General features: G+C 40.2%; 2 protein-coding genes across 6 annotated transcripts; one reads left to right on the top strand and one right to left on the bottom strand.

The window, feature by feature from the left end:
• The first annotated feature begins 29,736 nt into the window (after positions 1-29,736).
• Positions 29,737-58,073, top strand: LOC102798625 (polycomb protein SCMH1). 5 transcript variants are annotated; one of them, XM_087848312.1, is made up of 17 exons: positions 29,761-29,927; positions 30,418-30,550; positions 32,087-32,155; positions 32,396-32,473; positions 32,748-32,818; positions 32,916-33,150; positions 34,849-34,937; positions 35,094-35,337; positions 43,804-44,048; positions 45,181-45,393; positions 46,634-46,760; positions 46,855-47,055; positions 48,286-48,456; positions 49,061-49,183; positions 51,297-51,428; positions 56,934-57,067; positions 57,216-58,073. In XM_087848312.1, the coding sequence occupies exons 3-17, from the start codon at positions 32,131-32,133 to the stop codon at positions 57,333-57,335; spliced, it is 2,208 nt and encodes a 735-aa protein (XP_087704438.1). In that variant the 5' UTR covers positions 29,761-29,927; positions 30,418-30,550; positions 32,087-32,130; the 3' UTR covers positions 57,336-58,073. The 5 variants fall into 5 exon arrangements, with proteins under 5 accessions (XP_087704437.1, XP_087704438.1, XP_087704434.1 ...); XM_087848308.1 differs by having other exon boundaries at positions 35,091-35,337; XM_087848309.1 differs by having other exon boundaries at positions 29,768-29,835; positions 35,091-35,337.
• An 8,604-nt stretch (positions 58,074-66,677) lies between these two features.
• Positions 66,678-69,500, bottom strand: cited4b (Cbp/p300 interacting transactivator with ED-rich tail 4b). The gene is made up of 2 exons (XM_006791664.3): positions 69,281-69,500; positions 66,678-68,337 (listed from the first exon to the last, which is right to left on the bottom strand). The coding sequence occupies exons 1-2, from the start codon at positions 69,284-69,286 to the stop codon at positions 67,570-67,572; spliced, it is 774 nt and encodes a 257-aa protein (XP_006791727.2). The 5' UTR covers positions 69,287-69,500; the 3' UTR covers positions 66,678-67,569.
• Between the last annotated feature and the right edge of the window lie 2,589 nt (positions 69,501-72,089).

Below are 72,089 nucleotides of genomic sequence, written 5' to 3'. Positions count from 1 at the left end.
GATGAGTGGGTGGGTGAGGAGCAGGTCCAAGGCTAGAGCTTTTTTTTTTCCAAGCCACTGTCTTGGAGCTGCTGTAGTGGGTGTAGAAAGAACCGAGCCTGGGGCGGCTTCAGCAGCGCTTCGTACATTGAATAAACCCCTTTACAACAACTTGTATCACGGCGAAATCTTTTATATTCCCACGACTGACACAGGAAGCTTATGAAAGTGCGCAGAGATGCTGAGAAGTGGTTGAGGCAGGTTCAACCAAGCACTACTGACAGTAATATATGGGTCTTAATAGGTGCATGCTGGTGAAATCTGCAGGAGGTGTAATTTCAGTAATACTTGTAACAGAAAAAAGCAAAAAAGTTTAGAAAACGGTGAAGTGCCTGTCTTAGAAGAAAGGTCTTTGCACCATGCATATTTACGTCTTAGTTAGAGGAATGTGTGGGTGCAAGTCATCGCTCCCTGTCTCTCTCCTCTACCACCTCCTTATGCGCTGCGATTCCAAAGCCGAACATAAAAAAAGGGGGAAAAAAATAATTGCCCGTTTTAGCAGAGTGTAACGTTGAAAATGTGTGTCGCTCATGCAGAGCTTCAAACGGGCTCGGCGAGGAACAGAGAGCAAATCTTAGCACGCTGCGTTTAGGACATCAAACGGGCCGCAATCAACCGCTTCGCAGTGAGGAGGAGGAATGGGGAGGCAGGAGGGGCTCCGAGGTGGTGCCGGCAGTGGGGGCTCATTTCCTTTGACGTTCATGCACTTCTTCTTCACTCATAAGAAGAAGTTTAGGTACTTTAAGCATCTATTGAGAGAAAAAGAAGCACTGAATGCCAGACAAGGTATTGGGTTATAAAGATATACACAAACGAAACAAAAGCCTGGAGGGGCTACATAGGTTGTGATTGCCGGTAAATTAGAAGGACGGAAGTACGGACTATGCGGGGCAGCAGACTGAAATCCTCAACTTTTTAAGATATTTCCCTGAGATGTCATCATCTCTTTGCAGCATTTTCATAATTAGAAGTCAATCTTATTTTCCGTGCAAGTGACAAGCTAGAGTGATTTTGGTTTTGGATTCAAGCAGCTTTTGTTGCAGCGACCCTGCAAGTGGAGCTGTTCTGGTGGGAAAGCTTCTTGTGCTATTTTGGAATAGTTTCAAATTCAGTGACAAGAAGAAAAAATTTATACACTTAGGAAAAACGTGAAAACACGGTCGCATATCTGGATCTCCTAATAAGTTTTATTATTTTACCATTTAAAATGTGTGAAAAGCAAGAAGGAAAAACAGCAGAACTCCAATACCTGTGGCACAGTGGGAAGGCTAGAGCTGTTTGTCCAGGTTTGGCAGTTCCATCTATGTTCTGAACAGTCCTTGGGTAAAACACTGAACCCTAAATATCTTCCAGTTTTGTGCATGTACGTGTGAGTGCACACTGTGCATAAGTTTTTCAGACATAGCAGAGATTAAACAGTCAGGCAGATAGCATAAAATAGAGAAATATAGCAAATCCTGGAACCTGTAAGTACTGCATAGCTCTGGGATTGGCCGTGTTGTTCTGATTCATCCTGAAATGTCTTAAAATGAAGTCTAACAGGCAAAAATAACAAGTTAAGTATTACACCTTTTATAAATCAAAAGGCTACAGTTGTCATTGTGATTATATTCACCTGCTATGGTTAGCAAACTGCTAACCCAAAGATGCTAGTTTAGTGATACAGTTTTAGGGTCAGGCTTACTAAAGGTCGTGTGCCAGGTCTTCTGTTACAAAAACGAAAACAAAACTGCTGTCGGTAAGAGGCACTAGTCAAATGCACAGTACTTTTGTGGTTGGTGTCATTGTATAAATATTTCTAGTTTCCCTAGAAACCTGGAGTTGCCCTTTCACAGAGCAAATTTTGGGGAGGAGAGTATTTGAATAAATTATACATATGTGATTTACTAAGGTTTGCACACAGATACTAGTGCAGAAAGAAAACTAATGAGAGCGCAAAAGCATCTGTGCAACTTTTCCTCATCAACACACATTCACACAGAGCTCTGCGTAAATTGACACATCACAAAAAGACTTATAGATATTTTTTGTCTGCAATATTAAAAATATTACATATTATTACAGCTATCAAATGAACAGACATCTGAAGTGTGGAATATCAATTTCTGAATGTTACAACATTAAAAATTGACTTTATACAACTTGCAGAAAAAAGAACAAGAGGTATGAGCACATTTAAACACATTGCACAGTAAAAGTACATTTTTTTTAACATGCAGTTGGGTTGGTATCTGATGGTAAATGTCTATTGCACATCCCATAGGATAGCTGTTGTACATAGATTTTAGGTCTGTAATAAGGCAACCTTCCTCTGGATAAATCTTGCGATCTGTCTTCAATGTTAGGTTTATCCATAGGGCACCTATTCAAGACCCCAGACAATCCCCAGAAATTTTTAAGAGGGGTTTGCCCTTGTATCAGAAAGTATTAATACTCCATAATTTGCCTCCCATTGAGTTGAAATGCCACGCTGACTTCAGAGAGAAACACATGCATAAAACTTACACTTTATTTTTGTTAGCTTATTAGTCATCTAATCTGGTCTGCTTGCTTTTGAACTGCTAATTTACACTGATCATGGTAGATTGCATTGGTCATGATAAAAAATGAACTGGCTTCTGTGTTTATGAATTAACCTATTGTCAGTGGATCATCCCAAAAACCCTGGATTTTTGGAATTGGAATATTACTCCAATTTTAACCCTTGGTAAATCCGGTCCTTGGCCTTATGAATAAAACAGATTTTTAGTTTCATGTTATGCATTTATCACTTATAATTATAATTGTTTTTTTTTAGCAAAAATGCAAACATTTGCTTCTGAGAGTATTTGTGCTTTTCCTGAGATTAAATGATAATAATCTAAGTATCTTTGGGTTTAAACCATTCATCAACCTGGAGTACATATTGTATCCATAATACTGGAATGTCACTAGAGATACTTAACCTAAAGGGACAAATTTGTACTTTAAAGGGATGGTTTGACATTATTTGACATTGACATTTTAGACAGACGTTTTCAGCAACAGTTGGCCCAACATGAATAAATGTCTCTGCGTTTGTCCTTGAGCATCATCACGAATTGAGTCTGCTAAAAAAAAAAAAAAAAAACTGTTAAAAAGATTGTATGAATGTTAACAGTGTGAACACCATTTGCAGAAACTGCAGTGTGGTTCCTCAATGTGAAAAATATCTGCTGACAAAAATAACCAAACATATTCAAAATGTCAAGGTATGACTTTAATTGCTTTCCAATGTACCTTTTTCAAACGTTACAAATTTGCCCTTTTATGGGCACTGCCAAAGTGACAAACTGTTTGTTGGAAGTTGCTTTTAAAAAGCAGACAAAACATGTACGGAGAAACCTTTCCTCTGGATGCTTACTTCGGGGTAACAGACTGTTTTTTCATAAACCTGCAAAAGATTGACAGGCTGACAAGCTGCAATAAAGTGTTCTTTGATCCTTCTGCTGCTGCACTCATTTTAGTCATCAACTTGTAACTTTTACATTACAAAGATCCTCGCCTCCAATCGCCTCTTCAAACATATCACCTCTCTGCTGGTTTCACTGTATTTTTTTCTCTCCTTGCCTCACCACTCTTTCCTTTCTTTCTTTCCCTCATTCTCAATGCCTTTCTTTCTTAATGTTAATTCACCTGTGATCTTTCACTGCTCTCTCCGCGCTGTCTTTCTCTCTTTCCCCCCTTTTTTCCTGCATCTCCCCTGCACTTCTTTTGTCCTTGATTACCTCGTAGTGAGCTCCTGGCTGTGTCTCCCTGCCACTGGGTAATGGACTATTTGCATGCAAATGGCAGTGCCTGGAAAGATTAGACAGGGTGGAGTGAATGGTGGAGGAAGCAAGGGAGGAGGAGGAGGAGGAGAATGAAGAAAGCAAGGAGAGAGGCAGACTCTACTGAAGGAGAGAAACCACATGAAAGGCAGGGATGAGTGCATTCTTCTTTTTATCGTGGTGGCTGTCTAGAGGTCTAGATGATTGTCTTCGTTAAGACGCTATTATTGACAGTTACTTCCCTGTGTGTGCGCATATATGCATCTCAGCGTGGCTGCATGTTTGTGTGTCTAAATGTACATGATGCTCAAAGACTGAGAGAGAAAAGTTTGAATGTCTGTGCCTCCGTATTTGCATGTTTATGTGCGCCTAACTAGCTTAGCTCTGAACTTGGGGAAGATAGGGCACTGCAGCATCTCCTATTTCTGAAAAATTAAAGCTAGAGACCAAAGGTTTTTTGTCTGGAGAGAGAAGCCCAGGCCTCGCTGCCTCCTCCCCCTCCTCCGACTCCTCCAAATAAATAAGAATTTTTGATTACAGTAATCAGGGCCATTAATAATGCAGACGCTGTGATGATGCAGAGGAGATGAAAGATGGCTCTTCTCAACCTTTCTGTGTTAGGAGCGAGGGGAGATAGCTGCTAGCTAGCCACACATACATTTACACATGCACAAGTGAACACACGCACCCACAAGTATTCAGCATTTGTGTAGACTTGAGACCCAAACCACAACCTAAAAGAGATGTAAAGTTTTAGGGCTATTTTCATCTGACTCCCAATTATATTTGGTACAACAGTCCCTTCTCGTTTTACTGCTTAGAACAAGGGTTACATTAAGGTTGTTTTGAGAGTTGTTGATAGACATTAGATATAATATGCTGCAGCAAGTAGCTCTTTATTTTTTATGTTATTTCGCAGCGAGGACGGGAGACAAAAGAGTTGTGATTTGCAGGGTCGGATTATTCTCTTTAGGACTTTTTGAATGGTCCCTTTTGCACTTATATCTCTCATATTCACACAAAATCAGAACATTAAACATACCTCACCTTCCCCGCTCTGTCTCTGTTGCGTGCACACATACACACACATGTGTGCACGCACTTCTCACAGTGTGTATACCTTTCCTTCCCTGAGGGTGAGTTGGCAGCGGGCCAGCAGTGGGGAGAGAATGCATAAAGAGCTATTGTGGCTGTTGTCGTTAATCAGGGCCGTATGCTTTCTGACAGCAGCATGCAAGGAGGCAAGACTGTCTCTCCTATAGTCTCTCTATACACTCGCTCTTCTCCATTAGCTTATACTAGCCAGACAGTCAGTCTCCAGTTACAAAATGCTGAAGCTTAATGGCACACAATATCGAAAGAGAAAAGGAGACAGAGGGAGAGCGAGTTGTGGGAGAGAGGTGTATAGCACCAGGGTGGCATGTGCTGAATGCCTCGCCAGCTCAACAGCGCCATGAAATTCACGGAGTCAAGTTGTAGGTGAGTGAGCTGTGATAAATGAGGGGTTAAAGATGGAGCAGTTTGTGTGTGACTGAGTCTGTCTGCTGTGTGTCTACATGTTGGCTCATGTCTGCAGATCCATCTGTTGGCATGTCTGTGAGAATGTATTTCTGCTGGTCACATGGACGTATTTACATCTGGATTCAGGTCCATAGCCGTGCATATGCGCTCACATACATGTCTGGGTGCTCATCACGCATCCACAGAGATCATGTCAAAGACTGTCTCCTACAGGTGTAAGCCCCGAACATCTGGCTGGCACATTTCAAGCGCTCAGAGAGGCAGGAGGGGTGGGGCAAAGCCACAGTTGAGGGTAGTACCATAGTCATTAAAACGTGGAGGACTCGGGGGTGGGGACTAGAACGGCACCACTATACCATACACCTGCTCCTTGCATGCTTGTCTGCCCACAAACCAGTATTCCTTCCACTATGTGTGCGTGGTGTTCACTGGCCACCCATGGAAACAACAACAAGGCAGACATCTGGAGCCAATCAAAACCACAACAGTTCATCAGGAGCGAAAGGGGAATTCCAGTTTAGAAATTAGGGTGCATTATTTTGATGGCAAAGGCCAGTCAGTGATGATGGCATAACAAGCCATTTAATAGTAGAAATTAAAAGAGAAATGTCAATTTTCATCAGTATTGATTAGACCCTGACTAATACTTTGGTCGGCCAGTCATACTGGCCAATATTGTGCAGCAAAAGTTGTTCAGCTAAGTTAGAAATCTTGTTATAGCAGAGTTTGTCCAGCAGAGTGACACTGTTGTTTATCACACTGTCAGAACTATCTGCAGCACATGTAGTGGAGTATGAACCACAGCTAAGCAGATGATGCCAAGTTGCCAAGATCTCTCTACAGTAGCATGCTAGTCTTCTATGACTTTATAATGATGTCACCATTTAAAAAAAAAAAAAAAAGATATTATAATTAAATCTCCACTTTATTTCTTTTCTGAGACTAACATGCCTCTGACCTCAAATACTGAAGAAAAAAGTCGTAATTTCAAAGATTTGATAATGGGTTTTCATTTGCCCAGATTTTATGCAACTGTATCAATGACAGTCATGACATGAGGCACTATGCCTTCAAGCTGTTTGTCCCTCTCTCTGTATGTGCATTGATATCGCTGGGACACCCTGAAGGCATTTCTTCAAATTTGGCACAAACCTCCACAGAGACTGAAGCATAACGTGATTAGAAAATAGTGGCCAAGTCAAGGCTGTTATACCCCACACAACAGATTTTGGCCATAATTTTAAAATTAACATGCTAGTTATCTAAAATCTTCAACAAATGTCTTCTTCTTTCAGCTGCTCCCTTTGGGGCTCGTCACAGAGGATCAGCTGCCCCCATCTCCCCCTATCCCTATCATACTCCTCTGTCACAGGAACCCTCTGCATATCCTTCACTATATCCAATCTGAATCTCCTATGTTGCCTTCTTCTTTTCCCCCTGTCTGGCAGTTCCATATTCAACATCCTTTGTCCAATATGTCTAATAGAATAAAATGTAATAAATCCAAACTGCCAAAGGTCAGCTTCACTGGGAGATCATGATGGCCTATCAATGCCATACCACAGGAACAGAGAAAAGCATATTTCACACTGGACCTAGTGCTGACTGTGGAAGGAAAGGCAGCCACTGTACAATCTTTGCTAAATCAAAAATGTGGGTTATCGAGAAAGAGATTTCCATACTGGGTCAGTGCTGTTGTTCAACAGGGTGGAAATTCTGCTAATGTTAGCCAAAGACAAAGGAAGAGGAAAGTTGGAAGGCATGTTAAGAGAGAGAACGAGAGAAGTAAATGCAGGAATTTTGAGGTGAGCAGGAGCTTTAAATTTGGCGACTCTGAAGAAGATGGATACACTGGACAAACAATACTGAATAAGGAGCTGCCAGGCAGGAGGAAAAGAGGAAGACCACAGAAAAGGTTCATGGCGGTAGCAAAGGAGGACATGCAGAGGGGTGATGTGACAGAGGGAGAGAAGAGTCTGATGCTAATTTGGTGCTGCTGCTTTTGAGTTGTCATCTTGAGCCTGTTCTGACTGTATAGATCTTCTATGTTACCAGGCAGGAGATGTGTGTGTGAAACATCCACCTTTTAAAATTTGTGGCAGGAACATCTACATTTCAAGCCTAGTCTGCCATCATAAATTAACTTAATTTGCCAAGCTTACACTTAATACTTTTTAAAAATCCTTCAAAGGCTTAACTGCATTTATTACATGGATATAAACTGCAACTGGGCTGGTTGGCAGAAGGATATAACTGTGAGGTTGTAATTCTAGTTTGACTTTCAAAAACAGAAAAATTGACAGTCACCTTTTGAGAGTAATTGGCCAGGTGTGGAAGGGTGTGAAAACAGACTGAGCTCCAAGCTTATTTTTCAGTTGGCAGCAATGAAGGCGTTGCACTTTCAAAGAAATGAAATGAAAAGTTCTGAGCAACAGCTGTGACTGATATAATCCAACACTTTCCTTGTTTTGCTTTAAAATGCACTCTTCAGTTTGAAATTAAATACATAATAGGAGATAGAGATACCTCTGTGTTACCTGTAAATTCAATATTTTATATTCTACATGTTGTACATTGATCTTTTATTTATTCCCTGACTAATTCTGGCTTGTTTTCTATTCCCTCGATACTACTTTTTGATTCTATTTTCGGTATAATGCGTGTTTTGATTCAGCGGTTTCACTTTCGGAACTAGGACCTTTCAAAAAATGTTATCAATGTTTTGTGAAGGTTGCGAGTTTTATTATGGGAGCCTCTGTATATCTTGCAGTGTAAACATCATGTTGATGCTTCGAAGACATTTCTGGAGACTCTGACTCGGTGATGTACCAACAGCACCGCTACTGCAGTATGCAGAGGATTGTAGTTGGCTCTGGACAATATTTGACCTGTGTTAGTTTCCCGTTACATCATCTCCAGCAGGGATTAATGCAAAGTACAGATACACAGCATACAGCTTACACATGGATGACAGAAGCACAGTGCTGGATTTAACATTCACACTATGGGCACTTACATGTCAGCACACATCAGCTGGAGTCAACTATGCTCATGGTGTACGTGATTCACATGACAGAGCGGAGAGTTAAGCTCAGAGCAAAGATTCTCTATGTGGTCTGAAGCTTCGGTCACGTCAGCTTCAATCGAATCTGGGTGAGTCAGGTTGAGAGGGTGATGCATGGCTGGACTTTCAATGCTTGTTCTGTTCGATCTCTCATTGAGCCAGCACGAGTTTTGAGTCGAGCTGGTCCCAATTTACCACCACGCCTGTCTGGATTTGGCTTATAGTTGCTTCTGCCATGATTCACACTGATTCAGACTGGACGTCCACTCACTTTATCATCTGTTTTCATTTGACAGAGAGTCACTTTATATGACAGCAGCGTCTCTCCACCACGACTCAGCATGAATGTGCCGGTCCAATCTACTTCAGTCACAGGCCGTGAATCGTGTAGCATGTCATCTGATGCCTGCTGTGCCTGCAGATGCCAGGGCTGCCACCTCTGTTGTAGGGTAGGGCACAGGTCACCACCCTCTGGCTCTGTCTCCCCCCACCACCCCCTTTAACAAAAAAAATAAATCTTTTACCTTTCCCTCAGTCTTCCTATCTCCCACTTCCTTTCACCTTCCTCCCTCTTCTCCCTTCTGCTTCCTCTCCCCCTCCCTCGCTCCCTCCTCTTTTTCACTCCTCTGCACCGACACGTTAGTCAAATCTGCCCATTATGCGCTTCGTTGGTCATGCATCGCTTTTTATATCTGGCATAAAGCAGTCAATGACACTGAAAAGAGAGAGCACATGAAAAGGAAAATAAAAGTCCACACAGAGAAAGGAGTCTCATGGTTTGGTAGCCTTTAAATGTGAGCAACTAAGAGTAGGCATCAGTCATCAGTGTCACTGTTTGTTTTTTCTGAATGTCTCCTCGTCATTGGTGTATACAGGGTAAGACAGAAGGCTTGCTACAATAATTATACACTCTGCTGTTCGGCCTATCATCGGGCACAAAAGACAGGAGCATGTGTCTCAACAGGACCAGGCCAGAACTGTTTTACATAGAAAACTGTTTGTGTGGATGATTTTGGTTGGTGGTGCTCCAACTATATATGATTATTATACCAATAATAAATCATGTTTACATAGAGTTTTCTCCACAAAGTTATAAAAAACAACTAATATCACCTACAAATTAAAGATACAATGAATAGCATAACGTAAAAAAAAAAAAAAAGACGTTTTACAAAATAAGAGTTTTTACTGAACCTCCTCACATTAAAAAAACAAAAATTAAATATTACAGTTTTAATATCTATCATATTTTCTACATCTTGATTTTTTTTGAAATTGCAATGATGCAATGATGAATGAAATCTCAAAAACTCACAAAAACTCCTGTATAAAATATAATACACTAGGCATTAATGGGTTAAATCACATAAATATTTATTATAATACTTTTTTGAAAATTTAAAAACAATCAAAAATACCACCCAGTTGTACATATTTTATTTACAGTAGGAAGCTTCCCAAATTTAAAGACTCTAATCAATCAAAGTTAAAAATAGACTAGTCCTAGTCCTGTTAAGCATCTTTTGTAGCGTACACTAAACTGCAGTATCCAGCCTTAGGTGATGGATCTATAAGGCTTTCACAATCATCTCCTCAAAAATTAGACTACACTTCAACATTTAAATTTGCTTTAGAACAGGGTAATCCTCAATCTTGAAATCACAATATGCTATGCACAGTAGTATCAATATATTAGTTCATACAGGTCCCATTGGGGCTGAATGCTCTATTTTTAGGCCAAGCTGTAGGTTTCAAAGCAATTCTGGATCCTGCACAGTGTTGCAACTTTTTGAAATATAGGGCTTTGGCCGTGGCTATAGTTGCCTGTGATGAGAGTGAGCTGTGAAAACTATAATCAGTGTCAGCTCACACAGCCAGACCTGACACCGCACACTGCGAGATGCAATAGTGCTCTCTCGCTCTCACAGACACACACATATGTAGCCTTCATGCACACATGCTCTCTTTTTCAATCTGTCTCTCCTTCTCCCCGTCTCTGTCTGTCTCAGTCTCACACCCACGCTTTCTCTCCCTCTTTCTCCTCACTGTCTTGCTCTTGCACTCACACACAAACACAGATGGATGCTGGGTACCATTACAGGGACTGACCAAGCACACAGACATGGGGGAAGACTGGACAAAGAGATTGTCACTCCACATTCAAGTGTGTGGAGTGTGTATTGCTCTTACCGGCACCGGAATGGCAGGACTTGTGTCTGTCTATGTGACAGTGGATATAATTCCCAATGAAATGTCTGTGTGTGTGTGTGTGTGTGTGTATCTGCCTGCGTATGCTTGTGCATCTCCTTTTATCTGGGTATAGCCTCAGAGCAATTCACAGCCTGTCACTCACTCTCTGGGCTTGGAACTAAGCGTAAGAGGGGAGGAAAGATGGATTGGAGAGAGAAAAAGAAAGCAAGGAAAAGGAAGAAAAGAGAGAGACTAACAATTGAGAGAAAGAGAAGGGCAGTGAGGAGCTCAGGGGGTGGGGGGAGCAAGAGAAGGAACGGAAGGGAGGGTGATATAGAGAGTAGCAGAGCCTGTTTGGTCCCTTGGGTGCATGGGTTAGGGCAGCCCGCAGGCGCAGTTGGCATGCAGCTGGGCACACTGTCGCTCAGTCCCTACGGCAGGCTGTGTGCTCGCAGTGCCCTCCCTTAGAGAGCAGAGGTCGAAGGGAAATAGGAGTGTATGTGAACATGTGTGTGTGAGTGTGGTTGTGTGTTTGTGTGTGTTCATGGCTGCTGCCTCATCAAAAATGCCAACGCTGCTACGCATATCTGTTTATAGGCTCATTGCTCAGTCCTGTTGTTGCTCAGGGGGACCATTTGCAGTCACACTTGCATAATGATAATAATAGGGTGACTTGGAGTGGTTGCAAGTATGTGAGCGTGCGTGCATGCGTGCGTGCATGTGTGTGTGACTGGGCGTACATGTTTATGTGCATATTCTATCCTTCTTTCTTTTGCCCTGACAAATACATTTGTCCATCGTTGTCTGCTCTGCAGTCCTGTTCTCACCTGATCTTATACTTATCTTATTAAATCCTTCCGTCTTCATCCTTCTTCTCTACTCTATCAGCCCTCTAAGTTTTCTCCACCCTGTTTCTTCCCAGTGCTGTTTCAAGCACCAAGCACTCTGCACACATGTCCTGGAGTGACCCCGTTTGCATGCCGCTAACGACCCGGGCACATCCCTCTTTAACAGTACGCCGGACGAAAGGTGAACATCGCATCACATGCATCGCTGGTCTCCTTGCTCTTCCACTGAAACCAGCACCTCACCAACCCATCATTAGTTCACATGCCACATTGGGCGCGCTCATTTTTCTTCTTCCCCTTTTTCTAATTTTACAGGGCTGGGATCATTTTACACCCAGTGCGTTTTTTCTTTTTTTGTTAACCGCAGGGTGGTTTGGGCCTGCAAAGTATTTTACTGAGGGAGAGAAGCGAGTGAAAAACAGAGTGACAGTAAGCAGGAGGGCCTTGTGTATATACTGTAAAATTAAAAATCTTTTTGACTGTCAGCTTTTATACTCTTTTTGTGGGATTATATGTGTTCGCACGGATGGCAATTAATTTTTAAACATACATGAATCACTCAAAAATTACATCCATATTTTTGTTTGTTTCACGTTGCTACAGAGAGTGCGTGTAAATGGTAAATTGACTGGGAGTTTAAAATATCCTCTCATTTTAAGGGTGTAATTTAGGTTTTATCATTTATTTCATACAAACTGAGACAGCGTGTGTTAAGCTTACTTCACATTATTCATTTCAGACATCAAACCCGAATATGTTTTAGTGGCTTTATTTAAACAGGAAGATTTTTATATTTCCTCCAAAGTAAACTTAAGAGTCTCATAAATATAGTGTGTGATTTGTACGCTGAACACTCCACAGTGGCTGTACAGGTGTCATTGATGCTTACAAGGACTGATTTCCTCTCTCAAGATGCCTCTACTCATTCTCAAGGCTGTTTCCAAAACCCTGCCAGCATAACAAGAACAGGGTTGCTCATCCTGCTAATTCAAAATCCTTCTCTTGAATAGACGAAGGACAAATTTTTTTAAAGATGGTGCGTTTAATCACATCAAACCTCGTCACACAAGTCTCGCTACGGCACAGTTTGCATGCCTCCTCTTTTACCTAACTTGACCTCGTACCACATGCATTTTCTTTTAGCATGTGTACGCGCCGTCCATATTGTTGGAACATCTGTGCCCACATATGAATCAGAGAGTCCAAAAAATATATGTGTGTCATGGCACATTCCTGCCATCTGACTAACCACATTCCTGCCATAGCCTGGCAATTAAAAGCTGTTACCTCCAAATCCCCACCACATAGTCGAAGCCAGCAGTGAAATAAGAGCACAGAAAGCCCATTAAAATGGGAAGTGCATGCCAGCTTCTTAATCGAAACACATGTAAGCCATTAAGAGTACACTTTGAATTCTTCTCTCTGAGCTAAGGGGGGAAACAAGACACAGGCAGAGAGAGAGCCAAAGACAGACGTCAACCCACTGAGGAAATTTGGGATTCTCATCTCACTTTAAACAACTTCAAAGTCAGTAACAGACGGAAAGAAAGGGAGATAATAGAAATAGAGACAGTGACGAAAGCACAGACCATGTAAAGAGAAACTAGGAGCTTTGATTAGTGGGCTGGATGCTAGCAGTATATGCACTCTTTAAGCACTGATTCCACACTGCTGGGTCTTAGCATCTTCAAACCCCCCACCCCCTTCCACATCTTTCAAATGGTTTGGCTGGGGGTTCTTTGAATTGGGTCCCTATGGCGACAGCCCGGCTGGCGGCCAGAGCAACACTCTTTCCTGATGCTGTTTGGAAGTGGCAGGGATCACAGAAGGCCACTTCTGAGCACTGACTCTGCAAGGGTTTTTCTGTCTGTCTCACTGGCTTTCTCTGCATGTGGAGTGATACCTCTGGTAATTCAGTTATGTATAAGATGTTTTTCTTTTTTACTTAAAATAAACATGCATATGATTTTTTTTCGTTTAAAAACTTGAGCAGTTTTAAAGCCCTGTCTTACTTATGCTGTATAAAATGCTCTGTCTGTGGTTCCTTTCTGTCTCATTTTCTCTGCTTTATTCTTGCTCTCTTCCTCAATTTGTAATTCGAATTCAACCTCCCACTGACTATGTCTTGTGGTTGTTACATAAGTGAACCCTGCATCACACGCATATGCACACTCACACAGTAGAGTTTTCATTACTTCAGAGGACATTATTGGCTCGTGTTCATGTTCTTGAGGCAGCTAATACTTACATAAACCTAAATGTAACTCTACAACCGTAAACCGAGATTTCATTGCAAAATACTTACCTTGAGGGAACTGTGAACTGCATGTCACACATGCTTGTTGACTCACCTGTACAAAACTCCATTCATAGACTAAACTGATTGTGAATGGCACACACATTTATAGCATCTCTGTTCAGGTGTATCTGTTATATAAATATGTGCACTGCTACGTTACTCTTGCCAATATTTAGTCTAAAAATGTAACCATTCTCCTGCAAATTAATTTTCAAGTATTTACTAATTTACTGTGCAGGGTTAAAATGTGTCTGATGTAATAATTTCACACTGGCCTGCAGGACAGCAAGATATCAATCAATCAACCAAGACATGACAGAAATGTAATGGTGCTGTGTTAAGATACCAAGACCCATTACTTTTATAGATTCTATTTACAGAATCGATCGCTTCCTTTATCAATTTTTAATCAATTTTCAGTGTGAAAAAAATGCTGTTATGCAACAACAATATAAGTGGGTTTTTTTTCTTCTTTTTTTAATCTCTGAGTCTAAACAAAGTATACAAAAATGTAACTTATGTACAAAATCCTCTGCTATGAATGTATGTTTTATTGTAATATGTATTTATTTAGATTGTAAGCCCAACAAGGGACAATTGTTGAAAATTAGCAGTAGCTATAAACCTATGTGCGGTACATCAGTCTCATGTCTTGCACTTGAACTATGTTAAACTGCACTGTCCCTTTTAAATAAATAAATTCAAATTCAAATTTATTATTACGGATTTGCGATGTGAACCTGTGATAAAAACGCATTAGAATTGGTCAAATGAAACTTGAGCTTATCAGTCCTATGGATCTGACTTTTCAGAACTGCATCTCACTTCCCATAGATTTATTATCTGAGGTATACATAAACCTCATACTTGTCAGCCTAAACATTACTTAGAGTCATGAAGTATAACATTTTAATTTCTTTATTATGATTATGATTATTATTACTTATTTCCTTTTTTTTTAACCCTTGGTGTTAACGTTTCCGTCTGTGAAATGTAAAACTTTATTTATTAAAATAATGAAAATCATGAGATTTGTCAGCTGTCCCAGTATTCCAGTACAAAAGTCCATACAAATACATTCTTTTGGGTCCTAAAAAACTCTGCAGGGCATAAATGGTTTCAGCACTGGCAGCTCTGTGGTAAACATACTACATGTGCACAAACACATATGTAATGGGCTGTGGTCAAAGTATTATTCATCCTCCTCTTTTTATTAGATATTTTCTTCACTCCTTGACCTGCTTATCAGTGCTTCTTTCCATTGTCCCCTTTTTTCCTCATTCTTTGTCCTCTGTAAGCTCAACTTCTTTCTATCTACCCTCAAACCTATGTTAAAAAAACACTTGGATGCACCTGTTTCTCTCTATATGGTTCAGCTTACTTTCATTCTTCCTGATTCCCTTCCTTACATCGTCCTCTGCCCATTTGTCCCTGATGTCGTTCCTTCCTGCTAGGCTAACTCACCCCTTAGTGTCTTTGATCCTGCTGGCCTCTGTGTTTGCTGGGCAAGCAGCCCTGCTGTGGGCTTATTGACCAGGGCACAACAGAGGAATTCCCATTCAACCCTCTCCCTCTCAATGCAACATAGGCAAGTCTAGCACACTGGCTCAATTACTGACAATGAAAATATCACTTGATTTGCCATCCATAATTACAAGAAAAAGAAAAGAAGTTCAAGGTGAAGTATGTGCCTGTGTGTAAATTTATTTTTAACAGGGTACATTTGTTTTCTTTTGATTGGGCGTGCATGTACATGCATGGAATTACAGATTCAAACCAATCTTTGTGGGGATGGTGTGATATCTTGCATTTATACAAATAAAATATTCTCATTGTCTGTGGACCTGAATTAAATTTGAATTTTATTCAAAGATGTTTTCAGTACAGGCATTTATCCAGTGTTAGAATTTAAAAGTGCTAATGAACCTCAAACATACAGATGCTACTTAAATTTTTAGCTCTGCTTTGTATCATTATCCACTTAAGCTGGGCATACACTGTGCAATTTTTGACCCATTTTGAGCGGATTTTTCAGTCGTGCGACCGTTTTGGCGATCGGCCCGATTTTGGCCTTAATCGTGCGTCGTGCATCGTGTAGTATACGTGGGGTAACGAGAAGCGATTAACACCTCACAACCAACTCCCAATCATCAATCGCTTGGTTGGGAGGATTTCAAACCTGAGGGTGTCACCGCAGCTTGTCACACTGCGCACGCGCAAACACATAAATGTTGGCGAAAAAGACGGAGTAGCACGGCAGTGTGGCGTGTGATCTGGACACAAGCGATGTAGGCACTTGTAGAACTTTGGAAAGCTCACCTGAGCCTTTTCGATGTGGCCTCACAAAATGATCACGACCACAACAACCGTGAAAATAGTTGGATTTACATTGCTGCTCAATCACAGCTGCCTGATCAATGTTTTTCATTAGCAATTTAGCAAAGTTGATGGTGGTGCGTGTCTGTGCGAGTGAAAGACAGAGAGGGAGAGCGAGCGACAGATTTTCTGTTATAACCTTCATTTTCATGGACGCACAGTGTGAGCACTCAGGTCGCATCAGAGCATCGGGCCGTATAGTGTGAGACCCTGCATCGTGACCTACGAACTTCTAACCTCTGCGAGTCAATCGTACAGTTTGAGCAGGAGCGGAATCGCGCTATTGAAAAAATCGCACAGTGTATGCCCAGCTTTAAGGCTCAAGCATTCTCCCAACTTGTCTTTCTAGCTCTAATCAATAAATAGATCAACCAGTCAGCTTACTTGACACACGGGCCCACGCAGCACTCTTGCCATTTGAATAAAATGTAACCTACAGTCAAATTTAATACCATTAAAGGTAAACCTACAGACATGTCTTTGGTGACGTAATAATCCACTCTTTAGAAATATATTGATGTTTGTGACTGGGAAAAAGAAACACAACCAGTGATCCAGTTGTGAGTTGTTTTGGTACCACCTGGTTGAATTCATATGACACTGAAATTTTTTGCAGCTCTCTCCTCAGTGATTCCCTCAATTCTTTAGTTTTTGGTAACTGCATATTTAGTAAAGTCATGTGTATGCATGTTAACCGTTTGTGTTCTACTGGCATAATATTTGCAGATTTAAAGCTTTTTCTACTTCATCAAAAAATAGCACAATCCTAATTCTCCTTTTGGCCCTACAGGTCTGTTTTGCATGCTGCCTAGAGTTGTCGTCTCGTTTCTTTTTTGGGCATTAAGGGGTAAGGGCTTTCTATCCCTTAAAATGGCTCTCTTACATTTTGTTTGGCATGCTTACTGACCACTACCTCAAAATAACCTATTTTACCTTATTTTAAGAGACTGTGCACCACAGGCTTTGTGGTTTGTGGTATCTTTCCACTGAAATCTGAATGTCAGGTGACATGTCCAAATGTCAGGTCAGACAGACAGCCCAAGTTTAGAAATAAGGTAAAAACAAAGGAAGACGCAGATAATAACTGCCCATTGACATACCAGATGTGTAATTGTAGTGACTGGATTCTTCTGGAGCACATATATGGCACATATGCATGCAAACTGTGTTTTGTGCAGTATGCATGTTTGTACAGCATACGTATGCATGCAAGGCTGTGCATGTGTGTACATTGCTCCCACAGGCAGACACATGGGAGCCTGAGGAGCGGTGAATATTACAGAGAAGTGGACCACAGAGGGACCAGACTCGTAGCCAAGAGACAGGCCCCACTCATAAATCCTCTCCACACTGACGCCTTTCCCCTCTGTCTCTCAGTCTCTCTCACTCTCTCTATCACTGTCTTTTCTCTTTTCTCCACTGTGCCTTTCTGTTTTGTCTCAATCCCCTACTTTGTCTGGCTTTGTCTCCATAGCTGGGAAAAGGGAGTTTTCACTTGTGAAATATTCAAAAACCACAAGTCTATCATATGAACAACTTGCAACCCTCTAGGTTTCTGAGCACGAGTTCATGGATTAATTCAGGAAGGAACAAGAAAAAAATGGGCCCATTATACTCCACTGGTATCTCAGTTGGAAACCCTACACATCGGCAACAACAGATCAGTGTGCTTAAAATATTTAACATTTCGACCGATTTGAACCCTTTTTACAGTTTTATTAATACTTTTGTTTGTGCACAGGTGTCTAACATGCTACGTGTATCATAATCAGTCTGTATATGTATTGTTTCTCCATGCTTTAATAACTGGATATACTGGAGAGAGTGCAAGAGACATAAGCCTGGATGCACAAGCTCCAAGCCATAAACAGTAATGAAGCAATGTCTAAATGAAATATCCAAAATGTGAATCTTTCAGAACTGGAGTCATTAGATCTAAATACAATCAATATAGAGAACTAAGCTCTCTGGGATCAATCAAGGTATTCTTATTCTTATTCTTAACCTAACTGAGGCCATAAAGGGGTGCAAGAAACAACACTGTGGAAACTCTGAAGAAATTATATTAAATAAGTGCCCTGCAAAACAATACAGAAAAACAACTTCACCACAGAGGACTGCTACACTTTTCTGCTCCAGCCCATTTGTACACCTTGACTTCCTCCCTTTTCTCTCACCAGCTGAGGTGTCAGAGTGGCTCGGATCTTTTCAGCAAGCAAAATGAGTTGTGAATAGCAGACATAAGATTGATTTTAATCAGAGAGCCTATAATTACATTGCTGTTGTTGTCACTGATGCTGACAACAGCCAGCCCTCCTATCTCCCTGTCCTTCACTATGACTATATCTTTTTTGTCTCTTGCCTGAAGCCTGTCTCCTTTTCAGTTGGACTGCATCTCACTCTGCTTTTCAGGGTTCTTCTGCTGCCTCTACCTGTCTTTTGTCTGCTTGACTGTCAGCCAGACTTACAGCATTTTCTCACACCTATTTTTATTTTAAATGCAACAAAATAAAAAAAATGTTCTTAATTGTTTATGTCGCTTTCATTTCTTTGAGTGTGGGAATATCTTTCGGTGAAGAGGAAAAAGCCTTGAAATGGCAGCTGAGAACAAAATAATCTTGGTGTGACTCAGAACCTTCTCGTGAAGTCAGGCGTCCTGTCTGGTCTCAGTGTTTGCTTCCCCTGTCTTACTTTGTATGAATGTACTGGCTGCTCAGTAAATCAGTGGCCTTGGAACATAAAAGTTCCTTTTGTACAGCGTCTACCTTCAAGGCTCCCTTTGGGGCTAATCAGTCAGAGAAAAATATTGACAGGAAAATCTATATGGAAAATGCATACAGATGATGTGCATGATTTCTGTCTATTTATTGAGGGAAGATTGATGAAAAAATCAGAATATAAATTAAACAGTACAAGACTAAGTGGTTAAAACAAATAGTATATTGCTGTACTGCAACACGCGTTAGCATTGCATTATAAAATTTGCAGTGGCAGCAGTTACATGTGGTGGTCATAACTCAGTGGCTGGCTGATCACAATCTCTTTCTACCTTTTACAAAACTAGAGTTTTTAAATTACAGATTCAAAATAGCACTGGGAGTCAATAAGTAATCAACCAAATCCACAAAACATGATGTCACACTGGGTGAAAATTTGGATATATGTTTTAGTTAAAACTGCTGGAACAAAAGAAAAACAAACCACGGCATTGTTAGTTTATACAATTTTGTAAGTTCAGTGTTTACTGTAAAGCATAAGAAACATTTTGAGGTCGATGAGTCAGACATATAGTTAAGCTGGATGCTGACAATAAATCAAGTACCTTTAAACTTTTCCACTGCATTTGAAAAATACACAGCAATTCAACATTTAACAGCAGAATTAAGAGAACTGAAATATTAATCAGAAAAATTGTTTTTATTATTAATATTATTGTACTCTAGGTTTGTATAATGCATGAATTAATGCAGATTTAATTAACTCATTGATAACTGCTTTTTTATTTGGTACAGGATTAGATATTCAGCAGTAAGAGCTGTCTGAGCTAAAAAGGGATATATTTAAAGTAAAACTGTGGCGAACAATTATCTACTTGGTTTCATTTTTCAATGGTTCAGTTTTGACCTTCAGCGTTGGTTGCTCAGTTGGCACTGAACAGTAACACTGGAAAAGTGTTTATAGAAATATTGTTAATTTACTATATGCACAGGTGGTTTGCTTGATTTCCACCATGTCATAGTGTAGGAAAGCCTTTTAATTCTCTCTCTCTCTTTTTTTCACCCTGGAAAAAAAAATTATCCGATTATCCAAGTAGGACCTAGTCAGGCCGAAAGGTCCTACTTGTTCAGAAGCCTGTCGGTCTGTTGGTCCACTTTTATGTTTGACATGGCAGGAGGCAGTGTGCTAAACTCTGTTGCCTGCTGGCTCAAAGGACTTGTGACACTGCTCGTCCCCACGCGATGCATAACATGACAGGATAGTATAGGTCAACTCCTCTCATCCTCCTCCATCACACTGAGTTCCAGCAGGCAGAGTGGACCCCCAGTTAAGTGACTGTGACTCCTTCATAAACACGGTCAAATGAACTGGAAACAGGGGGGGGGGGGGGAAGAGGGAGATCATGCATGAGTATGGACCAAAGAAGCTAAAGGTGAGAGGATAACCACATACAGGTAGAAATACAGGGATCATGTGAGTATAGGGAGAGGGGCGGGGGGAGAAACTGGAAGGGAAAAAAAGAGAAACAGAAAGAAGGGGAAAAGAGAGGGAGATTTGAGAGACAGAAGGAAAAGGCAGTATTAATATTCACAGACTCCCAGCGCTTCCTAAATATTTTATTACTTCCAGCTGTTTGATGTTAAGGAGACTCACCAGAGAGACCCCCCCACCCCCCACCCCAAACAACTAACACACATATACACTCACACACAAACTCACACTAATAAAAGTAGATACATGCACACACCATCACAAAGCCACATCGACAAACCCACATGCAAGTAAATACCAGCACATGCACACAAACAAAAACTCGCCGCCACAAACTCACACACAACACGCACGGAGACACGAACGCCAGCATAGGGGTAGACGTACTTGCTAGCATTAAAAAAAAAAAGGCACGCTTAACTCCCCAAACTGTCACACACAAAGTACCACGCAGCGTGGATCCCCAAATGTAAAAATTTATTTAGAAAAATTCATGCACATCCACAAATTGCACACTACCTTGTGTGCATCGATCACAGTCTGTCTTTCACGTTTATTCATTTATTTATTGGCTTATTTATTTATCTGCGTATTCATTATTCGTTGGACTGACTTTCTTTTTTATTTGCAAGCTCTGTTCCGAAGGGAGAGCGGGAGAACATTCATCTTGTGATGAGAGCAGTCATTAATTCAGAACAGGCCCATCCCTCCTTCTATTCCTCTGTCAGACTGTCTCTTTCTCTCTGTCCATCAGACGGGCTCTCGCTCTCTGTCTCAGCCCATCAGTCCGACTTTCTGCCACCGTCTCTCCCTCTGTGTCAGTCTGTCTTTCCCTCTCTACATTTTCCAGACTCACCCATTCTTGGCCAGTGCCTCTTTCCCTCTCTCTTTCTTTTTTTTCAGTTTCCCAGAAATGCTTTCTCCTTATTTTGCACACTCTAGCCACACTGAGCAGACTAATTATGAAATCAATGCATTTGCAGCTCCACACCATTGTTTTCAGGTCATCTTCAGAAAGATCTCACATGACCACACATCCCTCGCCACCTGATAAAATGTGTGTCAGACACAGTCCTGTGTCTATTCCTACTTTTTGCGTTACATAATATAACTGAACTCAGTATTCAGTTGTTTTCTTATTTTTATATGCAACATAAATTAGAATATTTCCTCATCATTATTATTATTTGTGTGTGGCTCTGCTGAAAATAAAGTGGAATCACTACTAGATGGAAAGAGGAAGTTTTTTTTCCTGAAGTTTACTGTTACAAACCAAGATTTTATCATTTCGATTTTTACAAAACCCACATTACTTTTAAGAGGATGTGTGTATATGTTGTGTTAAAATGAAAAAAAATATTCAAAGCAGTATCATGGAACGTCAAAAATAAACGTGGAGCTGATTAACAGTTTCTAGAAACTAAAGCTAAAAATTTTGTTTAGCCTTTTCTGTGAAGTTGTACAGCATTAGCATGCAGACTGGATTTGTTTCCCAAAAGCAATAACTTGAGTCTGGAGATTTTAGATTTTAAGCACTTTGGAGAATGTCCATGCTACATTTGTATTTCTCACAAAACAGACCCACAACCACTTAAACAACGCACAATAGCCTGTATTAGTTAGTGTTTTTATTTGTGAGGTGGAATCATGATCAACTCCTCTAGTGTTTATCGATTATTGTAAAATTATGGCCTTTGCATTGTATTTCCAGTTGTAATAACCATCCTTGGAGTATTAGGGACTGCTTTGAAGTGCACAGAGCCGTGGATTACAGCTTTTGCCCTCTGCACCCACTGTGATAACACATTTATCTCAATGAAATGAGGAGCTGCCAATTTTTTACACATTTCTATTTCGGTTTGAACATAGTCTTACTGTGGACATATTCTAACTCGGATCTTCCCTTTTTCTTTCCCGCTCTCTCATTTCTCTGCTCTCTCTCTCTCTACTTCTGATCCATCTACCCCCCGTGTTCCCAAGCCTGTTAATCAGCAGATTGTTAATGAAGGCCCAAGTTCAAAGACACACACAGTGAGAGAGCGCACAAGAGAGAGTGAGAGCGGGCGCAGAGCAGAAAGACAGGGAGGAGTTTTGGACCAACTGTCTGTTTGTCAAAACATGTCCACCCGTCTGTCTCTTTGCCTGTTATCTCTTCTGATGTGAGTCCCTCAATGAGCTTCCCGCAAGGACCACAACACAGCACTCGCTCTTTGGGTTTCCCTTTCATGTTCCATTAAATGTGAGCAAGTAGGAGACAGAGAGACAGCCAGAGAGGGTGAGAAAGAGATTAATTACATGTTTCAATAATGGAGATTAATTAGTATTATTTAAACATTGACAGTATCAACTAGTTGTCAAGCATTTTGCGAGACACACACAAGAGCTGTGGCCTTAATGGGTAAATTCATGTCTCACTGTGGCAGCCTAAAAGTCATCTCTTCACACTTTTTCCCTCCTTCCAAAGCCTTTTCAATACTGTACATCAACTCCACTGGCATCTGAAATTGTTGTTTTTGTGCATATCATTTCATGTTTATTTCTACCTATATTAAGATTCACCAGCTAGACATAATCTTCTTGACATTTATTGTTTGCTGCCTCTCCAGTCCACAGACAAAACACTGCTTTTATGACAGACAGCAGCACAGAGAAAACTCTGAAAGTGAAAATGGTCAAGTTCGGCTAACAAAACATACCCTCCCCCTCTCGACGAACGCTAACACAAAAGTGAAAATCCGGAAAGAGAAAAATCAGACCTAGTGGAAGACTAGTCACTGTCCCTGAAAAACACCAATTTAAATGGGTGAAAGGAAACGGTGAGGGGAGAGGGAACGACGACGGAGAGCGTGAGCTTTCAAACCACATCCCGACACCACAGGCCGACTTCACCCTTTTTAACAGCGCTATATTTCCCCAAAATGTATCAGCACGGGACAGCATGTGAAAGCCAAATGGCAGTGAAATCTCTGATAAATCAAGGGAAGTTTTACTCTAGAGGGAAGTTCTGTCTGCTATAATCATTTACGAGGGAGTGACTGCAAGATCTGCAAATTATCACAAGTAAAATTAACTTGGACTTGTGGGCACAGCTTTATGCTCATGTAACTGCGTACATATTAATGCAAACACATACATCCACCTACAGCTAAATGGGCAAGAAGTAGCAGCAAAATATGTTATCGAAGTAGATCCCAAAATAAGGATCAGTCGCCGTTTTATTTGGTAAGATGTTACATCTTCTTTTCCTACTTGTTTTTCCAGCTTTGCTCATTCCAGGAGGTAGGCGTGTGTTTCCTCTACACTAACCAACTTCACATTTGTGCTGCATCCACGCTCTAACACCTGGAAACTGTCTGGTATTAGCTTAGGTGTTTTACGGTGAGCGCTGAAAATGAGGCTTATCTCCGTTAGAGCTCATACAGGCTAGGTTTGTGTGAGTGTTTTAGATGTATACTAAAGTAACAACATCTCTGGTTGAACTCTCAGCGAGGGAAGTGAGAAAAACCAAACAGCGGGCATCCGCCTCATACTTAGCTCTACAGGGTGCGTGTGTGCGTATTTCTGCATGTGTGTTTATTAGTGTTTGTGCCTGTATGTTATGAGTGTTTGTGCATCCTTTCTCCAGCAGGACCCCCAGATCAAAACCGCAACCCACTCTCCCTCCCCATGCCTCTCTCTTTCTCTTTCTGTCTCTCTCTCTCTTTCTCCATCTCTCCACCCCCTCTCTCATTAAAAACTGCAGGCCCTGGCTTCTAATTAAATCCCACTTGAAAAGTCTTAAAGTCAGCCTCAGATTGATTCAATTTGCATTTCTGAACAGAGAACATTGCCTAAAAGGATTAATAAATTGGACGAAAAAATGCCTTCTTTCTGCGCCATGCCGTCAGAGCTTGTAAGACAACATCCAAAGAGAAATATCCCCCCTCAACAAACGTCTATCCAACATATGCTCTTGCTCGCTCTCTCTCTCTCTCTTGCATTTCCCTCCCAGGATGCCAGCAGAGTTGGGAAATGTGTATCAGGACTCTGTGAGCGTGTGCGCATGCATGTCCTCGTCTGTGGAAAAAGTGCAGAGTCCTCTGAGGCACGGATGGGAAGGAACACACGCAATGTGACTCTCGCTATGCGTACGTGTCTCGGTGTGCGCGCGCATATGTTTGTGTGTGTCTGTGTGTGAGAGGGGCGACTTTGTTGGAGCGTGCCAGAGTGCCGAAAGTGACAAGGAGGCACAGTGGGAAAAGATCCTTGCTGTACTGTCTGTATGTGCAGAAACAGTCCACGGTGGTGGAGCCATGCCATTGGCTAGTGTACACCTACAGGCAACATGTTTGGAAATCTAAAGACTCGTTGCCAAATTTGAGAGCCAAATTCAATTAGTGTGATAAAATGAAAAGAGCAAAAGTAAGACATTCTGAACAGACCAAAAATTGACACTGCTTCAAAAAGAAAAGAGCAAAGACTAATATGAGAATTTAGATTCTAACAGACACAGTGGGTTGTTTTGAGATTGTTCATGTACAGATTTGTTGTATTTATTGTGGAACAAAATAAGGGAAGATTACCTCTGAAATTTCTTCTGATTACAGCTATCAAAGGCATTTGTATCTGCAAATAAAGTGGTGCAATTTTTTTAAATAAACGTTTGCATGTGCTTTGAGTATGTACAATCAAATATTCCAGTGTTTTCAACTCACACATTATTATAGAAAAAAATGGCCTCAGATTATGTTGTTTATCTGGTTTGTATTACCTTTATCAAATGTCTGTGTTCATTATGTGGTTACAGTCACATACTGTCTTTCTTATAATGTCATTTTTTCCCTTATAAATTCTGTCTTTTGTGTCTGAAGAGGTTTTACTGAATCAGCAGACAACTGGTTGTAAATATCACAATTGGTTGTAAATATCACTTTGTATTTCAGTAGATTTTTTTAGACTTTCATTGGGGGGGGGGGGGGGGGGGGGTATTTATAGAAAGCTGACTGTTGAGTGGGACACATTGTCACTGTTGTTATTTGCCAGTCAAACTAGCTTGTATAATGGCTGATGGGTTTTCATAGACTTCCCAGTGGCTCAGTGGGAGAAGCCTTATTAAAAAAATAAAAACCCTAAAACCACATGGCAGAGAAAAGAACTCAGTTTACAGTAGACATGGCCTGACAATACTACAAGACAGCCAGAGAAGTTAGAATGTGAGATATGAAGTATATGTAATAAATAGCTATTGGAAAAGAAAACCAAACCAAAATATTTTAACTACTAATAACTTTTTTTTAAAGGAAAATAAAAATGCACAATCAGAATAAATTTTAATGAGATTTTAAATGATAGTGAGTGGCAAAGATAAGCTGTAAAATCCAGTGGCCAGAGGAAAGCCAGTTTACATTATGATGCGATGAGAGCTTCCCTCTGGTAGAATTATTTGCCCCTGCCTTGTATAAAACAACACTGACCCCTAGTGATAGTGGTGAGGATCGTGCTGCAAGTGATTTGCATATTATCTAAATCCAGACAACATGCATGGACATGGAGAACAGCAGTCCAGTATTTCTTTCTGAGTGCGTTTCTGTCTCTGTGTGTGCAGATTGTGTGCATGTGTATTTATTCTTCTGCATGTGTACATTCATGTGAGTGAATAAGAGTGCAGAATTAAAGTATAGTCTGCGTACAGTGGATATCCATGCGCCAGTACATGCATGTGTGTTTCTGCGTTTTCTAATAATGGTGCCTAGTAGACTGGGGCTGTCTTTGATGCGATGAAGGCTGACAAGCGTGAAACAGGTCCAATCAGGCACGTGGGCGCTGCCAATTAACCCTTTTCACCGTGTGAAACCAAACATAATTGCCTGGGGTGCAGGGGGCCACTGGGGCATGGCCTGCCCAGCGTAGGCTGAAATGGGCATTAGCAGTACTGCCAGGTGACCATTACACACAATTGAACTGCTGGGTGTTTCTCTTAATCGCATGGTTACAGTTGCTACCCAGACCTAATTGGTATGGCATTACCAAATAGCTTCTATTTCTAATTTTGACATCTACACAATTTGTCTAGAATTTCTTTATACTGTGTATTATTATTGTGTTAGAATGTTTGGTACAGTACTGCACTTCTGTTATGTTTTGCTCTGATTTTGTTGTGGAAGAATGTGGATTTTACTGTTTAGACAAAAAAAAAATCCTCTATTTAGTTTTATATGCTGCCACAGTTATCTTCATAGTGTCGTAATAATCTCAACTGGAACAAATAGTGGTTATTAAGCAAGCTTTGCGTGCTTTGATAATTAAATTTTATTCATTTTATGCTCAAGACAAATACCCCACATCTTTAGTCAAACACCCAAAACGAGATCATTTCTCTGTACTGAAGCAGAAAGATTTTCTACTCCTATTTGTCTTCTTTTAATATTCTTGTGATCAATTAATTATCACAATAATTAACAAGAAGTACTTCAAGAGCGCAAACCTCCACCAAGGCAGCTCTCTCGCTCTAGGCAGTGTTTACATTTGAGGGAATAGTATTGAATAGTATTGTATTAGTATTGTATTTTGTTTTTTGTTTTTTTCAGAAGTCAGATGTGATATATGTTGAATCATTATATATAACTTTCTATATTTTGACAATGCATACCACACTTGTATTAATCATAGTTTCTAACTTTGTACAAATTTATGACCAATAAATCATTAAAAGTACAGACAGCATTAGTTTGAGGTTATTTAAAAGAAAAACTGTACTTCTAAATATATATAGAATTATGTGTAATTACATTTTCCAACAAACTGATGTATTCTCACGAGCGTGCCATAAAGGGACATTTAAATTTGTCCCTGCGCCTTCAGACTCAAAATATAAAGGTTCATATCTATTTTTTATGTATTATGTATAAAATGTATTATGTATGTATTAAGAATATTGTGTATTATGTTCATACCCCTTCACCAACATACCTTCACCAAAGGAACAAAAATGTGAAGGAAAGAGACAACTACCAGCATCTTAATAAAGTGTCTCTTCTGTCTGAACTTACACCTCCTCTAATGAATTTAACTCAGGGCTCTAAGCAAATGTACATAAATATGCTTATTTATTCCAGATATTGTTGCAATTACTTATTGTCAGGTGTCAGGTGATTAGACATGCAATCACCTTTCTGTGAAAAGAGCAAGCTAAACAGCAGCAACAGTTGCTTATAAGCTAACATTATGCTAGCTAATGTTAGGCTCGAGTGTCCTAAAAATAATACATTAATAATAAACAGTTTGATTACATTCTCACATTTGTCATCCATTTCAAATACAGTTTCACTAAAGCCAGTTAACAGCAGCTATCAGAGGTTAACAATACCTAACAGTGACAAAAACAACAGCTAACCAACAGTTTAGCATATCCTAGACAACTCACCTCAGTATAACCATATCGGGCTCCTTTCAGAAACTTTTACAGCTTCTTCCAGAGTAAATAAAGGTGGTCCTTAGTTGACATTGACAGCTGAGGTAAACAGTGGACTGACAGCCTCCCACAGGTTGGGAAAAGCTTCTGGTTGCAACCGGATCCAGTCCAAATAGTAGCAGAAACACACCAGCCAGTAGGAGTCATTGTGGGCTACCGTCTAAATGTAATGTTTTTGATCTCTCTTTGTTGACTAAAACATGTTCGTCCTACAGCAGCCATACTAGGTAGGACTATGCACATCCAAAACTATATTTTAGAAAGAGTTATGTTTGGCGTTAATGCATTTCTAAAATTTGAACAATTAATTACATTTAAAAACAATAAATAAAGGGTGTAGAGATGTGAGTGTTCCCAGGTGCCTATGGTTGATGAACATTTGTCATTTTATTTAGTACTAAAATTCATCCACAAACAGGAAAACAGGAAAATTCATAATTTAAAAAAAATCTGCATGATAAGTGTCATTGTAGTGTAAATACTTACTGAATACAAATGTTTGAATAATTTTGCCTGTATTAATATTGATTACTACTACTAGCTTATTGAAAATATGCCGGTGTCATCCATGTCTGCGTCATAAGATATGAGACAAAAAATGCATATAGGACATAGAGTCATGTGCTGTGTTTTTTCCCCTTCATGATTTCTTTCTTTTTTATATAAATATATTTGTCACACATGTTTTCAATTTTCAACTTAAATAAATAATAATTAAATAAATAATTTATATAAACACGATTTGGCAGTAAAAAAAAAAAAAGCTTCTCATAGGTTTAAGATATTCAAGATATTTAAAGCTAAATAACTGGTTGCACCACCGTTGGCAATAAGAACTGAAACCAAGTGTTTGTGACAAGTGGCTATAAATCTTTTACATCAGGAGGAATTTGGCCCTTTTTTGTAGATCTGCTTTAATTCAGCCACGTCTGAGCATGAACAGACTGCTTAAGGTCACGCCAAAGCATCTCAGTCAGATTTAAATCTGGAATTTGATTTGGCTACTCCTTCATTTTCTTTTATAAGTGCGGTTGAGAGTCCGGACACAAACCGTTAGCCAGCCATTCTCCTTCAGGATTTTATGGTAGAGAGCAGAATTTATTGTTCCATCAATGATGGCAAGTCGTCCAAATCCTGAAGCAGCAAGGCAGCCCTAGACCACTACCAAAACCATGTTTTACTGTTAGTATGATGTGTTTTTTATGAAATGCTGTTGGTTTTATGCCAGATTTAACAGGACTCAAACCTTCCAGAAACGTAAACTTTTGTCTCATCAGTCCACAGAATATTTTCCCAAATGTCTTGAGGGACATCGAGATGTTTTTTGGCAATTGTGAGATGAGACTGTGTTCTTTTTGGTCAGCAGTGGATTTTGTCTTGAAACTCTCATGGATTCAGTTTTGCCCAGTCTCTTTCTTATTGATGAGTCATAAACTGTCAAGTCATTGATCACTGATGCAAGTTCTTTAGAGAGTGGTCTGGGTTCTTTTGTGACCTCCTAGATGAGTCATGGATGCACTCTTGGAGTAATTTTGGCAGGCCTGCGAAATTGGCTCTAAACATGGTTTGCTGGAATCCCAAAGCCTTGGAAATATATTTAAAACCTTTTCCAGACTGATAGATGAGCAGTGACTTTGTTTCGCAACTGTTGTTTTAAGATTGTGGCATGATGTGTTACTTTTGCAACCTTTAAGCCTAGTTCACTTTATGCGACAGGTTCTATTTGAGTGAAATCGGTTTGATGATCTGTAACATATAAGTATGTAAAATAATAATAATAATAATAATAATAATAATAATAATAGTTATTATTATTATTATTATTATTATTATTATAAAACCTTTTCACTGCATTAACAACTACTTACAATACCAGCTTTTGCCGCTAGGGGTCACTGCTGTGCCGTTTCCCCATCATTAGCTCGACTTGCCCGTCTGCCGGACTGTCTGCCAGACAAGAAATGTTGGCAAAACACCCCTCCTCATCGTGTAGGGAAAAAATGGCGGACCCACAAAAGCGCTAGAAACAAACACACACGTTACAAAGCAAGGTAAACATCCTCGGATACACCAAGCGGCATCTCCGTTAAGGCTCGACTTCAGCGCTGAGCCGAAATGACCGCTAACTAACCTCACAGTGCTGGTACGCTCCCGTTTTGCTAATGCTAATATTTAAAATCAGGTCGGCGAACTAGCGTGCCACCTAGCATGCTAAGCTAGCACGCTAAATCCGTGGGCATGTCTGTGAAGCCGTGCGTAGCATAGCCTGCTGGATGAGATGTCTGCACTGGCTTCATGCATGTTTGACTTTCATTCAGTGGTGTTTGGAGAGGTTTGTGCAGCAGGGGTTGCTGTTAAACTCCTGATTAATACAGTTAACGCTGCTGTCATGTAAATGAGTATTCATGGAAATAAAGCGTAGGAGAGGGCGGGGAAGAGGGTCCCATGTGCTGGCTTTGTGTTTTGAATGAAGCTCAGTAAATTTCTCCATCGTAGCCGGTGATATTTTGTTTCTGAATATAAAGTTAGGAGCTCCATTTATGTGTGAAACAACTGTTACTCCCTGGAGTTTGCAACAGGAGGGATGTGCTGCTGCCGATCACTGATGCCAGTCCTCCTGTCACTTTTTTCAGCCTGAAAAACAGGGAGCCGGTCGCTTTAATTTGGGAGCCGTCCCCCCTTTGGCGGTGGAAAAAGGCGCACTTCTATTGAAAGGGAGCTCATCCGATAAGGAGAAACGCAGCAAAACGGTTATGAAGTTATAAGGTAGGCGCGTTTATAATATGAACAGCCCATATCTGGTTTAAGCGACACTGTGGATGCTCTGCCTTTGCTCTTTTACATTTTCCACGCAAGCTCGGTTAATTTATAACAGCCCTCATAATAAAGCGGGAATATTTTTCCTCAGCAAATTCAAATGTTTGGCAGATGGTTAACATCTGCGTTGCGACTGTTACTAACGTCCTCACATTTCTGGCTAAAACTACTTAAATATCGGCCTTGTTTGATTACTTTGTGGTAATAAATGTCGCAGTGGGGTGTGGGGAAACTGCAGAAGCAGCCACTTGAAGCACTTGTTTATATCCGTTGACCTGCTGACCTGTGTGTTGTGTCTGGTTTGTAGCGTTTGTGAGCCGGGGTTAGGTAACAGGGGTCACTGAGCCTTAAAACATGTTGCTCTTGCCGTAACCTTGGCCTGCTGACAGACGTCGAGACATTCATGAACATTCAAGACACTATGCGTTATATTATGGGCAATAAACCAATTTTCTGTAATCAATACTAGTTGTTTTTTTTAATTAATTATTAAATTATTTGATCAAAGTTGAATGGAAAGTCATTCATAATATTTCTAGATGAGAACAGTGTGAGCTTTTTAAAGAGGAGAAGATTTAAGTATATGATTTGTTTCTGCTGCTTTAACTGAGAGACCAGTGTCATGTTTTTGGGATAAATCTCTTACATAAGCAGTCAATATCTCAACAAAGTTATTCATTATGATCTCACAATGTATGTGTAACATGTGAAAAACTGCACAAGTCCACATGCAGTGCACTTTTGATCTTTGTGATGAACCCCTGAGAAGACAAGTAAGCTTTAGTAAAGTCTCCAGTTTTCTGTTGCCTTTGAATAACAATAGTACATTTTATATGTAGTAGCTGAGCCTTTGGCCTCAAGAATATATTAGTGTGATTGGTTCTTTGTCAGTGATGTAAATTAAGAGTTGTGCATTTTGATGGCCTTAATTATCTATGATTTTAGAAATATTCTGCCATCTGTTAGTATAATTAAGTTTTTTGGGGAATGTCTACGCTTAATAGAGTGGTGCACAGTAAAGGCTTCCTTACTGAAGATAAATCCCGGAATTTCCTGTTTATTTCTGGTCATTTGAGAAACAAAATGTTTGTTGCACTTGAGAAAATGAAACTCAATTTAACAGGTTAAAAACAATATATTTTATCACAGTGCTTGTAAACTAGTTCACTTGCCTCAAGGTGTTTCTTTTGTGAGGTAAAGAAACTAGAATAACACAGTTCCATTTAAACTGGCTGAAAATTTCAAATCCAACGTGTGTAAATGGATTTATTGAAGTTTGATGCTGCAGCGTTGTATCAAAAGCATCATGTTAGCTGATTTATGCCCAACTGTCTCCAGACTTCAGGGTGACATTTTGTGTGTGTGTGTGTGTGTGTTAATGTTTCGAATGTGACTCTATTTTTTAAATCGATAAAGGAAAAAATTGCCACAAACATGCGTGACTAAGCTTTAACTCAGTTTTTGTGTGTTTTATTGCCTTTACAGTGGAGGCCACTTTTGTTTTGTTAGTTGGTCAGTATTGTTGGAGCATGAGGAAACCTGTACCACAGAAAGGTGAGTTTGTTTTATGATTAATATATTTTTAACATGTTGTATTACTTCTAGATTGTAGGTGAAGCTAGAAATATGTAGCATGTCATCTTTTATGCCCCGAAAATGTATGTTATGTTGTAATAGTCCTCTAATTCCTGACATTGCCTGGAGCAGTGATTTTTGCCAGGTATTGCAACGTGTTGACTGATGAGAAGATTACCCATAGTTAAAGGATTTTCTTGCCTTTCTTGGCTCTCCTAGCGATAGAGTGGAAAGATGCCCGAAGGATTAAGCATGCTAGGAGTGGACGGCCTTCCCGCGTGCCCTCACAGTACCAAGGTATATAACGCAATGGTAGATGAAGTAATTGCTCACCAAATGTAAGCAAAAACAATGTGACACTGTTTTTGTTTCAGTATTTTTATTAACTATTCAGACATTTTTTTTTACATAATTATAAATATAAAAAATATATATATATATATATATATATATATATTTTGTTTGTTTGTTTTGTCAAGGTAAAAATTTAAATCTTGAACATACAATGTAACAAATGTGGCAGTGCGTGTGACTGGAAAAAGATGTATTAAAGTTTCCTGTTATTCTGCAGGGCACTTCAGTTGGGAGAAATACCTGAAAGAGACAGGCACTATTGCTGCCCCTGCCTCATGTTTCAGACAGGTATGTAGATTCATGGCTGATTGCAAAGTGTCATTTTTATAGGTCTTCATTCCTTTTTCTTTTTTTTCTCCATATTTTTACTATCGTCACTGTCCAGAGCCTAACACCTCCCGTAAACGAGTTCAAGGCAGGCATGAAACTGGAGGCTCAGGACCCGCGAAACACCACGTCTACCTGCATCGCCACAGTGGTGGGCTTGACGGGTTCGCGGCTGCGGCTGCGCTTGGATGGGTCTGACAACAAAAACGACTTCTGGCGCCTGGTGGATTCCTCAGAGATCCAGCCTATCGGCAGCTGTGAAAAAAACGGAGGCATGCTGCAGCCCCCACTTGGTGAGGACACAAGCACAACCACACATGAGCATCTTTGCATTTTCACACAGTCATGAATTAACTTCACAAACTCTACTGTTGTCTCTGCTCTGAGAAAGCGACAGAGCAGAAATGGAGTTGAATTATGATGAATTAAAAAGAGCTTAGAGACAGTTGTCATCAATGACTGTTTTTTTTTTTCCCCAAAACAAGAAGATAACTAAATAAAAACTAATGCATGAGGACCAAAACTATGATGACATGTATTGACACTTTGGAGAGACAAGATACAATCAGGGCTAATTAAGATGTGTAGATAGGCGGGACTAGATTGGAAGTGATCCAATCAGAAGTGATTTTCTTCTGATTGGATCTAGATTCTAGATTTTCCTGTCTAGCTACCTTTGTGAGGACCGAAATCTGCATTCTACTGTACTTGTGAGAACCAACAGTCACTTGTGAGGACACACTCACCGGTCCTCACAAGTTTGAAGGCCTTTTTGAGGCTCAAAATGGGGTTTTAGTGTCAGGGTTACAATTAGGTTATGGTTAGGTTTAGAGTAAGGGTTAGGGTTAGGCATTCATTTTTAATGGTTAGGGTTAGTGTAAGGGGCTAGGGAAACCATTATGTCAATAAAGGTCCTCACTAAGATAGCTGAACGGGCTTGTGTGTGTGTGTGTGTGTGTGTCTGTCTGTCTGTCTGTCTGTCTGTCTCTCTCTTTCTTAATCCTGAACCCTAACCCACACACATTCAAGAACTCCAAAAGCACTACGACACTTTTTGCCAATTTAATAAAGAGAGACTTTGTCATGCGTATCTCTCCACAGTGTGCCAACAGTGTGTGTCAGTGGAAACATAGGAAGAGGACAGGGACTAATACCGTAGGCAGCATTAGTGGGCAGAGGTCTGGTGTACGGGTTCTTACTATCTTGGTGCGGACCGAAATCTGAAATTTACTATACTGGTGGGGACCAACAGCCCTCATGTGGACCAAAATCCAGGTCCCTACCGGATTAAAGGCATTTTTCACACTCAAAATGTGGTTTTAGTGTCAGGGTTACATTTGGGTTATAGTTAAGTTTAGGGTAAGGGTTAGGGTTAGGCATTCATTTTTGTTGGTTAGGGTTATGGTAAGCAGCTAGGGAAAGCATTGTGCCAATGTGATGTCCCGAGGATAGCAAACCCAGACGTGTGGGTGGGTGGGTGTGTCGTTGGGGAGATTCCCGTGCTCCATGATTCTCATGAAAGAAACAAAATGTCAATGTGAGGAAGGAAGAGAGGAGTAAAACAGTTTACTTTTTTAAATTCTCCATTAAAAATCAGTGTGGAGCAACTTTGAGCGGTTAAGAACATGGCAAACTTTTACACTTTATGTTTTAGTCGACTGAACCAACTTCAGATTTAGTCTATGGTACTCTTTTGATACGTGGTTGACTTAAACTAAATGACTTTAGATGCATAAATCGGATTAAAACTAAATGATGTTTTAGTTAAAAGACCATGACTAAAACTGAATCAAAATTTGCTGTCAAAATGAACACAGCCTACTACTTTTGTAGTGATTATCCTTGATGATAATGAATGATTCTTTTCACTCTTGCTTAATTTACAGAATAATTTCATGATTCATTGTTTGAGTCATGGTGATGCAACCTGATGAATCACCATGATGAATTCAAGCTGGTGTCGTAATGAGAATATTTATGTCCTTATTCAGGTTTTCGACTCAATGCGTCCTCCTGGCCCATGTTCCTTCTGAAAACACTAAATGGAGCAGAGATGGCTCCCTCTCGCATCTTTCACAAGGTACCTGTACAAGGCTCACAAGCTCAAAAAGCTCAGCATTTACAAAGATGGCCAACTCTTCTGATGTATGACACAATAAGAACATCTATCACACGGTTTGACTGTTTGATAACTACCATATCTGACCCTTTTCTTTCACTCCATATTCCCCAGCAGGAGCCTCCCGCCCCAGAGCAGAACTCCTTCCAGGTGGGCATGAAGCTGGAGGCTATAGACCGGAAAAATCCCCACTTTATCTGCCCAGCGACAGTAGGTGCATTGCGTGGTGTTGAGGTGCTGGTCACCTTTGATGGCTGGCGAGGAGCCTTTGATTACTACTGCCGCTATGACTCAAGGGACATCTTCCCTGTTGGCTGGTGCACCCTCACTGGAGACAATCTTCAGCCACCTGGCACGAAAGGTATGAACCTCATAAATACGGTGATACCTAAGAGTGTATATAACTTGAGTTTGACTTTCTCTGTATTTTGTGTCTAAGTCTTCTTTCTATTTCTGCTGCAGTACAGTGGATTTAAAGTTTGGCATGTACTATAATATTGGTGATCTTCTAAAACGGTGATCAGAGCTTGAGTTATCTCTATCCTGAGCAAGTGTTCCATCATTGAAAATAACTGATGGTATCTATTAGGGATGGACTGATCCAATATTACGTATCGGTATCGGTCCGATACTGACCTAAATTACTGGATTCTTATATCAGAGAGAAATAAAAAATGTAATCCAATCCATTAAATATCACAAAAGCGCCTCACAAAATCCAGCTCGTGACCTTAGCACGTCGGAGCAGTATGCGTCACGTGATAGAGTGGCTGTGGCGTGCGAGACCTGTCAGCGATCTGGTTGAGTATTTGGAGCCTCGCTACCAAACCATCTCCGAGAAAGTTATCCCAGAGAAGTAAAGCAAGCGTCTAAGTTAATCTCTGAATGTTTGTAAAGCATTCCCACGTTAAGCTTAACAACCGATATATGGAGCGACTGTCTCTCATTCTCTCCCCCTCCATCTCTCTCTCCTGCTGCTACTTCAATCATGAAACTGATCAATGATCAGCTGATCGGCTTTTTTGTCGCAAGTCCCGTCTTTCTTGTTTGTTTATCGCCCACTTTGCGCCAGAAAGAGGAAACCAGGGGGTAAACAACAGCACGTTTAAGCTTGATAAGCTATTGTTAGAATTTATTTAATATTACTTTCTACACCAGGATCCTTTTCTACACCAGCTGGTAACTGTGCAGGGGCGTGTCTAGCAAAGTTTTGCCAGGTAGGGCATTAACAGGGAAAAGGGGGGCACAAAGAAATACTTTTCTTTCTTATTCTCATTTAAAATGTCTAGCTTTTAATAAATAATTATCTGAATCTTACAACCATTATTGTATATAGTAACTATTAAATCTAATATACCCTAGTAGGTTATAGTACTGTTTCTTTTGAGAAGGTACCATCTGTGCAGTCTGCAATTCTGTTGAAGAATCTATTTAATTATTGTAGAAAAATAATTGTTTTCTGTGCATTTGTTTTACGCATGCATTAAATTAAAGTCGATTACGTCCATTAAGCATCACGAGGCGGAGGGCGGGGGGTGGTTCCCTATTTTTTTGCTGGGAGTTGGCAACCCTATTAGTTAGGTTGTTTAATATGTCCTCTAAGTACTCTTTAAAATACCAGAATAGGGAGGATGGTGCAAGTTTAAGTTTATTAGATTGATCAATATTGCTGAACTATGAAATCTTTGGGGTGCAGTGTATTTTTTGCATACAGGTATAACAGAAGAGCTTAAGTGTTTGGTTTTTTAAAACTTGAGTATGAACTTATACAAAATACAGCAAGATATTTAAAAAAAACAGTTTTATTGATGATAAAATACACTATATCGGATTCATGGCTAGAACTGCGCAATTATGACTAAAACAGCGATCCCTGTGATATTGATTGATATTAAAATTACAGTAATTCATTAATATTTTTTTTGTGACAGAAATGTTTTATAGCACTTTCATTCAAATATAACACTGCCTTCACATTCATGCTGTCATGCATTGCTGCTAATGTAAACTTTGTTGCATTAATTAAAAAATTTGGTCCTGCTCATTCATATAAATAAGTGCAGTTATTAGAAGAAATTAAAAAAAAAAAAAAAAAAAAAGCAAGCAACACTTTGAGAGTGCAATCCTCAGCCAAGGCAGCTCACTCTCTGGGTATTATTTAGTTATTATTTAGGAAATAATATTGTATTTTGTATATATTCATTTTGTTTTCTTTGTTGTTTTTAAGCGTACCTTAAGTTTGTGGCACAGTGAAAATAGTGCATTTTGGGGTTTAACCTGAAAGAAAGGTAGATGTGAAATATAAAAGTGAGATCAGCACTCAAATGGGACATGAAATTTGGATGCAAGCTATAATGTGATATTTAAAATTCCTATTTTCTAGTAGGGGTTGGCGATATAAACGATATACGATAGAAACTATATAAATTTGGCCAACGATAGAGATTCTACCGCGATAGCGCATGTTGATGATGTCATCAAGCTGCGTCTGTTTTAGATTAGGTTTTAGACCCCTTGAATATGTCAAGCCTCCACTGTACCATATAAGAAGGTAAAGACCACGATGCCATCTCTGAATAAAGTTTTATTAGGATCATTTAATCAGTTGAGTTATTGTTAAGTGTATGCAAACTTCTTAGCATTTAGACAGTTTGGTGATTTATATTTTTTTTAAAACAGAATAAATGAGTTTCTCACCTGGCCAGCAATTCTGTCCAGATCTCTGGTTCCCTGGGAAGTCAGTCTGCGACCACTGATTTTAAAAAAAGAAAGCAAGAAAAAGCAGAAATTAGCTGATACAACAGAATACCATTCACCGCTAGAAAAATGCTTAACACTACAATAATGAGTTTATGCCACACTAACCACAGCATTACAGTGAAGAAGCCACTGAACAATTTTTCTCCACAGAACTTAATTTTCTTGCTCACTTCTATCCCAAGCCAATCAATTAGCCCTGTTGTTACAGAGCGATTAAATCTTTACTGCAGTCTCAAAAAATGATTTCTACCTTATGCATTTACAGATTTCAGTTATCCACATCACATAAGCTGGCCCATTTCACATCAACAAAAGCAATAAACAGAAAACTGAGACACTGTTACTAAGTTTTGCAAGAATGAGTAACAGCATGTGTAGAGGCATTGGCGTAGGTGTGTACCACTGTGCCCATGTTACCCATAAAATAAAACAAGAAAAAAAATCAATTCAAAACAATATTGTGGCATTTTCTTGAGCTCACCAAGTATCAAAATATCAACTGTCAGTTAGCTGGCATCTCCATGTTTTATCAGCAATAGAAAGCTGTGCAAAAGTATGCTACTTAGGGGATTTAAGCTTCATACTCCAATGCTGCAGCTAGGGGTGGGCGATATAAACGATATACGATAGAAACGATATAAATTTGGCCAACGATAGAGATTTTGACTATACCGCTCTATCGCGATAGCGCATGTTGATGATGTCATCAAGCTGCGCCTGTTTTGGTCGAAAGCATCGCAGCAGCTAAAACCATTATCATCTGCAAATTATGCCGGGCGACAGTCATAGCAAAGAGATGAAGCACTTTTGAAATATGGGGAAAACCAAAAACTGCGCTTCCTCCACTTCCATAACATTGATTCATTAATGTTGAATTCTCTCGCAGCTGTTCTATTCCCATGTTGTTGCAGTATCTTAATAACTAACCTCGTATTGTGGATGAATTATCTCAGATGTTCTCCTGACTGAAGTTTGGCCCGTGTATAGCATCCTGCTATGCGATTGCATTTGTCCCCAACCAGAATCCCTCACGTTAACTTTTAATGAGTGAAAAAAAAGTTGGCGTTCATCCTCCAGCTTCACTGTGCTAATGTTATGCTAACATAGCTGTGTCGCTAGCAATCACATAGCACAACATTATATACTAGGTAGTCCAACTTCAGTAACCCTGCAAACGCCACTACTGTTTAGTTTTCTCTCTTCATTTATGTTGGAAGTGGTAGCAGAGCTGTACGTTTTAATTAGTTACAAAAATCTCTCAGTCAGAACATGGTATGAAATGTTTAGGTGGAAACTAGCGAGCTAACTTCCTGTTAACTTGTAACTCCGTTAAATTTAATCAATTCTGTTTTCATGGATGCCTGGATGTTAAACTTAATTGTTACACCTGGTAAAGCAGCATCGCTGATGATTTTATTAAAGATGAAAGAATTTAGACCGTTTTTAACTCTCAGTGTTTGTTTGACTTTGGGACCTGAAGTGGACGGAGTTTTGGACCCAGATTACTCCGTGAGGCTCCTCACTACTGCAGCCATAATGCTCTGACAATCCATCAAGCCAGTGCGGCTTACCAAAGTTGTACTAAAACATTTTTTAACAGATTTCTGCACGCCAAAATCAGTTCGAGGTTAGTAAGCACAACCAGAATTCATACATAAGGCACTCTCTCGATTTTTGAGAAAATTAAAGGATTTTAAGTGTGCCTTATAGTGTTGAAAATATGTTATACAGAAGAAAAGAATATATCACGATATATATCGTTACCGCATGTGCTTCAAATTATATCGCGATATGGATTTTAGGCCATATCGCCCAGCCCTATTTTCTAGTATCATTTCCTATAGGGTTGCTGATTAAATTATTTAATTTTAATTAAATAAGGTTTTGAAATAGGTTCTGGGTTTTTTTTTCACCTGATCAAAGTGCACTTCCTAGAAACTAAATATAAAGTCTATCACTCCTTTCATTGTATCTACGTAATGGATGTGAATAAAACTCATAGTACTCAGTAGCCCTGTGTTCCTCTAAATTTCCCCTGTAATGTTTTGCACATAATGCAGGTATTTTCACTTTGATAATATATCTTTTGTCCAGTCATTTGACTATTTTCCTGAAACCTTTCTCTACTCACCACATATTTTGGACACATATCTTTGGACACTATGTCAGTGATTCTAGTGCATCTTAGTGACAAGTAGTACGCATGTGTTGTCTGAGTTGATGTTGGATGATTGATTTTAATAATCATTGCATTGTTTCTCTAGTCCTTCGTGCATTAATTATACTGCAGTTTGTCTTGTTTTCAGGTGGTTGAATAATATAGTTGTGTTGTACAGCATTTGCTGCTTTCTTTCTTGGTTAATGTCCATTTACACGTGGGAAGCTAATGTCACAATCAAGATTAAAATTAGTTATCAAATGGGCAGCCCTGGTCCTGGACTAAAGGGTGTTTTTGACTGCAAAGCTTGTCATGCAAGAGCAACTGCTAGTCCCTACCTGGTGCATGTGAGGTTGACGGGTACAGATGGGGCCTCTAGGGATTGCACAGAAGCTTTGGAGAATGACGGCAGACAAAGCTTTTGCCGGCTCTACTCCAAAAACGGCTTTTACTTCCTTAGAGGTTCTTTCTCTGTCATCCTGATTATCTTTGCATTGTAACACCAAAATTGTAATTCCAAAATAAAATGAAAATAACCACGGCTGGGTGCTCAAATTGCATTATTTTACTTTAAAAGGTTTATTTATGTGCAGAAATTGTATGGATATCAACGTAGTTCATCAACACATCTGTGGCTAAGTCTGGAAAAAAAATTATAACTCCCGATAAAGGCATTATTTATTCCTGACTCATGGATTAGATTTCACTACACTATGAGATTTCTGCTTTTATTTTGTCCATCTGCTGTATGTCCAGATTTACACTGCATATGGTTAAAGTGTTGTTAAAAATTTCCTTCCTATTTGCATGGGGGTTTTTTAAGTGCAAAGTTGGCTCTCAGTGTCCATTTGTATTCAGTTTGGTTTGTAAAATGTTGAAGTAGGCATGCCTGCGGTTTTTACTTCTCTTTTAGAAGACTGTTTACAATGCAGCAGTTCTTTGTGATATATTGCTTCCTTTGTGACTTGTGGTAAAAAATCATTGCTCTTGTAAAGCAGTTATATTTCAGACATTGTAGCTGTCTTAACTTGTTTAACATCAGGAATAAAAGTCAGACTCAAAGCTGGAAATGTGTTACAGAAGAACCACAGAAGGTAGAAGTGGCTTACAAGGGTTATCAGCCACGGGGTCAGCTGTCCTCGTGTGTAGAATCCACAATATGTGAAGGAGCCGATTGAGAGGGGGAAATGGAGGATATGTCTTTGTAGCTTGCTAGTGTTTTATGTAGGCCTGGCACTTGCCCAGTTAGCAGAATCAGGGCATGACGCGGGTGAAATGAGTCTGTGTGCCCCACCACAGGCCTCTCATTGGCACACTGGCTGTCGAAGTCTGACTTGGAAAGATTAAAGAGGCAGAAATCAAGAGAAAAGACAGGCATAAGCTGTGAAAAGTGGATTGTTTACATTGTCAGTAGATGTGGGAGGAGAAAAGAAGAGAAGGGAGGAAAAAGGGAGAAAAGGAGGAGTCAGAGGAAGAGTGGGAGAGGAGGACAGGGCAGGAGGAGAGGGTGAATTTGAGGACAGCTGTGCTGACAATCAGACACTTTTGACTTTCGTTTGAGACAGACGGTGAGTAAAATGAATGAAATTACTGAAATGCAGTCATAGAGCATTAGATCAAAAGCGCTTGAGAAGTTATGTTGCTGTAATATGAAGCTGGTAGTGGTGGCTTTGTGAACTCGGTGAACTCAGTGCACTCATGGGATAAAGAAAAAAAACAAGGGTTTGCTTGTTAAGCGCTTGCTTGGCTGTATTTACAAGCAGTGCAATTGATTGTAACCTCAATCTCTTTACACCGTTAAACATATTATCTAGGATTTGTTCAATCTGTTTAGGATCAATCAGCTGTCTTGTTTTTTTTGTTTGTTTTCCTTCCCTCTTTTTTTCTCTTTAGCTTCTCTGTGACTTCTCTGTGAAACGTAGCAGTAGCTTGCAGACTGTGTGTTGCATTGATTGGTCTGTTGGTGTGAACGTGTTTAATAAATACAGCCCCGCTGGCCAAGACCTGTGTTAATGAATGTGGCCGCTCCTCTCGTAAATCTGTCCCCAGCTGATCCAGGATGAATACCAGCGCACATTAGGTTGCGCAGTGTGTGTGTGAAAGCGTGTTTTAAATCGCAGGTGCATATGAAGCCAGATATTCCGACTATACTGTGGCTCTGTTTTTCTGTGCGGTTGTTTTTGCATGCACACATTCTTGAAGTTTTGCCAGCTGTAATGGCTTATGTAAAGTACACGGATTGCTTGGTTGTTTTCTTGTATTTAGTAGAGGCCCTCTGTTAATGTTTTTAACATGCGCCTGTTCTCTGGGGATTACGTGATTTCAGAAGTGCTTCACATTCAGGAGTGAAGGGCCGTGTGTTCATATTCTGGAGATACGTTTTAGCAGCAGCTTGCTTCATCATTTGCGTTTTAATTCTTGTGCTTTTTCTATGTCGCTCCTTGTTTTTTTCTGGCCAGCAGAGTCTTAAAGGTAGAAGAAGAGGTAACCAACTTTTGTAATCTCTGTATTTAACAACTGCTTATTTTTCTTCTTTCAGTTGCTACCTGATAGCTTTTAGTCTTTCTTTTGCTTTTTCTTGATCTTCATTTTGCAGGGTACAGTGGATAACAGTTTACAAAGATAACGCCTGATTGTGTGATTTCATTATGTTATATATGATGTAACACCAAATTGATGCATATACTTTACTTGCCTGTACTTTTAGTGGGATCTGCCTAAAGAGATCATTTGTATCTGATCAGATTTTGAGGCATATCAAATACTACTCCACTACCACCAATGAAATGAAAATTAATTTTGTTTAATAAACAGAATTAGCACTTTTATTAAACATATCCACAGACTTGGTTATTTTCATGGGAAATAGTTTATATAAAATAAATGTAAATTTAAAAATAAGTCTCTGTTTGGCTTTCAACACAATTATGCAATCTGCCACACTGAATTTTATTAAACTTGGTTTAGAGTTATGGCATGATCAAAGAATGAGCCGGATCTTTGGTAGATTGTTTATTAGTCAGTTCAAAAATAATTTCTCAGCCCTTGAGCACCAAACAAAAAGAGTGTGTATTCTTTCTTCTGTGGCTTAATGTTATTAGTGGCTTGGTTACCACTCAGTGGTGATGCCGTACTGGAAAAGAGTGCAAAGTCAAATTGCTGTCAGTTTCTCAGCAGTCTTGAGTTTTCTGATTTTGTTTGTGTGCGGAAGTGACCACTCTTCTCTTTTTCTTCTTTTTTTTTTGCTCGCTACCTGTTCCCTAAGACTGCAAAAAGTGCTTGAGTGTGAGAATTGCATTGTGGTGTCCTTGGGCTTATAACTGAAGGACGTAGTTTGAGAAAGAACTATTTTGTTGCTAAGAAAGTTTGACCTTCTTGGCTTTAGTGCCACTGAGAGAAGTTCAGATGTTGCAAACAACCTGGATTTTGTCATCCATTGAAGTTAACACGCTTTACCTTTAGCTTTTCAGAAAGTCTTAGAGTAGAGATCAGAAAACCAAGTACCTTCCACATGCACAGAGAGTACTTAATGTCTGTGCGTGACTCAGTCAGCTTCTTATTTGGCTTCAATTTGAAGCATGTGAGGACATTGCAGCCAACAGCACAAAGGCTACTTGAATGCATCAAGCACATGACTCATTCTGCTATGTGGCAATGTTGTGTGCATATTGCACAGCAGGTGTTTGGTGAAGTTGATTTAGGATTGTGACTGAACACGTTGCCCTTGTTGTTCACATAACATAACCACAAAAGGCGTTCTAGATTTAGACTTCTAAATTGTAGGCTGAATATGGAAGATGTGAATACCTAACTGAGAGGCACAGAGCAATAACTCTTAATTAATTTTGTTGCCGATACCAAGCAGCTTTTCAACTTCTCCCATTTTCTTTTCTCTCTTTACGCTTACAGTGGTGCTGCCCAAAATCCTTGGAGCATTGACAGACGGAAGTGTGGAGAGCCCAGTCATGCATCCCAGCCCCACGGTGGGCAGGCCTCCAGGCCAGAGAGGACGCAAGCCAGGCCGCAGGAAAACCAAAGTGACGGGGCACTGGAATCAGAAGGGCTCTACACTGGGACCACAGAGCATCCAGCCAGAAAAAGTCCAGGAACCCGTCAAAATTCCCAAGAAGAGAGGACCAAAACCAGGCAGTAAGGTGGGCATGAAAAAACAGATTTTTACTTTTGTGTGATAGTGAAGCAGTTATGACACTTACATATAGTATACAAATAGTTTCTGTCCAGTGTAGCAGGGACAGTGTTTCTGAGACGTGTTGCTGTTGAATCTTTCAATTCAATTCCAAGTGGTAGAAAGAATTTCTATAGCTTGTTAATAAAAGAAGTAATGGGTAAGTGAATTTTTAACCAACCTTTACAAAACTATGAGACTGGTCACTAGGGCTGCACGATTTTGCATAAAATGAGAATCACGATTTTGTTTGCTTAGAATTGAGATCACGATTCTCTCACGATTTTCTTTTCCAGTATAAATATTTATTGCGCTTATTAACTGCACATCAACTTCGTAACAGTTGAGACTGAACACAAAAACAATAAATAAACATAAAAACAACAAATGTCTCACATTTTGTCGTTGCCGCAAAATGTTGTACTGCTTGAAATTCCGTCTCCACCGTTGCTCGACACTGCGTGTATAGAGCAGGTAGTGCAACAATAGAAAAATAGTTGCGGGACGGCACTGTGTAGCGTTTGTCTAGGGTGTTGATCATTTTCCTAAATCCCTCGTTTTGCACAGTGTTGATGGAGCCATATCTTTGGTCAGGTGATAAGTAATAGCCTCCGTAATTTCTTTGTGCCTGCGGGAGTTCGACGGGTATAGGGAAGCGCTGTATAAGGTTCCCGTTATTGATGTTTGGGTGGTTGACCGGGACGGATTTTCTCCAGTCACTTTCTCGTTATCTCTCACGTGCTCTCCGTTGTTTTTTCCCTGACAATTTTAGCAGCCAGCTTCTGTATCACGTGGTATAAGGCTCCGCCCTTGTCATTTGTTGAGCAGGAAGCGTGAGCGCTTGTTTTCATGCAGATTACGTCCCAGATCAAAATGCGGTACAATCGTCGTCTTTTTTTTCTTTCTTTTTTTTAAATCGTTGTCATTTGGAAATGAGATCGCACATAAGTATGAATTGAGATCGTGATTTTCTAACGATTAATCGTGCAGCCCTACTGGTCACAATGGCATCCTAGATTAGTTGTTTTGTGTTTGAGGGGCATTATTTAAAAAAAGCGGCATCCCTATTTGACTGTGTGTCTTTTGCTCTTTGTTTGCAGCTGGGGTGGGCAAAGAGAGCTAGCTGGCTAGAGGATTCCATGGCTGGGCCAGGGCGGCCCGTGACAGGCCCAGGGCGGCCTGTGACAGGCCCAGGGCGAACCAGGGGCAGACTGCCTGCCAACTGGGCGCAGAGGATAACTTTGCAGCAGGGTCAGACTCAGGCAGAACCTATCAAGATCCCAAAGAAAAGAGGGCCGAAACCTGGCAGCAAGGTAACCGTCCAGTACAAAAGATCCCCACAGCTGTCATTAGACAACTTCATGTCACATAAACAGCTGCCTGCTTGAGAAATGCTGATGAAAATGTGAAAAGGGAAACTTCTGCAGTATAATTCTTGGAGCACAAATCATTGGAGGCTTATCCAGTGTTTTTTGACTATATTTGGATCATTAAGTTATTTAGCCAGAAACTAACCTGTTAGGCTACATTCACACTGCAGGCGAAAGTGCATCAAATCCGATTTTTTTGACCCTATGCGACCCATATCCGATCATGGTATGACAGTGTGAACAGCACAAATCTGATATTTTCAAATCCGATCTGGGTCACTTTCGTATGTGGTACTGAATCCGATACATATCCGATGTTTTAGAAAGCGACTGCTGTTTGAACGGTCATGTCGCATTAAATCCGTCCAATTATCAGCACCCGAGAAGACATTGCGAACGCTTCCTGGCCATCCAGTGTAGATGTCAGTGAAACTGTTGGGAAGACAACAGTTTCACTGCAACTATCCTTTGAAGCACCGCTCCTCTAAAACAGCAATAAGGATAATTATTAGGTTATCTACATTATTATGTAAATAACAAAATAACTTAAAGCAAAAATTGGGAAACGTAAAGTCTGAAGTCTTTATATTAAGGGCCATCAGTCAAACAATATTGTTTGCTCTGGGTCTAAACAGAGCGCGTTATGTGTGACGTCTTCTTTTGCGCATGCGGGCCGCTTTGAGGGTTCACACTAGAGAACGTTTGCTGTCGCATTTTATTTCTAGTGTGAACAAGCAGACAAAAAAAATCGGATTTGATCAAAAAATCAGAATTGAGCATTAAGACCTGCAGTGTGAACATAGCCTTAGTTAACCCTCTGATCTGACAAAGCCCGTTCCTGTTTCTGTTATCATAAATTTCCTAGCTAGTTAAACATGCCTGCTCATTTGTATCATACATGGTATAAAAAAATTTTAAAAGCCTTGGTTTCATCATATTTATGTCTTAATAAACGATATAGTTGTTTATGGGTAAGATAGACTGAGCTGGTATCCATTTATTAAGCGCAAACAGTTGCAAAACCACAGTGCTCAGCCATTGGTAGTGTTGGCAGCATCCAGTTTGTATGTTTGTTTAGTTTTCCATTACCATTTACAGAAACAGACAGTACTTAGCTCAGTTCTTTTATTTGCTTTTCTAAATATATGTACTGATTGCTCTGAATTTGTGTATTTGCATACAGAGAAAACCACGAGTGGTACCTAATCCAGTCCCCACGTCTCCCACCAGCAGTACCCCAGAGCCTGACACCAGCACGGTGCCCCTGGACAATGCTACCATCCCCAATTCTGCACTACAGGCTCCCACAGGTACACAGCGTCCACAGGCCTACACATAATGCACATTGCTTTTTGGGGTTTTTCATTCAGTGTCATTTAAGGTCATACACCTTTCGCCTTTTAGTTTGTGTGTACCTAAACAAGTACGGCAAGATGGGACCCCATTTAGACCAACGGCGTATCCAACAGCTGCCAGACCACTTTGGGCCAGGCCGAGCCTCGTCAGTGCTTCAGCAGTGTGTCCAAGCTTGTGTGGACTCTGCTCACAACCAGGGCACAGTCTTCTCCTGCCTGAAATCTGGACAAGGAGGAGAAGTCATTTCAGGTGTGCATTGGTCTAATTTGAAAGTAAATTCACTTTCTTTTCTTAAACTTAATGGCAGTAAAACAGAATTCATTTTAATAGGCACCAGATCAAAACTGACTACAGTTCCAACCAGTCTTTTTTTATCCATTGATAACTCTGTTGTCACACCCTCCCCTCAGGTTAAGAGTCTTGGTGTCATTCTCGATAGCACTCTGTCCTTCACAGCACATATAAATAATATCACTCGGTCTTCCTACTTTCATCTCCGTAATATTAACCGTCTTCGTCCCTCACTCACACCACACATACTTGTCAATGCTCTTGTTACATCTCGTCTGGATTACTGTAATTCTCTTCTCTATGGTCTACCTCATAAATCCCTCCATAAATTGCAGTTAGTTCAAAATACAGCTGCTCGTGTTATTTCCAGAACTAGATCCACTGCACATATAACACCTGTTCTTAAACAGCTCCATTGGCTCCCAATTCACCTCCGTGTCAATTTCAAGATCTTACTTCTCACTTTCAAAGCGCTTCATAACTTTGCTCCTCCATATCTATCTTCTCCATACATACTCGCCCCTTCGTACACTCCGCTCTTCTTCAGCTTCCCTTCTGTCAGTTCCACCTGCTCGCCTGACTACCATGGGACTCAGAGCCTTTAGTTGTTCTGCCCCGAGACTTTGGAATGCACTTCCACTTACTCTACGGACTACACACTTTCTCACCACTTTTAAATCACTACTCAAAACCCATCTGTTTAGAATTGCATACACCTGATCTGTCTTAGGCCAGTTTTTATATTTGCTTTTATACTTTTATGACTGTTTATGTCTAAATTTCATCTACCATGTTTGCTATATATACATTTTTCTTATGTTTTTTATAGTATTGTTTACGCGCTACTGTAAGGTGACCTTGAGGGTCTGAAAGGCGCCTATAAATAAAATGTAGTATTATTATTATTATTATTATTATTATTACCCTTTCTTCTCTTTGATTTAGTGCTTATGAATTTATTGTGGCAATGCTCACTTATCCACGAGAACATCAAGAACCAACAAAGTACGAAAAAATAAAACAAACCACTTGGCCGATTCTATTGTTGTTGCTTGAGTTATGTTACACAGATCGTGTGGGTCGGATTTTGTTTATTCATGAAAGCTCACTCACATCTGTAACACAGCCTGTTTATTGAATTACACTTGAATGAAGCAGCTGAATTAATATCCACCATGTCTTTTCCAGCCTTTTTTGACCAGCAGCAGCACACCTTGACCCTGCCAACTGTCAGCAGTGTCACCTATGTCCTCCGCTTCCTGGAAAAACTTTGCCACAACCTGCACTGCGATCCTTTGTTTGGCAGCCAGCCTGTAGCCAGAGGGGGTCTTCACTACGACAGTCACACGTACACTACAGGTCAGGGTCGCTGTTTGCCCACTGTGTGTTCACGTGTACAGTGTTCATTTATTTTAACATAGCTGTTAGAACCATGCTCTTACATTGAAAAGTACCAGTGTCAAAGACAGACGCTCACTTTTATTACATTTAATGAAAAGGCAGCTAAAGTTTTATAATAGTCATTGGGCTCTTGTGTCAGGTGGAAAAACATGCTAAGCTTAGTAGGAAAAGACTGGTTTAGACTGTTTTCTAAGTGGTTTAGGTGAGAGGAAACAGCAGACTATTATGTGTCTGCCTTATTTATGCAGAGATGTTGGCAATATGCTTCTAGAAAATGAATCCTTATTTGCTGTATTGTGGAAAGCAAGTAATGTGTTAAAATTGCAAAGACAGGGGTAGTGAAGAGAACTAGGTTTGGGCAGTGTGGCCTAAAATATGCTCTCTTTTTTTCTTAAAACAAAGGATAATTATGTAACACACATTCAGCGTAATTGTTAGAGATCTAAAATATCACTGCTCTGGTACATTGACTTGCATCTTTGTCACATCCAGCTTCTTGATTTTTAGTTAACATGGCACAAAAGCCTCCAGCTGTTCTTCAACCCATGTGTGCTTGTTTTAGAGAGGAGAAGTTTTGGAGACAATCTGAAAGCGGTCCCAGTACGAAGCACAAAACGGTTCCTTCAGGACTTCAGCAATCCTCTGTCTCCGAAACTGCCAAAAATCCCACGGCACTCCACTGATGGTAAGCTGTTTCATTCATTCATAATCTGTTCTTATTACTCATACTACCATTCATATAGAATTTGTTTTGCTTTTATTTAGAGCTAGGGAAAATATATATTAGTCTATCCATGAAAGTCTGTGATATTATTAGTCAGGTGACATATGTATTGGTAGATCATTAAATGGCATTTTAAAATAACTGATCAGCTCAGTACTGGGCTGGCATTGGCTGATCACCAGATCATGAGGCTGGTTAAAAAAAAATCTCTTTTCTGTGTGGCTGCTGTAAAGTAATATCGGTGCTCCCCCTTGTGTCAGTTTTTCTTCCCATTATAACTCAATGCTTAAATGGTGAAATATGCCGGTGTTGAATGTAAAGCTACCTGAAATGAACAAATTTGTAGTTTACAAAACTGTATATATTATTGTATATATTATATATCTCTTAAAAAGATAGAGAGAGAGATCTTTATAAGGCATAGAGGTGTTTGCAGTGTGCACTGCATTTTAACTGGCATAAAGTTGATCATTAAATAATGACCACCATACTGCATAGGTACCAAGTGTGCATGCTTCCTCTCAGCAGCGTGTATATATATATGATTAATGATTTATCATTTTGATTTTAGATTAGATTATTATGTTTTTATCACTTCTCAAAAAGCATAATTTAACGTTCATCTACTTGCTTTTTAGTAGGCTCATGCTAATTTGCTCCATACTTTTATTCTTGAATTTGGACTTTACCGGCCCTTAGTGGATCAACTACAGAGCTGTACTATCTCAGACAAGCCCTTGTAGCTTGGTTCCTTTAAGCCAAATTTCTTCTGTAAGTCGGCTGCCTTTTACAAATAAAAGGTTTGAATAGCAGGTCGATGGGGCTGCTGTACAGTAAGCCAGAGCCGTATGCTATTAAGATCTCCTCTCTTTGACATCACAAGTATCAAAGAGTGCAAAAAACTGTGTGAAACAGTGTGTTCAAAGTGAAGCCATGGCCACGTTTGACCACGTTTAAAGTTAGCATTCATCATGGTGACAAACATAAATTAAGTAAAATAATAGATACACAAGTAGTATCAACCATTCAGGAAAAAAGGGAAAAAAAGCCATATTAGGCAACACAAGTCGTGCTTTAAAATGTTAGCACCACATTTTTTGGAGTTGTTTGCACTATAATAAAGAATTAGGCTGTTTCTTTGGAGGATTGATCAGTAAAAAGTTATTTGTGAACCTATTTGTTTTTATTGTGGGCACACACTTTGTTGAACATTGTAACTTACTAAACGGTGGTACCAAATACAGTTGTGTATTAAAAGAGGGAGCCTTTTCAGAGGAGAGGCTGACTGCATCCATAGGAATTAAGAGGCTAAGTAGCAGCCAAGTGTTGCTAATCAAATGCCTTTGATTTATTGATCATCAGCAAGAAGGCAGAAGTTTTAGCAGTTTGCTTGTCTGTAGCATTCAGGTGTGTGTTAACAAAAACTTTCTTTCTCACATCACTGTGTGTATGTTCTGCCTCTGGTAAATTTCTCTTTTGTAAAATGTCTTTAATCATATTTTTCTTTGTTCTTTATTTGTGTGCAGAAATAACTGGAAATAAGCTGACATCAAAGGATTCCGCTCATTTAGTATCAGAGGCTATTCAAAGTGGAATCCGGCATCATATTTCTGTCAAACATTTTAATTGTAATAACTGGGTGCTCTGACTTGTCTAGTAAAGCTTTCTGTAATCATTTAAAAGGAGGTAGTTAAACAGAGCTCAAGAGCGAATGCTATTAAATTCTGGGGCAGGAGGTTAATCATTTAATCATCTTTCCATTTCCTTAAATTTTAATTAAGTTAATGTAATATTGGAAGATATATGTGTAAAAGGGGTAATATCCCCTTCAAAGTGCCCTTATACTTTTACAGAATGCCATAACCCTGTTAAATCACCGTGGTATTCTCTGAGGGGTACAGCAAAATCGCTGCGAAGCACAGTGTGTCTGACGAATACGCTGTCAGTTGGGCCTCTTTTTTGTTACTTGTTATCTTTTTTTTTTACTACATTGGATGTTTACCCGTGGGACCTCTTTTGTTATTTTGCTTCTTTTTTTTTTAGGTACTAGTATAATTGTGTTCTTTGTTCCCAGGTGAGTCCTTCATAGAGAACAGTGTTGCTACATCAGAGCACTTAAAGAAGAGCCCCCTTTCCCAAAACTCTACAGGACTGACTTCTGGCCTGAGGTCCTCCTCCAAACTGCTGCATCATAACAACTCTACAGGTAGGAAAAGAAACAACATTGTATCTAAGAAAAGCTTCTAAAAATCTGTAAGTGTGAATGTATTACTTCTGCAAATGCTAATATAGTGACATGCAATCCAGTAAGTTTGGTTTTAACTAAGGTTATTCACTAAATTCAAGCGTGGTGCTGTCAGTGGTGTTATTGCAAAAAAAATGTGAAATTTAAGAACAGCCTCGGAGTGGCAGGACAAGTAAAGCTATCAAGAGGGATCACTGAGGACTTAGGAGCAATGTGTGTAACAGTCGCTCTGCTGAGTCAATTATATGCAGAGTTCCAAACCTCCTCTGTCATTAATGTCAGCACAAAAAGTGCACCGAGAGCTTCATTGCATGGGTTCTCAAGGTCAAGGTTATCCATATAGTGCATATGTAAATTTTTCTCTGCTTTGTGTTTACTTACACATACATAAATGTCTTCAGCGCAGTAGAAATGTGCCGCAGATCTGTTTAGAACTACCCCCTTTTTGTGTCTGCATTACAGGTAGTGAAGTCAATTGTAGTTCTTCGACCTCTGATGTTGTAGTTTGTTGTTTGTTTGTTTTTTAAAGCATATATTGCCAAATGACAGATGAGCTCATGTTATGCCGAGGCGTTCATTGTCTGTCTTCATCAAAAGTGTGCTCAAGTTGAGGTCATCTTTGTAATTTTCACTAGTTTGTGAAATACAGCCAAACAGTGACAAGAAAACTTAACACTTCACTTGTTACATTAACCTGAGAGTTCTAAGGGACTCTGAGCTGGATGAGCGAGTAGATCATTGATGGAGGATCGGGTGCAATTACATCACTGCCATGTAATTAGTAGCTCTTCACATTTGCCTTAAAATGACAATCAGTGAAACCAAACACACGAGTGACTGCAGTGTTATTTATATAGCAGCTTTTTGCCCTTAATAAGCACTTAAGCTGTTCTTACACTACGAGCTGCACTATGGTATAGGTCCATTCAAGAGGTCATGAGAAGAGTTTGGTCAGAAACTGCCTCTTCAGTGGCTAAATTGCTACTTTGCCAGATATCAGTAGTGTATTTTCTTACCCTCTGTGCCACTCATGCCACTTTTATTTCACTGGAAAGACCCAATTCAAATGCTAATAGCAGTTTGAAGTCTCTAACAAAAAGAGAGGACACAGAGCTGGAGGTGGCAGAATTGAAGATGCGAAGGTTTTTCATTGGGAGTTAGAATGGAGTACATCAGAGGGGAAGCTCAGGTTGAGCAGTAAGGAGATAAGGGACTCAAGGCTGAGATATTTTGGAGATGAGCAGAGGAGGGATAGTTGATGTAAAGGAGAAAGGATGCTGAATATGAAGCTGCCATGCAGGAGGAAAACAGGAAGACCACAGAGAAGATTTGTGGATCAAATCAAATCAATTTATTTATATAGCACTTTTCACAGGATAAAACCACAAAGTGCTTCACAGTAATATAAAACAGAAATACATAAAATACATTAATAATAAAACACAGCACAAATCTAATTAAAAGCCAATCTAAATAAATGAGTCTTAAGTTGCTTTTTAAAAGAATAAATACAATCAAGGCAACGTAATGATGGAGGGAGAGCATTCCACAACCTGGGGGCCACCGCTCTAAAAGATCTATCAACTCTGGTTTTAAAATATGTTCGAGGGACTACCAACAGCCTTTGATTAGAAGATCTCAGGCTGCGAGAGGGAGCGTGGGGTTCTAAAAGATCAGAAATGTAAGCAGGGGCATCACAATTCAAAGCTTTAAAAGTCAGTACCAAGATTTTAAAATGAATTCTAAAATGTACTGGAAGCCAGTGTAATGAACGTAACACTGGTGTAATGTGCTCTCTTTTTCGTGTCTTAGTTAAAAGCCTTGCAGCAGCATTCTGGACTAACTGGAGACGGTCAAGATTCCTTTTGCTCAAACAAAGAAAAAGGCTGTTACAATAATCTAAGCGAGAAGAAATAAAAGCATGAATAACCATTTCTAACTCAGACTTAGACAGCAAAGTCGCAGTTTGGAGATGTTTCTTAGCTGAAAAAGGCAGTTCCTAATTAACTGGCGAGAGTGTTGTTCTAGGGACATGGCAGAATCAAACATCACACCAGGGTACCTGAGGCTCAGGTGAACAGATGAGCCAAGAGAACCAAGATGCTGTTTGATTAGAGATATCTGGTTGTCGGGGGCAATAATTAATGTTTCTGACTTCTCAGAGTTCAACTGTAAGTAGTTGTCACCAAGCCACTGTTCAATGGAAGCTAAACATTTAATTAAAGAGGACAGTTTATGGACTTCCATCGGCTTAAAAGAGCAATAGAGCTGAATATCATCAGCATAGAAGTGATAAGACACCTCAGGGAACTGCCTAATTATAAGTCATAGAGGTAACATGTACAAAAGAAAAAGAATAGTACCCAGAACTGAACCCTGCGGTACCCCACATGTCAGATCTTTAGAATGTGACATAAACCGATTCGCAAAAACACTAAAAGATCTGTTGGAGAGGTATGACTGAAACCACTTCAAAGCCAGACCGGACACACCAACTACGTCCCGGAGCCTGTTAATCAGGATGGTATGGTCAATGGTGTCAAAGGCAGATGTCAAGTCCAACAAAACCATGACTGAGGAGGCTCCGGAGTCAGCTGACATCATAATGTCACTAGAGACTTTAAGTAATGCGGTTTCTGTTGAGTGACTTTTACAGAGACTTGACTAAAATTTGTCATAAATTTCATGTTTTTCTAAAAAAGTGGTAAGTTGATCTGCAACTACTTTTTCCAGAATTTTCGATAATAATGGAAGTTTAGAGATAGGCCTATAATTCTTAAGCTGAGTTGGATCCAAACTGCTCTTTTTTAATATCGACTCAACAACAGCATGCTTGCAGAATGTACGAACCACACCTGTTAAAAGAGAGGCATTGCATATCTCTACAATAGAGGGGCCAATGACAGAGAGAGCATTTTTAAACAGCCCAGCAGGTAGAATGTCATTTGCACAAGTGGTAATTTTCATTTTATCCAGCAGGAGTGAAAGGTCATGTATGGTCATTGCGTTAAACACTGACAGTAAATGAGGGGGAGGTGACCCAGAGACACAAACAGATGGTATTGAAGAACCAATGCTCATACGGACATGATCAACTTTATCCACAAAGAAATTCAGAAACTCATCACTCTCAGATATAGATGTCACAGGTACTCGGTGGACCACGGGGGAAACAATAGAGTTTATGGAGTCAAACAGTACCTTGGAATTTCTCTTGCTTGATGATATTAACTGAGAAAAATATGCTGATCTGGCTGTTTTTATGGTTTCATGTAAGGAAACCCAAAGTTCCCTAAGGTGGAGCCTGTGAACTTCGAGTTTGGTTGATTTCCAAAGGCATTCTACTTTTCTACAGATTCTTTTGACCTTCCTTACATCATCATTTATCCACAGATGAGCTCTTTTTGGGGCAGCAATGACAGATTTCATAGGTGCCACTGAATTTAAAATCTCCAAGCAGTGATTATTAAAACACTGTGTAGCAACATCAGCATCAGTGCAGCCACTGATCACATGAGGGTCCAACATATTAGAAAACTTTAAAGCAACATCCTGATTTATGAACCGCTTATGGAACATGAGATTAGAAGGTGGTGCATACAGTGGGAAGCTAAGACTAAAAGTAACACAGGAATGGTCATTCACTTGTACGTCTTTAACACAGACATTAGTTATGTCTAAGCCAAGAGAAAACACAAGGTCCAAGGTGTGGCCTTTAACATGGGTGGGTCCAGAGACATGCTGAATAAAACTAAAAGAGTCTGTAGTGGATAGAAAGTCAGAGGCCATGCTACAGCTAAGATCATCCACGTGGAGGTTGAAATTCCCAATCATTAAGACTTTCTCCAGTTTAATAATGGAAGATAAAAAGTCCGTAAAGTCTTTAATAAAAACACCAGCGGGGCCGGGAGGGTGGTAAATTAAAACACAATAAAATATATCTGAAGAACCAACCTTAAGAAGTTGTGACTCAAAGGAAAAGGGAAAGGGAAAAACTCAGAGTCCATAGTCCTGCAAGCGAAATTGTCTCGGTGAATAGTGACCAGACCACCACCACGACGGTCCAAACGCGGAGTCCCGATGAAGCAACAGCCGACTGGGCAGAGCTCATTAAGGTGGATAAATTCATTCTCCCGCTGCCAAGATTCCGTGAAAAACATGAAGTCCAGACTATTACTGCTAAAAAAAGTCATTCAGTACAAAAGATTTGTTGGCTATGGAGCGAGCATTCAGGAGAGTTATCTGAAGCGGAGGTGACAGGCTGACATCATCAACAGCTGATTGACAGGGAATTGACAGCAGACACCTGGAATGAGGACGTAGTCTCCCGGTACCTCTAGCTGTGGAACTGTGGTCTTGTAGAATGATAGGCCAAAGTGAAAACATCCCGCATCTCCAGACAAGACGCCGATCCAGGTAATCGTTCTGTTCGCCCGTGATGAAAAGCCGGGTAGGTAGTAACCGATCGGCCTTATCCGCGTCCTGGAGGGGAACCGGTACCAAATACCGGAGACGTTCTCTACCATGGAGCGGAAGAAATCCCCTCTGTTGGGCGCGTTTCCTTTTAGCCTGGACACCAGACCTACAGCCCCTTCTAGACGATCTCCTTAACCTTGTTTTTGCTCCTGGGTTATTGTTTGGAGCTAAGAACAGGTACCGGTAGTCGGGAGAGGGAGGAGGGCAGACAAACGGCGGAGGGAAAGCCTGGTGGTAGCTCTGCCAGCTGTCAAAAGTTTTTTCCATACATATTTTGATACTCAACAATGTATGCGAACTGTAGATCCGAGTAGCAATTAGACCTTCATGATATATCACAGATGAGATGACAAGATAAAAAACAATATACTGAAGCAGTCGACAAAAATACGGAGCAGCAACAGCGGCCAAGCCGAACACAGGCGCCATGTTGCAAGCCAAGGTATGGAAATAAGCCAGACACAGAGCAATGACCATGCTATGATATAGTGAAGGAGGACATGCAGAGGGTTGGTGTGACAGAGGAGGATAATAAGGATAACGTGATACAGAGGATCCGCTGTGGCGATCTCTAAAGGGAGCAGTTGAAAGAAGAAATGGTGGCATTTGAGTGTTATCTTATAGTAGGTGAAATATGTGTAGTAGACAGTGACACTCCATTCACTGCTGTTTGCCTGTGCAGCCTGTGTGTTTGAGTTAAAATAATACCCTTGTAGTGGTAGCCCAAAAACACACTGAAATTTATAATCACACAAATGCAAAAGGTTTAATAGAGTTTTGTCAAACTACATACATACACTACATTTTCAGGATCCATCATTTCAGCTCAATTGTCAAAACAGATGTTGAGCCTGTGCAAAAGACTGCTGCAATGGGACAGTGATAAACATGTTTGTTTTTTTTGGGCTTTTTATTGCAGACTAATACATGTGGATGAACCACTCAGTGAATAACTCCCTTATAAATCTGTATTTGCGCATTTGCTCCCAGGTTCAGGTAGTTTCCGTGAGAGCCCCAGGCCCAGCGGTCAGGATCCCAACCTGTGGACAGTAGATGAAGTCATGCAGTATATCAGGGATATCGACCCAGTTCTGGCCCCACATGCTGACCTTTTTAGAAAACATGTACGTATCCATTCATTCATTCATTTATATGAATAAATGTATAGTGAATGTTTCAAACGTGTCAGTTTTATTCATCACTTTTGAGCAGCTCTGTTTAAAAGAGGAAAAAACAAAAAGGTTTATTTTTCCTCTGATTCCTCTGCTACAGGAAATTGATGGGAAAGCCCTTCTGTTGCTGCGTAGCGACATGATGATGAAATACATGGGTTTGAAGCTCGGCCCTGCCCTCAAACTCACCTTCCACATTGACAAGCTTAAACGGGCTTGACGACATCAGTCAACCAGACGCAGCCTTCTGAAGGACTTAACTGTATCGCCACCTCCATGTTCTAGGTTCAGTATATCATGCACTTCATAATGGACATATGCTGACAATTTACATGTAGCAACTTCCACTACTCCATCCAGTATACACGCCCTTGTTCTGACCTCATTCAGTCAGGGATGTTTATTTTGTGTAGCACAATCCAGCCCTAAGGCAGCATGGGATAGGGGTAGGATCAGCCACTCGTCTGTCATCAGTTTTGCATTTCAGTCTAACTTGAAGAATCATATGTGGCCATTTTAACTGTAAAAGGCCTTTTGGCCTGCTTTTATTATGTTACATTTTATCTGTACATTTCATATTTTGTACTTCATGAATACAAGTATACGGACTTTTTCAGTGTTTTGTGTTGGAATATGCTAAAAAAAGAAAACCCTAAAGGAAGAAAAGAAATGCTACATCCCAATAGTTGGGATTTCTTCCGATCAGTCTCTGTTTGAGGCATAATTTTGCAACTACAACAGTAATAATTATGATTAGAAAAACGTGTTTTATAAAACTTTATTCTGAGAAAAACTGCCATCAAGATGGGGTTGTTCTCTTATTCTGGATGTTGTTTACAATGCCTTGTCTTGTCTTTGTTATTTGTACTTTTTTAATTTTTTATACTATATTATTAGAGTTCCTACATGGAGAGCCCTATCATGCTTAACATTGTTCAATAAATATATAATAATTCAAGTCTCCTTTTTCTTGTTTTGTTTTGTTTGGTCACAAATTCCTATATATATCCTGCATTAACTGTCTGCTGTTACACACATGACGCGCAACATTCAAAAAGCTGAAACTTGAAAATCGTTCACAAGAATAGATAAACTGTATTTTGATGATCACATTTAGTTTGTTGAGAGTTTTGCCCGCCAGCAGAGGGCAGCATATAGCTGTCAACCTTTTTTCGGTCATGTCCTTACATCTCTCCTAGAGACACTGCCATGCACTACCATGGGTGGGCATATCTCCATCTGTTAGACAGCATGATAATATCAGTGATATTTTTAGACCATGTAAGGCCTATTTCACATGGCTGCCTCTGTTATATGTTCACATGTTTCTTCTTTGTTAGTACCATATCCTTTTGTACATGTTATTTCATTAATCCTCCAGTATTTAAAAATGTCTTATGGGTATTTAAAGACGGACTCATTATTATTTCTAAAGCAAATAATATATGCACAAATATAGTCATTTCTCCAGGAAAAAAGGGGATCAAAAGAAGATTAAAAACCATAAGTTTTAACTCAAATGATAACAATCCTTAATACAGTGCAACTTCAGAAATAACACAGAAACTTAAGAGTTTCAAATAAAAATGTTAAATTTTAAAGGAAACCATAATTGTTTAAAAGAGATTAAAAGATACTTGGAAAATCGAGTTCCTCAGGAAGGTTGTTCCCAAAACTTAGGAGCTCTGCAGTTGCTTTGTTGCCTTTATGGTGAAGTGGGAACTGTTTCCTGCCTGAGGATGTCAGGCTGTAAAGAGACAGTAATTCTAAAACAAATGGGCAGTCAGTCCAGGCTTCAACTAACAGAGTTATCATTTGCTGCTGCATTTTAAGCAATATAAAGTCTACGCTATGTTTTTGTTTTTTGTTTTTTTTTTTTGTGGGGGGTGGGGGTGTCTGATTGATTATCTGATAAAGGAACATTGCAGCAATCTGGTCATGAAGAAATAAAAGGTTGAATGACAGTTTGTGTGTTGCCAAATATCACTATGACATCTGTACCTTCTCCCTTGATTTTAAAAGGTTTACTGACAAGGACGTGGTGTCTCCTGGTTCACTGAAATGTCATTATCAGTGCTTGTGCAAGGCAGGCTTCAGGTTTCCACATAACGATTACATGGGTTGCCTTTTAATGCTTGTAGGTCCACACCTTAAACTTAGCCTGTTTGGGTTGACATAGAGCAATTAGTAATATTCAGAAGAATAATTTTAAATTGTGTCAAACTCTAAACATGCATTCATTTTTGTGGAAACAAATGGCTGTTTTGATATTTTTAGACAAGAAAACATCTGATCCTTGTCGATATATCACCTTTGGATTAACATGTTCTGCTCTAACGCCACAATAATAGCTTTGCAAACTTTTACTGAACAAAAATGTTAGCAGATGTCAGTCTGTGGAAAAATTTACACCCTTGTAAATGTACCAGCATTTATAGCACACTGCACACTACAAGGTACACACATACACTTCATCTGCCTCACAGCCACAACCAATTTGAATCCACCAATTACATGTAAACATATGTGTTTTGGCTGTGGGAGGAAGTCAGAGTACCTGGAGGAAACCCCCAAATGCATAAGAACATGAAAACTTCAAAGAAAGACCCCAGCTGGGTTCAAGCCAGGAATCTCCTTGCTGTGAGTCAACAGTATTAACCACTGCACCATCCTGCTGCCTTGTCCGCTGTAGCAAGATTCCTTGCATAATATTCCACCAAATTCCAATTTTTTACTCTTCCATGCAAAACTCCCTTCTGTTGCAAGATGTTTGTTTGTTTTTTTCATTCTTTCTTACATGCATTGTGTGTTTTGGATTTCCCAACAACATTTCAGTTGGATTCAAATCTGGGCTTTAATTAAGTCATTCCGTAAGCCGTTTCTTCTTTTTTGAACCACTCTTGTAGATTTGTCAGTGTATTAAGGATCGTTATCTTGTTGTAAGGTCCACTTCCAACTTAAACTTTGGGACAGATGGCTTCACTCTTTGATATGATGCAAATTTCATAGTTGAATCAATGACTGCAAGCTGCCGAGTATTAGAGACTGTGGAGTAAACCAAAATCATAACTTTTCAATCACCACGTTTCACAGTTGGCATGAGAAGCTTCTTCCAAAGAAGCTGTCTTTGGTCATTGCCAAACATGTCCTTTACTGTGGCCAAACAGCTAAATCTTTTCATTAGACTGTCCACAGCACATTATTCCAATAGGCCTGGTTTTTGCCAGTATGTTCACTGGCAAACCATGGCTTTGTTATACGGTTCTTTTTGGAAAGCAAAGGGGTTTTTTTTCTTCTTAGTTCGCCTTACACGCTGCTCAAATATGTGCATGTATTATTGATAGTACATGCATGGACTTCTACAGTTGCAAATGAAGATCTTGTGGCCGGGTTCTTGGAAACTTCTTTTAACGTCAAAATCTCTGCCAGTTGTTTGAGATCTATTTGGAGAAGATGTTCGTTTCAGAGAAATTACTTATTTCACAAAAATGTGGAAATCTTTTCAAATCCCTTACCAGAGTTACACACATCCACAACCATTTTTCTGAAGGCCCCAGAGAGCTCTTTAGATCTTGGCATGACAGTGCACCCTTCAATAGCTGAGAAAACATCAGACCCTCCATGTCAAAGGGTTTAAATAAGATAGCTTCCACCTGTCGACCCCAAAGGAGGATATATTCATTGGGAGTCAATCTGGAGCTCCCAATTTACGATTTGAAAGTGTAAAAAATATGTGCACTTATTTTTTGCTTGTGAGTTTTTTCTTTGATGACTTTTTTGCAGGCACGACTGTTTAGTTGTTTAAATATGCTGAAAAGCGTGGTACACATATTTTATTTTGTCCTGTGACTGCAAATCATTCTGCACAATTTAAGTCAAACATCAGTAACATTAACCAAAACACATTATGTTTTAGTGAAAGGTGACCTTAAAGACCATCCATCAATCCATTCATCTATCCATTTTTTTTTTCAACCTATTGTTCATTCTGTTTCTGGTAATTTTGCTGTCACCGTTCCTGTCAGACTGACTGGATTAATGGGCACGTGGGCACAAAATTACTTCTACCAAAGCAACACAGCAGAACACAGAAAAGTCTAACCACATCCTGCCAGTAAAGACAAGAAAGCAAATCACATAAGACTGAAAACAGTGACCAATCCCACCCTGGTAAGTGACATCAAGAAGGATAAAATACATTTCCATGTGCATGCAAGCATATGACACAGAGTCTGTGCTGTTTGTGTGTTATGCTCAGGCACATGTGACAGGCTCAGAGCTTGTGGCTGATGCTTGTGCTTGTCGGTGTGCTATACTAGCCAATATGTTGTGCGTGAAGCCAGCGCTATTTATAGAAATAACAGCTCCGCGTGCTGCATGTTGTGTTTATGAAGGCTGTGAAGTCAGTTTTCACTTTACTTCTTAACACTGCTGTGGGATTTTTTTTTTTCAGGTGCCATTGTTGTTTTTCTGTTAGGGCAGCAGGACAAGACTTTAAATATCATAGTGAATAACCAACATCTGTGGCTGCCTCTTTGGTATGACTTAAAGTGGTATTTGGGGAAACCCTGCAGTTGATATTTACCAATAATGCCGTGCTGAGCTCCTCAGTACTCTTCTGTCATTGCTAACAGTCATACGCCATTGAGCAGTGAGAGAGTTTCGGTATGCATGAAAGGAAGTTTTGTGGGCTTGCAGATCAGTCATAACTGAGAACAAAAAAAAAAACGCTTTCTCAGATTTTTGCTTTGAGTGTCACGTTATGGCACAGATATGCCAACTTTTCTGTCGAACAAGCATGGCATGCTGCTCTTTGCAACAAAGTGTGGGCACAGCTGGAGAGAAACAAAACAAAAATAAGGTGCTCGGTCCACCACCTTCTCTCCATCTGATAGAAGAATTCCCAGCATGCATTTGGGCAGTCAGTTGAGGTGCTTTCAGTGAGGGTGAGGGTCCTGCTGTGCTTTCAAAGCCTAAGACCTCAGTTCTAGAAGAATGTACTTGTATTTCTTTGATTCTTTTAACTCCTGGATATAACACCTCGGTTCCACACAACAATGCACAAATTCTGCAATATTAGACACTTCCATGTTTGACTGGTCGGTCTTACAATGGCATTTCTTCTGGATTATATAACAAGTTTATAATGGATAGAGAAGAAAATGGGTTCACACCTCAGACTCACAGGAAATATTTCCAAAATATATCCTTTTTTTGTTTACTGCCATCCATGTCAATGTACGGGCGGGCGTGGGGGTGGGTTGTGGCTTCAAGGTCGCTGAGTTTCTTCTGTGGTAATACACTCTGAACCCTGTGATGGTGAAGATCCAAAAGCAAAATCTGTTTATCACCTTACTGATGAGTGCACAGAAAGCACAAATGCACAACAGCATCGATACAGCAGTCGCCTAGGTGAAAATTCACTGTAATTAACATTTTATCAGAGGATTTCCCCCAGCAGGATAACACATGAATGGCTGGACAACAACTGTTCTGTTGCAGTAATTCCACCCACAGCCTATGGCTTGTTACTCGGCCTTTGGTAGCATGTGCTTGCCACTGTCAACAGATTAGCACACAGGCTTAAAGCCCTGTTCACAAAGACACTGTGTACAGAACTAGTCTGCTTCCCTCTCATTCCCTCTCTATCCTATGAATCTGTAACCCTCCTGGACTGACCCAAATAATTTCCCAGTTGACACTAAACAGGTCAAATAAAACTGCAAATACAGAAGTTACTATATAACCCACTGATGATAAATAAATAGCAGCTTAAAATGTTGACGCTACGTCCCTATTATTAGAGCTCACTGTACAATATATCTTACAGTCTCATAAAGGGTTTGTTTCAGATGAGGCTACATAAGTGTCCCTGTGATCTTTCATTTCAGCGCCTTCTAAATGTTAGTACCTCTTAGTGTACTTCTCACATTAACCTTCAAAACAAGCGTTTGAAACGTATAGCTGACTAACGTCTAATCTGTGCAGTTACCAGACAAACAACAACAAAAAATGAACAATGGAGTGCACAAAAATGTCAAGTTCTGCTTTGCGTTATGCACACTGACACATGAGTTAACTTTCTAACAAAATTGTGAAATAGCAACTGCTCAGTTTGGGTCAACTGTGTAAATCACACAGCCCCTAAATATTTACCACCTTTAGACATTGTTGGGACACCTTGATGTGTTTGAGTCGGCTTGGCTGAGAAGTGTCAGCTGCGCGCAGGAAAATAAATTATTTACACCCCCTCCTTTGACTTCAAAGGGCTGGCAAGCCATTCAACCCCAGATTTGGGGAGGTGGGGGTCGGAGGAGGAGTTGCTAGTCACTAGGCAACATCTGTCTCACCTGCCCTAACATGCCAGAATTAGATATTTACCTCTGAAGGATGTATGCACAGGGTACAAAAGGCACATATAGATGACAAATTAAAACCGAATTTATCAACTCCTACACTGTGATGGCTCTTTTTTTGAAACATGGTTTGAATTTACTTTTTCACTTAGAAAGACAGGTCACTGCAAATTGTACGATGTGGGCTTTGCAGCTAGCGCATCTCAACTCAATTAAACGCCTGCGAGAGATGCTGGACTGACATGTTAGAAGCAGCTCTTCAACATCATCAAAACAGCATTACACCAGTGAAGTTTCAGAGACATGTACGATCAGTTTCACATACTGAATCAACGCCTTACTGAGACAATTTATGTTGCTTTTTTGCTTAAATGCATTACCCATCTGTTCTTTTAAAAGCTTTGTCAGTATGAGTCATGTAGAAAGCTGACTGGCTAGACTGTTGTGTCCAGAAAACAGTGTGACAATGTGATTTTCCTCCTCATGTGGAAAACGGTTTTGTTGCTTCTTTATTGCGCAACAGCTAGCAGCTACCCTAAGACGGCCTTTTGCGTTGCAGTATCTATGATATTTTGGCTGTGCCAAGGGAAGTACAGGGAAGAACAGTGCACAATGAAACTTCATGTCAAGTGGCGACACAAGGTGACCGTTCAGCTAGAAAATCAGGAACTTTGGCTTGAGCAACATGGCCACTGTATGAAACCTGCCCTAAGGGAGCCGTTGTTTATTTACCCTCTGCCAGCACGCAGACACAATGTTAACACAAAGCATGCCAAACACCACCAAACTCTCTCGTTAAAGCAGGCAAGTTCAAGCATGTGCCACCATCACACAGTATTCACAGAGACAGAACCAGTCTTCTTAGTGATTATAAATAACTCGTTCATTCATCTGGGAATCTCAGGTTAATATCCTGTTTTGTTTCTCTCAATCATTTCTTCACATCTCTCGCACTAGTGGGAAAAATAGTAACTCGACTTTTTATTTCAAAATTAAAACTGAAGAGGAAAAATGCTTTGCCATTGCTTTTACATTTTATGAATGTTTCTCACTACCCGCATTTGCACAAGTACTCCAACATAATCCGACAACACAGATGACGTTTTAAGGATCACAATGACCAGAGATGAGACATAAAACCTTTATCTTCCCATTGCTCCACACTGATACGTAGGTAGCCCTGTTAGCCTGTTTGATCAGGTTGTGTGCGGATGATGCGCACGTGCGTGCATGTGAAGACCTGGCCATGCGTGACAACAGCAAATGACCACCTATCCGTCACTGGCACTAGGGCCAAAGATTAACATGAGCTTAGGCTTGGCACCAGCTGGACCACAGCCTGGAAAGAGAAAACTAGACAGTACTTAATGCAGACATGGAGATCTGAAGAGAGGAACGTAAAGTATTTTGCATGATGTTTTTTTTTTTTTAGTTTATTCCTTTTAATTGGAATCATAAAAGTTATGTGGGAAAATCCAGCTAAGAAATCCCCGAGAGCTAAAGCAAAAAACACAAAAAAAAATCCCTCCACCTAATTTCTAATTGTAAACTCAAGAGATCCTTACAATTTCTCTCTCTCTTCTTATCTTTTGTCTCTTTCAATTTGCCTGTCTGCACGTCTTAGAATGTGGCTTTTGGTCTGTGACTTATATTGAGAAAACAGCAAGCTGCCACAGGAAGACTGTGTTGTGCTGAAGCAGTTGCTGTGGGTGGGCTGAAAACGAGAGAGCAAGAAAAACAGAAGTTAACAGTAAACGTCTCCGTGTGTCCCACCCTGCTTAGCCTGCGTCTAGACTGGCCTCCGTGAGGCAGGCGGCAGTCATAACAAGGGATTCAGAGAGCAAACAGGGCTGTTTTGCGTAGTTAGCCACTCGTCTATGGAGTTGCAATCAAGAAAGAAAAAAAAAAAAACCTCTGCATTTAATTGGGGCTGAACAAGAAGCTCACAGTGCAACGTACAATTATGAGATATAAGAGGAGACAGTTCTGAGTTCTGACAGTGTGCCAACATGCCCCATGTGCCACACACACCAGAAGACCATCTCACCAGATTGGCACTGGGCAAAAGGACCTGCAACCGTTACTAAGCACTGTGCCAAGGCTGTTGGCCTACTTATGAGCTGTTCTCATGTTAGTGTCAAGCCAAGAAAATCTACACATACACACATGCACCCTTAAGCAAGTCTTTGTTATTTAAAACATGCCCTGCATTTAGGCCAAGATATTTCAGCTTGGCCCATCCATTATACCATGCTTCAAATTGAGCTTGTTGGCCTTTAACACAATTGGACAACTGAACAGAGGTGGCTGTTTGAAGAGCTGCAATGACTTCAAAATTGAGCAATCAGCTAACACTATTTTTGCAACCATGCTCTCATTTCCCATCCTTGTTACTGATGATGCCACTAAAGATGCCTTTGTTGACAATGTGAAGAGCTAACTGTGGTGATGACATTCCCAACATGACCTCAATCAAGCATTTTCATAGCCCGGAGGCACAAAACAATTCAACAAACTCAGACACCGCAGAGAATCTCTTTACCCTCATTTTTATAATGAATGCAATTATATTAGGAAAATTGTTTTACTCCTCCAACAGGCAGTGGCCCTGACTAGAGGGGGGCTGTTTTGAATCTGTCATTTGTTTGGTTACTGTTTACAGTCAATTGTCAGTTTCTTTGACCACCCTCTATGGACGGCACCATTTCTGAATTACAGTTTATGCGCATAAAGTCAGTTAAAACACAATCAAAAATAACTTCAGTACTCTACACAAAGAATAGAAAAAATTGGATTCAGCATTGTAAGCTGAATGCACACCACCCTATGACTGGATATGTTGTCAAACACCTTTAATGTCATCTAAACACTTATTTTACTTAATCACCAAGGGGAGAAAAATGCTGAATATCATTGGTCATCGAAATGTACATTAGAATAATACACGCTAGGCAGCAGAAAACTGCAGTTATCACCATATGTCAATCATGGTCTTATCAGTGATACTTAGTTTTAGCTATGAAAAGGTAAATTAAACCGTAAACTCAGGAGATCTGGACCAGATATCCACCTCCAACTGCACAAATAATATATTTGTCAAAACATTCCTTCTCAGATTTGAAAGAAAACCGAGGTTTCACCCAGGGGTTAACCTAAGCACTGCCTGAGGGAAGAGCTATGCAATGAATGGAAAAGCAGGCCACACATCTATCCAGGCCATTTTTATTGATCCTTGAAACCCCTTTCACAAAGACCGTCCCACCCCCCATCTTGACCACAAAAAGGGGACAATATAAACAACCAATAAATAAGAATCTGCGTGATTAAGGCGGTTCTACATCTCCAATAGAACACAACAGTGTGGACATGTTGGAGTTATACAGCTTCATACAGTACAAGCAGTAGATTTTTCAGAACATCACATCTAAAAAGGCAGCACTTCATGAAAAGTGAACCATTTTTAAGTTTGGATGAAACTCCCATTGTAATGAAACAACATTTTACTTCTGTAATTTAAAAAATAAAAATAAAAACCCATGCTCTTTTAGATGACACTGGCATCAGAGCTTATTTCAAGACTATGCCACAGAGAGTTGGGGAAAAAAAAATAGCAGAAAACTAATTGTATTTTCCGCCCCCAACCTACGTTCAGAAAAAGATCATTAAACCACTTCAATCCCAAAATGGAGAAGCTGGTTGTTCTTTATATCAGGTTTCTCAGATAGGAATAAATAAATACACTTTTTAAACTGGTAAACTGTCTTGGAGTCCAGGCTTGGGAGGCTACATAGTGTCATAGCATTGTTCAGAGTGGCTTTTAAGAACTTCAGCATTTCTTTATTACATTCATGTCCAGGAAATAGGAGAAGTGGGCCCTAAAGCCATCCACCCTCTGGCCACAAGTGCACAAGACGCATGCCCTGTGCATTCAACGCAAATACCCAGAGTTCTCCTTTGTGCATCCTGCACAGCATTGTGGTATAGTCGTACGGAGAGGTGCTCACAAAATAAAAAGTGAGGAAATGAACGCTCTTCGTCTGTTCTGAACAATTCTCACTCTTCTGTCTCCATTTTTGCGCAACTGCAAATAAGGTCCTCTCAGCAACTAACAGTGCTTGGCTGCTGTTTGCTGACAAAGTCCGAGATGAAATCAAATTCATTCTGGCCCAGGAAGAGTTCTGGCAGCTCCTGGACTCGGTCTAAGCCCAGCTCCATGACCAGTGAAGTCAGGACATCTTCGTCAATCATATCCGCATCCATGCCATTCAAGGCTAGTGCCGGGCTAGCCATGTGCTGCATGTTAGCCAGCTGAGCTGGGCTCATGCGGTACTGGGCCGTGGGCCCCATGTGGTTCCCACCCATAGGACCCAGCGGATGTCCATGGTACTGGGTGTTGAGTTTCTGCAGTTGCATGCTGGCCATTAGCTGCTGAGAAGTTAATCCTCCATTCATGAACTGTTGCTGCTGCATATGCTGGGCCTGCTGTTGGTGCTGTTGGTGCTGTTGCGGATGCATGTGGTGCTGCTGTTGTGGATGATGTTGTTGTTGTTGCTGCTGGGGCTGGCCATTATACATCATGTGACCAGAGGTCATTTGATGGTGACCCATCTGGGCCCCATTCAGCTGTCCATTCATGGGTCCAGCCACCATGCCCTGTCGCTGCCTCATGGCGGTCTCCATGTTGGCCTGAGTGCCACCATAGTGCATCATCTGGCCACTGGGCAGCACCCTCATGCCCTGCTGGTTGGCATGCTGCTGGGGTCCTGCCTGCAGGCCGCTATTCATACCCATCCTGTAACCGTGGAGACTGGCACCCGCTGAGTTGTGATTCATGGGCATCATCAGATGATCTGCCATGCCTCCTGTCTACGAACAGAGAGGAGACACTGTTAGAACAAGGTAAGGGGCAGGCAAGGTGTTTCAAAGCACTAAGAAAATTTAGGAGAACACCAAGCAATATGGAATGTGCAAAGCTAGCCACCCATTTAAACCAGTATCAAACTGGTTAAGACAACAACAGAAATAATGTCACCATGTTTTAGGTTTTACTTGGCTGTGTAGTCCAAACCGGAGTCTCTATATAAATACTGACTTCTTTTACAGTCACCACGCTCTTCACCTTCATTGAAAAGAAACAAAGATACACGCTTCCTTACAATGTCACGATTCCACCTCGAGTTAAACCACCGAAATCGATTCCGGCGGAATAAATAAATAAAAAAAATCTGCAAGGTTGTTTTGCCCACTGGCTAATACTGAGAAATACTGGTGTGTTTAGTCTTCCTAAAACCTGCTCTCTCTTTGTGCCAAGGAATGAACGCCCAGGTTGAAATTACAGGTTAACGTACACTGTTTGGGTACATTTTAAAGCCAGATAATTCATCCATGACGGGATCGGCAAAACAGTGGCAAAATGCGTGCATCGCGTAATGCACAGTTTAAAATCCTATATATGTTGCATGACAGCTGAGGCAGAAAAATCTGTTACATTTTACGCACGTAAGGTTGCAACAAAGAACACTGACATCATGCAACATCTCCCCAACAGCTGAATCACCACAATTCTAACAAGGTATAAAATTAAACAGAGGCTCCCGATTTCCACCAATTACGGCGATTCGTTTGTTTAAATGTTAGTCTCTGATAATATCCCCCACACTCTAGCCTAGTGTTATCCATTTTCGTAATCTCGACTTTGAAACAAGGGAATGCAAACAATGGAGCAGCAGCAGCAGCAGCAGCCCCCAAGACCACCACAGACTAAAACCCCAATTTCCCCAACAAATAAATCCGATAAAAAATCACTTACCCGCATTCACTACGTTTCCACAAAGTTGCGCGACTTTTCTTCAGCTCCGGCTTTTTGAACAGTTTTCCTCTTGTAAGCAAAGCTCCTCTGAATTACAGCGTGTATTCCACAGGGTTACGCTTCATGCTCAAGCGGGGACGGTGTGCACAAAGACTGCCGCATCAGATCTTGAAACGACTGCCTATTTTCTGGGTCAACTCAGGGATTATGTACATCTAAAAAGCTCAGAGGAAGGCAGTCGGGGAGAGGTGGAGCCTCGGTCCTGCCTCTTCTTTGTTCCTATTGGCCCTACTTAATATAATTGTGCATGGGCGTAGAAAAAAAGGGGGCAGTTGGAGAGTTGTGACACAGTAGCCAATTTAAATACCCTCCTCCCCACAGTTTCTTTTTGAAAGATTATTTAGACATCTTATTTGTCATCAAAGCAGGTTTAAATTTCCTGCTGTGCTTGCAAAAGGCAAATAAAATACTAGAGTGACAAGGGATAGATAGATAGATAGATAGATAGATAGATAGATAGATAGATAGATAGATAGATAGATAGATAGATAGATAGATAGATAGATAGATCGATATTGTCTGTATTTATGCATAAATGCATGAGCATGGTCACAATAAGGCAGTACGTCAGACATCACATTGGTGTGGAAAAACTATGCACTCAGCTTTTCTGCACGTACACTTCATCTCCAAGATCACTGAGATCTCTGTTGGTCCATGTGAGCCATAGTTTGCTGTGTGTTGGCTTCAGTGAGGGAGGGCGGAGGAATGTAGACTGTGTGCTATTCTCAGGCTGTAGCGGCAACGTAACTACTGCTCGATGCGCTGCACGTGTGGGAATTTCTGCCTGTTTGTGTTTGGGTGCATGTGCATTCACTCTTTAGATGCACACATCTCTTGATTGGCCACTCCAGGACGACGAACTCTTTCCTGCAATTACATTTGAATGCAGCCACTTTGGGAGGGAGAGCCAACCCATTGTCCAGGGAATTCATCTATAAATGGCCAACCACTGGCAAAGGCATTTGTCATTGTTTGACATTGTCCAGCAACTTTAAGCTAATGTAAATGAACCACTCCCAGGTGTGAGCGCTTTCTGTTAAACTCACTCGCCCAGTCAGGCAATCTGAGTAAAGTATAGAATCAACACAAGAATCAAGTTTCTATTGTGATTTTCCCAGAGAAAGTATGGTGTAATTGTATTAGAGAGCACAGATAATGTGTGCAGACTCTCTGCAGTTCACCAATCACATCACTGCCTCTGTTTAAAATTCAAGATATTTGCATGAAATCCCAATCAACCAGGATTGCAATGGAAGATGTACACATTGTAATTATGTGATTGCTGCTTGCATTATTGTAAGAATGTTGAGGATCTACTTGTATTGTGCCCCTTCCACACTGTTTTCCTGCATACTGAGTGTGTTTATTTATGTACATCTTCCTGATTGGTTCATGATTTTGGGGAGGGAACCGTGACACACCTTACCTTAGGCCACTTTCTAATTTTTATGTTTACGTGCGAGCGTACATCTGTGACTGCCTTTCAGTGAAAAACAGGAAGAGAGAGGGTTAACGTGACTGTGTTTGTATGAGCAATAGGCTGTAAGTTAGACACACCCCTGTCCCACACTAAAATATGTATTAGAAATGCTGCAGTTACAGGATAAATGATCACACACAGGTTCCACCCTCAAACAGGTTAGAGAATTAGTCATATTTCAACAGAAATTTGTGTATTCACCTATTCTCAACCAATCAAAATGTGCTTCTTCAAGCTTTGATAAGCTCCCCCACAAATGGCCTCAACATTCCTCATTGACTCAACATGTCAGAAGACTGTCCACAGCTCTGCCTGACCTACACAAGCTTTGTTGTAGCAGTTGACCTAAGACCCTTACCATTGTTGAGTCACATTGCATAGACTGTCTACAGGCTGGCTGTGTCTGAAGCAGTGAAATAAACTGAATGTTTGCTTTGCACACCATATTTCATGAGGTAAGGTGGAATCCATTTGGACAATAAGACAGTTTTCATAATGTTACCTCTGTGCACCACCGTAGTGGGTCTGAAATGGGGCATTCAAAATGTAAGTGCAATGTAGACTTTCAGAAATATTGCAATAACCAATTTTGGAATCACAGGCATTTTTACATAGTTACTCTGTTTTTCCTTGCCCAAAAGGCAATATATCAAGATATAAAAATAGCATAATACATGGATTCAAATGCTCTCAAATGCAGTATGTGATGGCTGAAATTCGGAACTCATGGACATTAATAAATGCTACTTTCTTCTATTGACGTTCTTATCTAGCTTCTGCTTGTTTCTGGGGTTTTCTGCCTTTACTTTGGCTTTAGCAATTGAAAAGGAAGTCCAGTTGGGCTGACGAACCGTAACATTAATTTTATTTGCCTTAGGAAGCTTTTGGGATGCTTTTCTATATGTTGTAGGTCATTGACTGAATCTGAGCAGAAATATAGCCACACTATATATAGTGTGCTTCATAATTTATCCTGCTGCTTCTTTCAGCTATCGCTTCATCAGTAAACAGTGACTCACTTCTATTGGCAGGTAGCTACCCATGCCAGGTGATGTGGTACATATGAGCCCTTTCTGTTTCTCTCTACTGTCTTCCAATCTGGTACCAGTTATTCAGCTTAATTTATCCAACGCTGGTATGGTTTTCTAGTGAAATCTCACTCATTGTTACTGGTGGTTTGCATCTTTGTGATTACATTTATGAAGGAATTCCTTCAGCGACATGTCCACCTCCTCAAGAGTTTACTTGAATCAGCTAGATGCTTCA

Source organism: Neolamprologus brichardi, chromosome 11, assembly GCF_056152115.1.
Source record: "Neolamprologus brichardi isolate AB-2024 chromosome 11, ASM5615211v1, whole genome shotgun sequence".
NCBI lineage: Eukaryota > Metazoa > Chordata > Actinopteri > Cichliformes > Cichlidae > Neolamprologus > Neolamprologus brichardi.
The sequence above is the reverse complement of the archived record's forward strand: the minus strand, read 5'-3'. Positions and strand labels throughout refer to the sequence as shown.

What these genes read in the sequence shown, in the direction of transcription:
- LOC102798625 (XM_087848311.1), top strand. Translation starts at nt 32,131, where the DNA reads ATGAGGAAACCTGTACCACAGAAAG. An exon ending in CTGCCTCATGTTTCAGACAG is followed by an intron (nt 32,819 to 32,915) that starts GTATGTAGATTC and finishes GTCACTGTCCAG; the next exon opens with AGCCTAACACCTCCCGTAAA. An exon ending in GGCCGAAACCTGGCAGCAAG is followed by an intron (nt 45,394 to 46,633) that starts GTAACCGTCCAG and finishes ATTTGCATACAG; the next exon opens with AGAAAACCACGAGTGGTACC.